The sequence below is a fragment of the Lupinus angustifolius genome, chromosome LG06 (genome assembly GCF_001865875.1).
Source record: "Lupinus angustifolius cultivar Tanjil chromosome LG06, LupAngTanjil_v1.0, whole genome shotgun sequence".
NCBI classification, from domain to species: Eukaryota; Viridiplantae; Streptophyta; class Magnoliopsida; order Fabales; family Fabaceae; genus Lupinus; species Lupinus angustifolius.
Window position 1 is genome coordinate 17,901,555 of NC_032014.1, and position 72,089 is coordinate 17,973,643.

Genomic DNA, 72,089 nt, shown 5'->3' on the forward strand with positions numbered 1-72,089 from the left:
TCCAAAAACAAACAGACAAAAATCACGAGTTGGCTCTAAAGGCACTACTATCTTGGAGAGGATAGTAAAAATCAAGGAGAATGCAATTCTGAGTTCTCCTAAAAAAATTTGGTTAGTTTTTAATTTTATTTCTTTCAAAATTTTACACAAACTTCCTTAGAATGTTTTAAAAATGACTTGAGGACATGTCAAGAACTTAAGTTGGGGGGAGTGTGTATAACATTTTGAAAGAAATTCATTTTGGTATGTTTTTGAAAAACTTAGTGTATGTTTGTTTGCTTTATAGAGTGTTTACTTGCTTTAATGTTTTTAGTGTGTTTAAATTTTTGGGTTGTGTGTTTATTTTAGTTTCTTTTTGATAATTTGTTCAAAAAGTGAAATTGTTAAAACTAAACTTAGTAGATAACACAACTTGGCTTAATTTTAACAAGATCGATGACTTTGTAAATTAACATCCTAAGATGAAAATCTGAAATTTTTTATGAATAATTCATAATGTCATAACTTTGATAAAATGCAAACTCTTTGGAAACTCATTTATCATGAACTTGTGAATTTGTTTGAAAATCTAAGAGTTGTACATAAAGCAACCATGTGAGGGAGTGTAAGCCAAATACAATTATTATATGAGCGTAGTGAGAAAGTTTTTGGTTTTGCACAATTGATTTTTTCTGGATCTTTCTTTACTTGGTTGCACACAATTTAATAGGAAATGATCAAGGCAAGTTCTTTCAATTAGAATGAGGCACTTGACCAAAAATGACCAACCAAAAATAGGAACATCCTTTGTTAACCCCTTTGAGCCTTAAAAAGAAAAATTATATTTCAAACACAACCCTTGAGCCTAATATAGAAAAACAAAAATGAAATCTCCTATATTTTTTTCGAAGTAAAAAGAGAGCATTTTTCAAAAATAAGGTTCTTGAAAAAAATTAAGTTGGGGGGATTGGTTGGCCATGTAACGAAGTGTTCAAAAAAAATTCTCAATCTCTCTACAAAATCAAAAAATGTAATGAAATTCTCCAAAAACAAAAAGGAGTAAAAAGAGATTGAAAAAAATCAAGAAAAGTTACAACAAAAAGGTCAAGAAAAAGAATGAAGAAAGGAAGAAAAATAAGAAAGGTGAAAAGGTTTAAAAAGAGTATGTATTTAAAAAAGACAAATCAATTTTTGCTCTCTTTTAAATTTGGAAGTATTTTTGAATATCTTGGAAAACCAATTTTCTTTGATAGCTAGGCCTCATAACAACCTAAGGAAGACCTTAGTGATCCTTGAAAAATTTGTGCAATCAAAGTAAGTGTTGAGAAGAAAAACAAAATTAAATTCTTGCAAACCAAACAAGTTGAGTTTTGAGTGAAACACTTACCCATTTGGTTCCATTCTTGAACCATGTGTGATAATGCATCTCTTTGATTGATAACATTTTCTATAACTGAAGTGCTAAATGAATTTTTTTAAAACAGGTGTTTATGCTTAGTTTTAAACATTATGTGTTATACTCACATAACCATAAACGCGTCACATGAAGCTAAAAAGAATCATGCATAGTTTTGATCTTGTACAAGCTGAATTTTTAAAGCCAAGTAGTTGTTATTTTACCTTTGTTTGTGGACAAACAAATTGTAAGTTGGGGGAAGTTGATAAGTGTCCAAATGTACTTCTTTTCATACACTTTTTATGGCACTTATTTTGATTTATCAGGCTTAAAATCCAACTTATAACACACTTTTTAGATAAAATTCACGTGTTTAAATAATATAATTTTTTATCACCTCATGTCCAAGTGCCCTCTAATTTTGTAGGAAAAGTGTTAAAAAAAAAATTTTAAGATGCCCAAGAAATCAAGTCAAAGCTCTAGCCAAAAGCCTGAAAAGAATTGCTCAAAACACACAAGCTAAGCATGGCATGTTGTGTGTTTAGTTTGTAGCCAAAAAGATTTATTAGGCTTCAAGAAAGGTAGCTTACTTCACCATGAAGAAACCTAAGCTAAGTGAGCCAAGCAACTCGCAAAATCAAAAGCTTAGTTTACTTTGAAGAAATAATGGGAAAAAGTGCAATGCAACCAACCAAAATTAGCCCAACAATTATTGAAAAGGTTTCTTCAACTTGAAGAAAGGAGGTTGCCTCATGTTGAAGAAAGCTTGGCCAAACGCTTAGCACACATGGCTAGGTGCTAATGCGTAGGCCAACTTGGCCAAGACTTCACCATGCAGAAATCCTCTAAGCCACCAAAAATTTGTTAAGCCTGGACTTGAAGACCAAGTATATGACATCATGCATGACACAAGCCATGAAAAGCCAAGTAGGAAGTCTCAACATGCATGTGGCCTCGCCCACCATAGGTTGTCTAGCCTAGGTTAGACCATGGCAGGGTTAGAGCAGGCCATGGCAGGGTCAGAGCAGGTTAGGCTATGGCTAGAGCCTGCCAAGTTGGGTGCTAGGTGCCTGTGTTTAGACGTTGGGCACAAATATGCTTGGCCAGGACAGTCAGGTAGGCCATATGTGGCCATATTTTGTGTGTTTGGTTCACAAAAAGGCAGCAAGTAAGCCCCTCAAGCTGGCAGCTTAGCTCAATATGATCCAGCATCTTGCAAATAACTTAAACTTGAAGCAAAAAGTCCAGCTAAGTCTAGACATCAAAGCCCACCATAGCCCACCATGCTAAAAGGCTAGAAAGCATGACAAAGCAAGGGTAGGCATAGGCTAAAGGTGGCAAGTAGCTAGGCAGCAGCTTATGACACATGGAACAACCCCACCAAAGGGGTTTTCCTCATTTTACAAGTCCAATATGAAGGGCAAAGTGTTGGCCACTTTTCATATAAATAGGAGGCTTTGTTGCCCCATTAAAAAGACCATTCACATCACTTTTTCATCACTTTTCACACATTGTAAATATTTTGTAAATTCTTCTTCTTCCCATTTCGGTTCTCTCTTCTTTTAGAGTGTTCTTAGGTTGTTCTTAGGCTTTTAGTTTATAGAAATTCAAGGGGAATGGAGTTGGAAAATAAGGTGTAAAAACATGATTTTGTAACCTCTTTTGGAATCAAAAACATCTAATCTTTGGATATAAGGCTCATGCTCCTACATATTGAGTTGGATTATGTGTAATTTTATTTCTTCTCTTCTTTTGTATCATCTTTTGATTCAATACATTCAAGCTATTACTTTTGTTTAAGTTTTGATTCTTTATGAAGTTATTAATGCAGTTTTAGCTTGATCACCTAAAACCTGATTTAAAGATCCAAAAATGCTTCTTCTTAAAGTGTTGACAAGTGAACTAAAAAGTATAACCTACACCTTACTTCACTTGCCACATCAAGCGTCCATTTTAAGCAACTTATGTTCAAGGCTAAATGATGTTAATGGAGCCTGAAGTAGGGTGTGACAACATACTCCGACGAGTGTATTACATAAGAACATAGGAACATCCACTTGACCAACAATTAGGAAATGATCAAGGCAAGTTCTTTCAATTAGAATGAGCCACTTGACCAACAATGACCAACCAAACATAGGAACATCCTTTATTAACCCCTTTGAGCCTTAAAACGAAAATTTATTTTTCAAACACAACCAATGAGCCTAATATGGAAAAACAAAATTGAAATCTCCTATACTTTTCAAAGTAAAAAGAGAGCATTTTTCAAAAAGAAGGTTCATGAAAAAAATTAAGTTGGGGGGATTGATTGCCAATGTAACAAAGTGTTCCAGAAAAATTCTCAATCTATTTACAAAATAAAAAAATGTAAAGAAATGCTCGAAAAACAAAAAGAAGTAAAATGCGATTGAGAAATATAAAGAAAAGTTACAACAAAAAGGTCAAGAAAAAGAATGAAGAAAGGAAGAAAAAGAAGAAGGGAAGAAAAAGAAGAAAGGTGAAAAGGTTGAAAAAGAGTATGTATTTAAAAAAGACAAATCCATTTTTGCTCTCTTTTAACTTTGGAAGTATTTTTTAATATCTTGAAAAATTAATTTTCTTCTCACATGGCTATTATGAAGAAATATGAAAAACTTGGGTTAAAATACTATTCTGTTTTTAACTAGAGTTAATCAATTATTCTGAACCTTAATCGATTAACAGGTTTCATGAAGGATCGCTTTGATAATTGTGTGTATGATTGTGCATGCAAATCATGTATGTATGCAAGTAAGTCTCTTTTTTTAGATACGATTGATTTTAGCTTGTGAGACTTTCTTTGGGGTTCATCCTAGCCTAGACTCTTATTAAGAAAGCAACTTAAGACCAAATAAAGATATAAAAAATAATTAACCTCTAGATCTTCTTTTGAATGCTTTACCTTGTATAATCTTGAATTTTGACTTTATAGTTGATACTTAGTTGTTTGTTGATTTGCTCATCCTCTCAAGCTTGTCCTTGAACATTCACCATGTTGTCGCTCCTTTGTCTTTATCAATCTTTTGTCTTCATCAAACTATGTGTGTCATTTGTCTTCATCAAAACATATATGATGCATGCTTGCATCTTCAATTTCTCATTCATACATGCTTGCATCTTCAATATCCCCCTTTTGATGATGACAAACACTTCTTGACATTGGTTAACAAATTGTTGGATCTGACAATTCTTTGTTGGATCTGCTTGATGACAAACAACTATGTTTTGCCTTGTTCTTGTAAGTTAATGTGTGTTTCTCCCTTTTGCTCCCCCTCAATTTGAGCATTTGGTGATTTATTCTTTTTTGTTGCGGAAGCCTGAACTTATCTTATCTTGTAAGTCCTGCAAAACATAAACAACAACCTTTTTTCCCCTTTTGGCATGATTAAAAAGTAAAGTCATATCTGAAAGTATATTGTCAAAAAACGGACAAACAATGCAATTCTACTAGCATTAATCAATTAAAATAGTATTTAATCGATTAAGCCTTACTCAATTTTTCATAGAAATGCATTTTATATAATGGTTAATCAATTATGATCTCCTATTAATCGATTAAACCCATTTATATGGCAGAAAACAGTGCAGGCCACATGCTATTGGAAAAATGATATACACTTGGTTATTACTGGTTTCATGCACTTGTTTTTGTATAGTACCACTTGTTCTATATCACTTACGTACATTTCATGAAAATGTTTTCTTTACCACTTGTTGATACCTCTTGTTAATGACATTTATTTATGATGTCACTTTCAATACCACATGTTAATTGAAAATTGCATGCAATTACATCAATGCAAATAGATTTGAAAATTTCTAGCATTCATTCATCCATTGATCAAGTGATTTACAAAAGTAAAAAAGTCGTACATAATTCAATTTTAACAACACAAAACCAACATATTCATTCATAGCATGTTATGATTACATTGTTCAAGTTAAAGCACAAAAAACAAACTTAACAAGTTTGGAGATATTACAATGCAACACCAAAAGATTACACAAACCACAAAACTCCTAAAAATAGTACCTAATTAGGACACACTAGACATCCTAAGCTAGCTAGGACGTGGTTGCGGAAATCCACTGAAGGAACTAAACATAAAGTGAAGTTGCTCGAATCGATTATGATTCTCTTCATCTTGTCTTCAAAACTCCGCCATAATCCTATCATCCATAGATTGTATTTTAGGTACAACTTTTTGGTTCCTTGAGTCAATACGCTCATTAAGGCGTTGTTCCATGGCATCTAGATGAGCCAAACTAACTGGAGTTCCTTGAGGCAAATCAGATGCCTCGGCATTTTGATGTCCCTGGTTTTGCTCACCGTGCTCACCACCTTCTTCTTCAGACATTTCTAAATCCACTATGGTCCTATAATCCTCTTGATACATCCATTCACCTCCATATTTGTAAATACTCATCTTGTGAATGATGTTCTCGTGGACCTATGCTCTCTAGAACTTACAGCAATTATCTCCGAACCAGATGTGTCATTCTCTAAATGATCAATGACACGGGAGATAAATATTCCATAAGCCAACAACCTCGAAGAAGATGATGCAATACCATACATCATTTATCGTGCTAGCTAATCAATATTCCTTCTTTAATAGCAAACATAAGCTTCAAATATTTTAGGTTGCACATGATTAGTGTTGTGCTGAACTAATATGTAAGCTATCAGGTAATGTAAAAGCCTATTTTCTATGGTTAATGAACCGGCTTTTGTGAGCTCACCTCGCACAAAGTAATGAGGTCCTCTTAAGCATGAGTTATATACCTCTATAGAGTCATAACTACTTCATTTGTCGTCGTTGCAGTCTCCAAAGGTACCACCATCACACGGTAATCCTCCCACATCCATAAACTTCACATCATTCAACAAAATCAGCTTTCCTTTCACCATACTCATATACCCACCATCCTTATATTGAAAATTAGCATAAATTTCCGAACCAGAGAGGGGTAAATATTACCATTTAATTCCAGAAAATTCACAACCCCTTGTGCCTCTAATTCATGGGGAAATTGAAATCTTTGCTCCACCATCCACACCATGTCGGCATAACGGATGTATCTAGGTTTCCGGCTTATGAACTCAGACAACCTCTCTGCATGAGGAGCAGGATCGTAAAATGGGTCTACACCTAGTGAAGGATTCTGCCTTCTTGAAGAAGAGCCTTCGATGCTGAGATTTATCATACATCCAGGATGACGCAAAGCCTTGTTTGCACCAGTTGTATGTTTCACTCTCTTTGGTCTCTCTTTACTCATAGTTGCATAATCAATTGGATGGGTAATCGATTAGGGTGAAAAAATGACATCAGGGTTTCGAATGGGGAAAAGCTTGATTTTTCAATTTGAACTGAATTGATGGATTGGATGCTTAGAGAGGGCAAGAAGAAGGGAATGGGTAGCTGTAATACGAGTTTGAGGAAGAATTGTGGGATCAATTTCATCAAGAGGACAGTGTTCACGAGGTTAGGGTTTTGCAAAAATGTAACCTATAACTGATTTGCAATTTGTTTTATTACTGCACTTAATCGATTAATGTATGTGTTAATCGATTAACGAGATTGAACTTTTTACATAGTTAATCCATTATGTTCCAGCTTAATCGATTAAAGTTTTAAAACATTTTTAGCTCAGGTAATCGATTAAGGGAATAGTTAATCGATTAAGACAAATTGAAAAATCCTAGATAATCGATTAAAATACATAACAGTCGATTAAATAAGTCACAAAAACATATTTTGGCACAGTTTGAATTAGCTTATAGGTTTTCTAAGACTCTAAGATAAAGATCTATCCTAGACACCTAATGTGCACTTAACACATAGCCAAAAAATCATGAAAGCATATACAAACAAGAATGCATTTTATAATTAAGAATGCATGCATATTATGGCGATAAGTGAACTTTTAGAATTATCTAGAAGTCTAGCATGCATTCAAACACTTAGGTAATATATCAGACATAACATGCGATTAGACATTGTAGAGCAGTATTTATCACGATATTTGATTACCTCACATGCTTTATCTCATCTTTATCAAGATGTTTGAAGTTTGCCATTCTTTAATGTTTTCTTTGGCCTTTCTTCAATCTTTGACTCTTGTCCTTTTCTTACATAGAATACCAATTTTTGAAGTATTTATCCTCATTAATACCTACAAAGCAGTACGCATACATTTCCACTCCTCTTTTGCAGATGGCTTAATCAACCATTAAATTCATATAGACTTTCCAAAAAATATAGTTTTGGTTAAATTCCATTAGTACGTTATTTAACTTGTTGTGCTTCAACATGATTAGAAAATCCTAAATGGTATTTATACATTTAATTATTAATTAAAACATGATTGAAAGATTCTTATACTAGTATCATAATATCATGTTTGCATTAGGCCTAAAATTGATTTATAGGGGAATTCATGATTTTTGAGTATATGGTCGTGCTAGGATTTAATTATTGAATATATTTATGACAGTTAAGGTATGTAATACTTGTAGTTAATAAGCGATAGCTTGTTTTACCTTTGTTGTACAATGCTTCCTATCTTCAAGCATTTGGGATGACAAGTTGCTCATAAGTGTCATAGTCTTCTTTCCTTTGGTGACAAGTCACTGAAGTTTATTCTTCTCACCTTCTTATGTGCTTAGAACACTTGTTGCCCATATGAAAGTTGAAGTCCATATGTCCTTATGCACACCTATAAAACACAATTACTTGCTTTTCTTGGGTACCCAACTAAGCTTGTGTCCCTTGATGTTAGTAGCTTGGGGATTATGTTTCTTTGTAATCCATATACAATTTCCATTTGGAACATCATGCATTCTAACATTACATGCATTCAAGGTATGATCAAACAATCCACAATAGAAACAAGTAGGGGATTCAAGATGTGATATTTTTAGAACATTTACTTGATTCTTGTGAAATGTGTTATTTGCATGCATATATTCAAAACTTGATTTAATCCCATCAGTTTTACATGTAGCAAGTAAGTTGTTTGAATTGTGATAACTAGATGTGAAATTAGCAAGATTATCATTTAAGACATTAACTTCAAGTTTAACACAAATACAAGTTTCACACATAGATGTCACATTTAAATTAGAAGTACAATCTCATGAAGAGTTAGCATATTGCATCTAAGGTTTCATTTTCAATTTTCAGCATATCAATGAAGTTTTGCGATTCACATATGTTCTTTTTAGCTGAAATTTTAATTTATTCATGCATTTCAACATTAGCATCATAAAGCATGTCATATATAGGAAGTATATCAGAATTTGAAATAGAACCGGATGAGTATACCTCACTAGGCTCATCTTGCTCACTTACTTTGCAAGATTTTAGATTTTGAGCCATTAGACAAATCTAGTATGATTCTTCATTTTCCAAGATGCTTGTCGATGAATCGTCCTCCTTAGGTTCATCTCAAATGATGTATGCCTTCTTAGCTTTGGGATTCAATCTAGACTATTTGACCTCACTAGTGCCTTCGTGGGATTCAATCGTCCTCCAAGATGCATTTTCTTTGGGATTCTTGCTCATCTTGATTGAACATTCTTCATCTTCCTTATGAAGCTCCTTGGTTCCTCCATTCTTTCTTAAGTACTTTCTGAATTTGTTGATAAGGAGGGACATGGCTTCATCATCCGTGTCGGAATCGGACTCATCATCATCATATATCTCCTTTTGACTTCTTGAATGTGATCTTGATGCTTTGAAGGAGGTTTCTTTGATGTTCTCGTCCATTTGTTCATTGAGTTTCAAACATCTTAATTCCAACTCATATTCTTTAAGTTTTCCAAATAAGGTTGCGAGCGTCATTTGTTCCAAGTCCTTTGACGCCATTTCTTGTCTAGACATCTCAACACTTTAACAGTTAGTTCATGTTTGGAAAATGATTTATCTAATGCAATGAGATGGTTAATCATGTTACTAAATCGGTTTTATAAATCAGAAATAGACTCATGTGGAAACATGTGAAATAGCTCATAATCATGCATCAATATATTCAGTCTAGACTATTTGACCTCACTAGTGCCTTCGTGGGTTACTTGTAAAGTATCCCACATATCCTTCGCACTATCGCACTGAGAAACTCTAAGGAACTCATCATATGAGAGTGCGGAGGTTATAATGTTTTTCGCTTTCAACTCAAATTTCACTTTTCTCTTTTCCTCTTTGTTCAAGAGCCTTCTAGGTTTCTCTTTCGTTTTTTCGTTCACTATGTGTAGTGGAACGAAAGGTCCATTTTCTAAGAAATCCCAAATTTTTGTATCAATGGCCTCAATAAAAATCCTCATTCATATTTTCTAGTAGGCGTACCCCTCGCCACTGAAAATCGGAGGACAGACGACGGATGCGCCATCACCGCTAAATGGGTTAGAAGAGCCTATGGTAAAAGTGCCTATGATCAATGTTCTAAGCAAATAAGCTAGCACGGTCGTACTAGCTCTGATACCACTTGTTGGGTCCCATGAGGCTCTGCCACTCACCTAGAGGGGGTGAATAGGTGATATGGTACACAATTATCGTCGCTTGATAAACAAAGAAGAAACACAAATTTACACATTGTTTAATCGATTAAAGATAGACTTAATCGGTTAAATCGATCTGCTATTAATTGATTAACTAAGTACTTAATCAATTATGCAGTATACTTTCAGTTAAAACAGTTTTCTTTCGATCGTTCAAGATTACCAAGATTCAACCAAACTTACATGCACTTATTACAGACAGTTAAGAACAGTAAATGCACAATACATAATATGCAGTTAACAAAGAATTATATGCATGTCAAGTTAATTAAATCAAGTAATGCGGAAATGTAAAAAGATAAGCGAAAAGAAGAATGAGACTCGACTTTTATCCTGGTTCTTTTGCGGGTCCACTTGCAAACTACATTTTGGCCTCCCCTTTTGATGTTGGGAGATTTTTCTTCACTGTGGAAATTCAATGTTCTTACAAACATACTTCCAATACAAGATGCAAGACGCTCCTTTCTTGGATCTTAAACCACCACTTCAGTTTGACTACAAAGCTCGCCTACTAGGATACCTCATCGTTCGCGACTCTAGCCCCAGCCTAAGTATCGCTTACAACCAAGAATTCTTGCTTCTCATGAAGACACTTAACAAACCGCAGCTAGGGTTTTCCAAAACCTATTCTCCTTCTATGGTGATACAACACACCAAGAGAATGTGTTTATGCCTTAGTCTAACAATTTTCTTCAAGTTACATATGCACCTCAACATGCAGATTTTACACTCTTCTTACAATCTCAGAAACCTTCTCAAAGATCTCACAATTTCATAATACAATGCATGAGATGAAAGGTTTCCTTTTCGCAAACATATGATAATTAAGCTCAACGGGTATCTTACAAAGATTCACCATTTTCCTTTCTCAAAAGATATGAAAGTTTGAGCTTAAGATTTTCTGAAAATGTGTCAAACTCTTTGTTTCGTAAATGTGTTCTAACCCTTTATTCTTCTCAAATGGTAATTATGAAGCAATATGAAAAACTTGGGTTCAAATATTATTCTGTTTTTATCTGAAGTTAATCGATTATTTGAATCTTAATCGGTTAACAGGTTTCTTGAAAGTAACAGAAAACATAATCAACAACCACCTTAATCGATTAACTCACCATTTAATAGATTAATGTGTTCGTCCCAAGGATTAATCATCAACACGTCTGTTAATTCATCAAACTATGTGTGTCATTTGTCTTCCACAAAACATATGTGATGCATGCTTGCATATTCAATCTCTCATTCATGTATATCCAACCAAGTCAGACACACTTCCATTAGGATACCATAATCCAACATTTGTCATTCCTTTCAAATATTTCATAATTCTTTTAACAATGACAAGATGTGACTCTTTGGGTTTAGATTGATATTGTGCACATAAGCAAACAGTAAACATAATATCAGGACTACTAATAGTAAAATAAAGAAGGAAATTGATCATACCTTGATACTTGGTTATATCTATGCACTTACTAGCCTCATCTAGATCGACATATGTGTTAGATCCCATATGAGTGGAAATCTCTTTGAATTCACCCATTTCAAATATTTTAATAAAATCCTTGCTATATTTGGACTGACTAAAGAAGATACCATCCTCCATTTGTTTGATCTGAAGTCGAAGAAAGTAATTCATCTTACCAAATTCACTACATAATTCATCGTTAGTCGAAACAAAAATAATATCATCCACATAGAATTGTAAAAGGAAAGTATGATAATTTATTTTCATTATAAAAAGTTTAGTATCAACCTTTCCTTTCACAAAATATTTTTCACTTAAGAAGTTTGTAAAATGATCGTACCACGCTCTAGGAGCTTACTTTAAACCATAGAGAATTTTCATGAGTTTATATACATAAGAAGGATGCTTATAATCTTCAAAAACGGAAGGTTGTTTCACATACACCTCTTCTTGTATATATCTATTAAGAAAGACACTCTTTACATCCATTTAGTAAAATTGAAAATTTCAAGAACATGAATATGCAAACAATAACATAATAGCTTCAAGTCCATCAACTAGAGCCAATGTTTAATCAAAATCAATTCCCTCCTCCTGGTTATATCCTTGTTCTACAAGTCTAGCTTTACTTCTATTGATAATGCCATTTTCATCAGATTTGTTACGAAAACTCCATCGAGTTCCTATAACATGCTTATTCTTTGGTTTAGGAACAAGTTTCCAAACCTCATTTCTCTCAAAATGATTAAGCTCTTCTTGCATAGAAAGAATCTAATTCTCATTATCAATAGCATCATCAATCTTTGATAGCTCAATTTGAGATACAAAAGCCATGTTTAAACAACCATCATTTAAATTATAACGAGTAGAAACTCCCTTGTTCATTATTCCTTGGGAAAGTCAGAGTGTGCATGCTCATTGTGCTCATGTAGATCATCATTTATCTTCGCTTGCCTTGAGAAGTGCTTGGTAAATCACCATCAGCAAAAACTACTTTGCCCTCCTTAGAGGGGTTAGTTTCATCGAATTATACATGCACGGATTCATCAATGATTAAAATTCTCTTATTGAAAATTATATAACCTTTACTTGTAGGAGAATAGTCAAGGAATATTCATTCATCAGCTTTTGCATTGAATTTACCAAGGTTGTCTTTACTATTATTTAAAAGAAAACATTTACAACCAAAGACATGCAAATGAAAAATATTTGGTTCTCTACCTTTATACAACTCATAGGGGGTTTTCCTTAAGAATAGGTCTTATTAAAATACGTTTGGACACATAGAAGGTCATACTAATTGCATCTCCACAAAAATATTTTGGAAGATTGGTTTCGCTTAATATGATAGGACTAGCTCTTTCAATGACCTATTCTCTTTCTCTACAACACCATTTTGTTGTGGTGTTCAGGCACAAAACAATTGTGTCATATTCCATACTCATCACAAAATTATTCAAAAGAATCATTTTGAAATACTCCCCATAGTCGCTTCTAATATCAGCAGTTTTTAGAGATTTTTCATTTTGCGAAAGGCGTGAAATGGCTCATTTTTATGAACCAAAATGAGAGTCCAATTAAATCTGGAAAAATCATCTATTATTACAAGAGCATAAAATTTTCCACCAAAACTTATTGTCCTAGAAGGACCAAACAAATCCATATACAATAATTGTAATGGCCTATCAGAAGAAACTATATTCTTTGGTTTGAAAGAAACTTTAGTTTGCTTACCCTTTTGACATGCATCACACAATTTGTCTTTAACAAATTTCATCTTAGGAAAGCCAGCTACAAGATCCTTCTTAATCAATTTATTCAAATGATCCATATGTATATGAGCAATTCACCTATGCCAAAGCCATGCATCATGACATTTTACTGCTAAACATTTAATTTTCATGGGAATGTCATTCTATGCAATCATATAAATATTGTTGATTATTTTACCTATGAGTTTAGTATCTTTTGATACCTTATCCTTGATGATGCATTTGTCTAGGTAGAACACCACATGATAGCCCTTGTCACATAATTGACTAATGCTCGGCAACTTGTGTTGGGGGACTTCAACATAGTGTACTCCTTCTTTGATAGTAGAAGGTGGCTTCATGACACGACCAACTCCAAATATATTTCCTCTACTATTGTCGCCATAAGTGAAGAATCCTTTGTCTCTTGGACTCATTACAAAGAATTTATTCTTGACACCCATCATGTTTTTGGACCAGTCGTTGTCCAAGTACCACATTTCATATGCGGCTTCCAAGCTTTCCTGCAAAGCAATCACGTTACATTAGGTACCCAATTTGATTTGGGTCCCAGTGGGTTAGAACCTTTCTCTAACCATCTATATTCTACATTTGGCACCATATTTTCTAACATGAAAAGTATTAGGCGTGTTACCAGTGTTATTACAATAACAGCAAGTAGGTAGAGGCTTATGTGTCCTAGATTTTATTTTAAAAAGAGGATTGGTATAGACACTTTCTTTATGATACTTTATAGTGCTCCTCATGATTATTTTTTCCTAAGACATCTTACTTTTAGCCACTTCACTATTTGCATAGCCAAGACGTCTATGGTCTATTAAATGTTTTTGAACTTTTATTTATTTTGTCTAAATTGTGACTACTCTTGTTAATTTTATTAAGTTCAAGACTTAATATTGAAACTTTGATTTCAAGAGAAATGAAATTAGGACATGTGGAAGAGGAAGGTTTATTTTTGACAAAATCTACATCACTTTTTAAAGCCTTGTTATGACTTTCCAAAATAGTGTTTTCATTTTTTTTTTATTTTAAAAGAGTCTAGAAAGCTTAAAATACTCACTATATAGATGATTAAAGGCATTTTAAATTTCAATAAAAGAGGGATTATATGAAGGTTCCAATTCACTTACCTCATCAACATTAGAGTTATGAGACACAGTTAGAGACAGTTGGGCATGCTCTTCACTTTCCAGTTCTGAATTTGAATGTGTGTTATTGTCCTCCCATGCAATACAAGCTCTTCTATCAATCTTCTTTTCTAGCTTCCCTTTGAAGGAATTTTTCTTCATGGTTGGACAATTCGCCTTCATATGGCATGGCTTCCCACATTCAAAGCAAGTTAATGTTTTATTTGATGTCGTAGCCTCATTACTCTTGGTGAATCTTCTGGTTGGTCCAGACCTTGCGCTTTTGCTCCTCTTTAGAAATTTGCTAAGCTTCTTCACTAAAATGATCATGTCCTCCATGTCTCCTTTTTTTGATTCATCTCTTGAGGATTCGTATGTGTCCGCCTTTGCCTTTAAGGAAATACTTTTCTTATTCTTTTCATGTTTTTTGTGCTATTCGAGCTGGCTTAACTCCAACTGATGTTCTTGTAGTTTTCCAAGAAGAGCAACTAATGATATTTTTGAGAGACTTTTCCTCTCGGATATGAGTGTCACTTTGTGTTGCCAATTTCTGGTAAGGGGCCTAAGAACATAGGTTTAGGTTGTTAATGGACAATACTTTGCCTAGGGCAATCAAATGGTTTGTAAGGAGTAAACCTTTTCTAGAGATCAAGTATCTTTTCTCTATTTTTCATGAGGAACATCTCATACTCTTGGGAAAGAGTATTGAGTCTATAACATAAGTTTCTTCTTCAATCGCATTTCAGATACCATGATCATGATATTCTATGAAGATTCTCATTTTGATCTTCCAGAATTCATAACATTATCCTATAAAACTTGGAGGGTGGTTGATGATGGAATCTTCTCCCAAAAATTATTAGAGACCATCTTAGAGTATAGGATCTAGGGAGTAACGATTTTCACAACTTTGAGATAAGTAGAGTGTACTGCACTGGAAATATGTTGCAGAAAATCAAAGTAAAAAATGTAAAAGTAAAGAGTAGAGACGAGATAGAGATACACCATTTTTTATACCAATTCACCTTCTTGTTTACTTGAAGGCTACATCCAGTCCTCTTACCACACAAGAAATTTTATTGATTTCATGAGTTGTAAATAAAAATCTCACTCCGAGATTCTGAGTAAAGTACACACTCATCAAAATCTCACGTCTTAGAAGAATACCTCTTCTAAGTTTCACTATTCCTTTTTCCACCACCCTATGGTGAGAAGTTTAGAGCATATTTACAAAGAATGAAGAATACAACTAGGGCAATGATTGCTTACATGGTATGACAATTCTAAAAGTGCAATTCTTATGGTCTTTCACTATGAATAACATGCAATGCTCAAGTGATGTTAATGCATGAAAACTTAGAAAAACAATGGACATAAACTTCAAAAACATTCTGAAAGTTTACTCACAAAGTTGCATGAACAAAGTGTGAAAAATGTATGAAATATTAGTGTGAAAGTTTGTGTAATGATTGTGTACGAATTAGTGTGTCTTAGTGTCTTCAAATATGCTTCGAACTAGCCATCATACCCCTAAGTGAAGGTAGAAGTCGATTGGATTAAAACCCATTCATTTTGGATGAAATTTGTTCAACTTCTGAATGTTCGGAAGCTGTAGAAACTTCTGAAGCATTGAAATTCGATGTTTGCGATTGAAAGGTTCTGAAGTTTCTAGAACCTGTCTCGAAGGTTCGGAGAGGGTAAAAACCCTTGGATACACTTAACAACATTGTCTAAGGTTAACATACGCGCCTAAGCATGGTCCTCCATGCCGTCTAACATTGTTTCTAGAACCCTCACCCATATCTCATTCATGATAAAGAAATTTATTTTCAAATATAACAAAACTGCACCCTCCAAAAAAATTCAAGCCCTCCAATTATCACCTTTTCATAGCCTAATACATAAATTTTCAGAGTGAAGCTGCAAAACTACAATGAAATAGGAATTAGACTCACTTGTTGGGAGGGACAGCCAAACACCTAGAAAGAGACTAGTTGATTACGCCATAGGTTAAGGGGATACCCTAATTATACCCAAAAAAATATAACATGTTTGTGTGAGATATTGATTATTGAGAATTGTGTTTTTTTGTTGGGTATAGTGTTCAAAGTTTCAAGCGATGGTTTATATTATTTTTTGTCCAAGCTTGTTTATATTTCCAGGCATAAACCTCTGTTAGGGGGAACGTGTTGAGGGTCTAATATAGGGTTCATGTAGGGTGAGACTTTGTTGTTCGAAAATCTTTATGTTTTGTCGTATAGGGAGATTTTTGCACTGTTGGATTCGAAAGGATGACGACTGATGATGTGAGGGAATGGATGGGTAAGATTGTATGCTTATGTGTTTGTTTTGGAGAAGAGCATCGATGCCATTTATGAAAACGACATGGATTATGTAAATGAGGGAGAGGGGTAGATCTTTGCATCCTAAGATGACTAAATTTACCATAATGTTGTGTGTGTAATGTGCTAAGTAACTCCACTATCGATGTTGTTTTTCGTCGATAATAATTTACATGATAAAAATAAATTCTAGAAGAAAAAAAGGGAAGGCAAGTCGTCCTAATCTTTTTTTGGAGGGAGAGAGAATAAAGAAATGGTTTGGGAAGTGTTTCCATTGCTTGGTAGTTAGGTAAAATATAGACAAGTTTTAGAGGTTTTATGGAGCTCTCTAAAACTATTCAGATGTCTATTTTTACTGTTTTCATAATTTGCAATTTTTTTGGTAACAAATATATCAAAGTACCTAAATTCCTTTATAAAATTTTGTAATTTATTATTATTTATTTCTCGTTGTTAATTTAATTTTCAAAGGGAGAATAAAACAATATTCTTGCATTTTTTTTACCCTTCATTCTCCTCGCATCTTAATGTCATGTTCCAAGGAAGAGATAGATTTAGCTTAATTTGTCTCATTTTCTAATTCCATTCCCCCTCCTTGCCTAGTGATTTGTCTCATTCCTTTTCCCTCATAACTCATATGTATTGTTTGGTTAAGGAGAGGAAAATGGGAGAAGAGATAGAGGTGAGAAAGAGAGGGAGAAGAAAGAAATATATGAGAAATAGCGTAATTTTTTGTATTGTTTTGTAGAATGAGTAAAGAAAGAGAAGAAAAAGAAATGGATATGGATTTTAATTGATAAAGATATCATACAATAAAATGAAAAGGTAGCTTCAAGTCTAACAACAGTGGATATGTTTTTTATCAAAATGTATGTCTTCCTCTAGATTATAACCTTCATTTATTAGTCTAACCTTATTTGTAACAGTATTTCCACTTTCACCTAACTTATTTTTAAACATCCATGTAGTACTAATTATTTGTCTACTCTTTGGTTTTTGGCAAGTTTTCATGTCTTATTTCTCTTAAATTGATTTAGCTCCTCTTGCATGGCTGCAATTGAATGCTCGTCTTATATAGCATCATTTATTCTAGATGGTTCAAATTGAGAAACAAAAACTACATTAAAACATGCATCATTGAAATTAAGTCTAGTGAATATCCCCCTATTTTAACTCTAGTAATGGTCTCAATTGGATGATCTCTATGAGTTCTCCATTATTTTGGTAGATCATCATGCATTTTCTCTTCAAGTTGATGTATCTCGTCATTATCTTGCATTTGGTCATTATCATTTTGCTCTTCTACTTCATTTGACGCGTCATTATTTGATGTACTTGGTAAATTTTCTTCATATACTTCATCAAAATTAACAACCTTTTCCTCATTAGAGGGGTTAGTCTCATCAAAAGAAACATGGACTGATTCTTCAATAGTAGGGATTCTCTTGTTAAAGATTCTATAAGCTTTATCTATGAGTAATAACCAAGAAATATTCATTCATTTGATTTAGCATCAAACTTATCAAGATTATCTTTTTAATTATTCAAAACAAAACATCTACATTAAAAAACATGCAAGTAAGAAATAATAGGTTTTCTTCCTTTACAAAGTTCATATGGTACTTTCTTCCTTTATAAAGTTCATATGAGATTTTCTTCCTTTATAAAGTTCATATGGTACATTCTTTTGACTTGGTCTAATCAATACACTATTGCACACATAGCCAGTAATGTTTACCGGATCAGCCCAAAAATATTTAGGAAGATTTGTTTTAGTTAGCATTATACTAGCTAATTCTTCTAAAGACTTATTATTCCATTCTAAAAATCATTTTGTTGTGGTGTAGTTTTTGAAAGGGTTTTTCGCACCATCAGATTGTGGTGATCCAATGGCATGATCCAATTAGAGTGATTTATTTAACTTTATTAAACTCCCTTTTCAGGTTCCATTAACCATACCATTTCTTATGAAAGGTTGGTATCAAGAATAAAGTTAGATATTTCAATGCATTTTCTAGTCTCATCAGCATCTATGTATGTTCTAGAACCCATAGGTGTGACGATAGGTTTGCAGTCATACATTTCAAAACATTTCAGCATATCCCTGCAATATTTAGGCTGACAAACAAAGATGACTTCCATGAGTTATTTGATTTGTAGTCCAAGAAAGTAGTTCAACTTTCTCATTATGTACATCTCAAACTCCCCTTACATCATTTTACCAAACTCACTATACAAAAGATCATTACTATAACCAAAAATGATATCGTCAATATAGATTTGAACAAGCAGAGTATGATGATCTATTTTCTTAACGAATAATGTGGTGTTGACCTTTCCTTTAGTAAAACTTTTGTCAAGTAAAAAGCTTGTTAGACGGTCATACCACGCACGAGGAGCTTACTAAATTTGTTTATTGTCTTTGGTTGTCAAGTTCTAGTTAAAGACCTAAGGACTTTAAGATTTAGGTTTCTATTGGATCAAAATTTCCCTACAGCAATAAGGTGATTGGTTATATGAGTAAATATTTTTTGAAGACCAGGGATTTTCTCTCCAAGTTTCATCCTAAACATTTCATAGTCTTGTGAAAAAATATTAAGTTTTGATCTCTTGACTTCCTCAGCCCCCTTGTGTGCTGCCTCAAGAGTATCACACATTTCCTTAGCGAAATTTTAGTTTGATATTCTGAAGAACTCATCTAATCCTAAAGCATAGGTGAGAATGTTTTTAGATTGGAGATCATATTGGACTTTATTTTTGTCCTCGTCATTCCAGACACCTTTTGGCTTGGGTTTCTTAATATCATTAATAACAATGCTCTTCTATTGTGTTCCAAATATCTAAATCTTGAGACTCAATAAGGATTCTCATACGAATTTTCAAAAATATTGTAATATTCATTAACAAAGCTTGTAGGACGTTTATGTTGGAACCTTCTCCTATAAAGGACTTTGAGGTCCTCTTAGATAGTTAGGATTTCGGGAAAAAAATTACCTAACCTTTACTTTGGTGCCAATTGTAAGTCTATATGGCAAACTAAGAGGGGGTGAATTAGTGTTCTAGTTTTTCTGCACTTAATTCATATTTTTGCAACTTTACAAAAGCATAAGATTCATAGATGCAGCGGAAGACTAAGTATGCAAAATTCAAATACATAAATGTAAAAGAGTAGGGAAAGAAAGAACACCGAGATTATCATGATTCACCTTCTTGTCCACTAAAGACTACATCTAATCATCTTGCAAACCACAAGAGATTTCACTATATGAAGAATGTAAATCTTTACAAAACTCACTCTGACACTTTATCGCAGATTATACTCACCAATTTAGAAGCACAACACTTCTACATTCTCACTTTTTCCTTTCACCATATCCTGTTGTGAGAATTATAGAAAATTGTATATGAAGAACTTTTGTCTCAGGCTAAAGACTGCTATGAATTTGTAATGATTAAACTTTCAATCCTTGTATGTCAATCACTCCAAGTAATACATAAATGCTCAAGTATTTTCTATGTAAAAATTCAAGTTCAGAAACTTGGTAAGAAAATGACCTCAACAACTTTTCAGAAATATCAAAAAGTTTGATCAAGTTGTTGCAAAAGTATATAGAAAGTTGTAGCAAATGTTGTGTGATTGTTATGTTTCGAATCTGAATGCAAAGCCTCTTAAAATAGGCTTCCAACCAGCCAACATACCCATTCCAATAGGTAGAAGGCGATTAGAGTGGCATCCATTCATTTTGGAAGAAGTTGTTTGAGTTTGAATCTGAAAATTATTGTAACAGCTATGAGTAATCAATTATTTGAGTAGTGTAATCGAGTAATCGGTTAATTGGTCGAGTAATCGATTATTTTAAGTTATTTTTGCTTAATAACATATTAATCTATTAGGGTAATCGGTTACTCTGTCATAGTAATCAATTACAAAGTTCGAGTAACTTGACACTCAACTTTTTGAAAAATTAAGTTCATCTTTTTTAAATAACTTCCAAACCAAGTTGATTAGTAAGATAAAGTAAGCACTTTACCAAGAGTAATTAAATGATTTTTCAAGTCAGTAAAACTCTTTTGCAAGTCAAGAATTTTCGCTACTGGTTTCATTCTAAACATTTAATATCCTCGAGATAGGTGTTTAATATAGAGTATCCACATCACTTTATTATATTTACAATTTGATACTCTAAGGAACTCATTTCAGACACTCTTAGCCTTTGGTTGATTAACCCCATCAACAACTAGATTGTGGATAAAAAGGGCATTCTTCAACGTCATTCAAAATATCTAAATCTTGGGACTCAACGAAGATTTTCTTTATCATTTTCCAGAAATCATAACATTCTCCAATGAAAATTGAAGGCATGTTAATGTTTGACCCTTCACCTAAAAAGAGTTTGGAGAAAGCCATCTGTGATTTTTACTAGGATCTAGGAGTATTTTATTCAAACTCGCTCTCGTGCCAACTCTAAATACTAGATAGCAATCAAAGTGGGTGATGAATTAGGTATGCAACAATATTATCCTTTTTAAAATTATAATTCATAATATATAACTAAAGCCTAAATTGGTGAACAATATTTGGAAAAAATGAGTAAAGGATAGAGGAAATTAACACAGCAATATATACAGGTTCTTCTTCTACTGAAAGCTATGTCATGTCCCCTTTTCATATTCCACGCATTTCCAGTATGTAACTAGATTTTCATATAAGCCTTGCACCGAGAGTTTCTCTAGAAAACTTAATTCTCAGAAGAAAACAAACTACTTTCATTTTTGTACAATGACTCACCAAACCCTATGGCCACCCTTGATTTAATAAAATAGAAGACTTTAACAATGGCTAAGGAATTCTTGACCCAATCTATGATGTCAAAATCCTTGTTCATAATATTTTAAGATCAATATCACACTAGGCTCTTAGTTTTTCAAAAATTATGAAAGTTCATAATTTTTCCTTTGGTTCTATGAAAATTTTGTGATAATTGACAACTGAAAGTTGTTGTATGATTTTAGAATCTTAGAAGTGTGTATATAGAGTATAAAGGGATTCAAAGGTCCACTCCAAGAGGTATGAAACATTTGGGAGTATATTGGTCGTTTAGATACGTACTGGTTGAGTTCATATTTGAACAAATCATTCTCCTGTTAATGTAATGTAGTATTTGCTTAATGGACTTTATTGTCCAGTTTATTAACCTATTACTCAGATTCTAGTAACAGATTACTCTATTTCAAGTAAACTTGTTACTTAGTTTCTGGCATACTGCTACTTGGTTTCTAGTGATATCAAAATTAAAATGAACTATCAAAGGTAAAAAAAAAACTAGAAAGCAATAAAATTTCTCTATGTAACTTGTCTTTTCCAATTCACAAGGTCTTCAACATTTTTCCTTTAATAATATTAGTATCTTCATCATAACCTAGTCAAGGTCAACTACATACTCTTCTTCATTAAAAATAATGAAATATCCATCATCCAGGAGGAGAGCATTTATTTGAAGAATTGGAAAAACGAAGACTAAGATAACTTTGCAGAAAAGATTCCACAATGGTGAACCACCCACCTCCCATCATCAAGCCTTCCTTTAGTAAGAACAATGCCTCACAACAAAGCTAAGAACACCTACATAGGCTCCTTTTCCCAATCAAATAAACCCCTACACAATTCAAGTCCATCTCTTATTATTCCATTAACCACATTCATGAATAAGTTTTCTTTTATTCACATAGATAGCATAAATAGAAGGAAAGATATCGATAAAGCGGCGAGTTATCCACCATACATCTTCCTAGAATAACATTTTATTAGCACAATTGCTCTTTTTTGCAATACAAGAGTAAAACCAACCATCATACCTCCCCATATTAGATAAATCTTTATACCATAAGGAATTAGAAGTAAAAGAGGAACATCTCTTTAGTTTCAAAAGAGCAACATCAAAGTTACCATATCAAGGAAGAAGAACTCTCACCCATAAATATTTTGTTTTGGTTAACAACCTCCATCTCCATTATGTAAGAAAAGATAAATTAAAGCAATTCAAATCCTTAATTCCTAACCCTCCCCCTTCTTTTTTTTTGCATAACTACTCTCACTTTACCCAAGCAATCTTTGGAAGGATATCACTTCTAACCCATAAATAGATTTTTTTATTGTTAACAAAAATCTTCAAAACACATTTTCGCAGTCTAAAAATGATAAATAATAAACTTGCAAACTATTAAGAACTAAGTTTACCTTGGTAATTCTTCCATCCAAAGATAGATGCTTCCCCTTCCACAGCCAATTTCTTCTTCAATGAAACAATGACCGGCTGCCAGCAAGCACTCTTCTAAGGTTAGCTCCAATAGAAACACCCAAATACATAAAAAGCAGAGAACTCGAAAAAATCATGATAAAATTAGTGAGAACTATAGTATTAAGATAATCTATAGATGATTTTTTGGAAATGTAATTTGAACATTTATGATTTAAAATTCAACCAATTTTAGTACAAATAATATCTGATAACTCATCCACTAGATTTTCTCATATTAACTCTTTCTCTTGCCAAAATATATAAAACATGTAGTTAACATATTTAATATCACTTTTAGAATTCCCTTTTGAATAACTACTAGTAAGATAGAAAATATTTCTACTAGTAAAAGTAATGATAAAATTACTGAAAACTGTACTAATATAGTCTATGAGAAATTTTACTTGGAGATTTCATTTAGACTTTATGATTTGAAATGATACCAATTTTTAAACAAATTTTACTTGTATATTATAATAAGTAATATTTTGTAAATGTCATTGGTCATACTCTTAATATGAATTTGTTATTTATAATTCATATGTTAATTATTATTAAGTTACATGAACAATGCTAGAATCATTATCCTTTAAAAACTTTATATTAACCACGCATATATTAAACTCTATTTAATTTTTAAATAAAATTCCTCCAAAATAGAGGGTGTGATTCATCTATATATATTTTAGTTAACATTCATTAATCTAGATAATTAAATATAATTGATAATTAAAATCATTATACTCAATTAATAGATAAACATGAAAATGTGAACTAAAATTTCCAAAATAATTATACGTCATTTTTTATCTCATTGTGCTCACACCATTTCCTCTTCAAATAGTTGGGTCACTTCCTTACCAAGTAATACTTTCTTGAAGAAGCTAAAAGAAAAATATTGAAAAATATAACTAATTAAAGAGAAGAAATTATTAGTCATGAAAAGTTGAATTTTATGGAAGAAGGGATTGACGTCTCCTACTATGTTCCTACCTATTATAAGTATATGAAGGCAAAAGTAATAGACAATCTCTAAATAAAAGAAAAATTATTGAATTTAATATATATATATATATATATATATATATAAATAAGTGTTTTTTACACATTCAGCAAATCATCATCATTCATATATTAACCATCATTGATTCTCAAGCAAAAGTAATATAAATCAACAGTTGATGATGTGCTAACAATATAAAAAACTTTACATTGATGTATATAGATTTTAAACTCAAATTTATTTGGTATTTTACCTAGAGAGTAGCGCCCAATTACTGTAGTACACTGGATATGGTGGAATAACCTAATAGCATATCTTCTGTCCCAACAATTATGACATTTTATGTGTCACTTGCTATAATTGTTTAGAAAAACATTTTATTATTAATTTAACTTAAATATATATATTCCAATCAATGACATATGTAAGTTTGTTGAAAGTGAGACTCTGTGATTTGGATTTGGTCCATTTGGTGGTATAGGATGAGTTTGGTGGAGCTGCTAGATAAAATTAAGTTCAAGCCTTGGTTGTGAATCAAAAATAGAATCAATGATTCTTCAATATCTTGGTTTGAATGGATTTCTAATCCGATTGTTTGTTTGGAATGTTACTGTTAATTCTCCCTTTGATACTTAAGTGTTGACAACCTTCTTTTGTTCTATAGAACTGTTACTGTTTACCATCTTTTTATTTTGTATTTTGTTTCCATAAAATATATTTACGTGTTTTTTTAATAAAATCTTCACCATATTGACCCTTAGAATTTACACAAAAACAAGTAAACATATATCAGATAAAAGCGGCAATTACTAACATTTTTATGTATGGCTTTGACTTATACAGAGGAAATGAGACTGGACAGTAATGAATATTGACCCTTAGAATTTACAAAAAAAGAATTAATTATTGAATATTAGTGATAACTCTTAAAGAGGGTAAATTTAGAAAGTAGAAATTATATCTTCCGGATAATATCTTTTTTTAATGGCAAACTTATATGAATGCTGGAAAAATGGGAGACAACCAAGAAGGCCCTTTTTCTAACAGGTTGAACCCAAATACTCAAACTTTATATCTCAAATTTAACGAAGTGAGCAATTTCTAAGAACAGCTATCTCTGTTGTCATAAAAAACAATATGCAAGGTTTCAAATAAAAACTATACAAAATGCTTTTTTTGCTAATATCACTAGAGACATAACATTGAATCTCAACAAGCTTAGAAAACTCCATTATCTACCAACCATTACAGCTAAAACTCACGTCACAAATGATTCGCAGTAGCAAATAGCCAATGATAGATGCCTCTATTAATTAGTAGCTTAAATTAAAATAATATAATATTTATGATTGACAGTTTAAAATTTTGTACATTCAATACATCATCTACCATTCATTTATATCACTTTTATTTACGAGTCAATGATAATTAAAAATGAATAGTGGACGATACAGAGAGTATAAAAAACTCTTACAGTATCTTGCATATATCTTTTCTCAGATTAAAAAGGGCTGGAGTAGCATACATTTTCTATTCTTCCACATTGGTACATATTACAAGTGACGTGTAGATAACAAATATAGAAAGCAATTACAATTGAGAGTTAATGGTATAATTAGTATTTAGCAGAACAAGATCAAAAAAATTTATATCTTATTCTCAATTAAGATAGTCCATTGATATTAAAATGACAGAAATTTCAGCTACAGATTCATCTGGTCTACTATGAGTCTCAGTCAATTCTTGCTATTACCATCAAACACAACACTGAGAAATGTTGTGTTCATGTTTCATCCAAGGTTAGTAACTGCTTCTTGCCCACACAACCTTTCCAACTCTTCCTGTTTACAGCAATTATTTTCAGATGATAAAATTTGACCATGTCAACATGGAAATTGCTCTGCATAATATAAAACATTAATGCATGTGAAGGCGGAATCAGTGTGTCAAATTGCAGACCGCATCACGTGATGCGACCGCAATATTACAATTGTGATGACCGCCGTAATCACATAAGACCACAATTACAATGTGATACCGAATCACAGTGATGCGGCTGTATCGAGCCATAGTGCAACCACATTTGGGCCACATAGGACCATATTGAATTCAAAAATATTTTTTTAATCATAAAAGAATTCATACCTCAACGGCCGCAATCCGTATCACAACGGCCACAACCGTGACCGCCATTTAAAACACTAGGCAGAATGGTAAGAGAATTTTACCTTCATAGAATTATTTTCAGATGTAAGCTTCTCGCATTCTTCAGAAAGTGACCGAAGCTCTTCTCGGAGAGTTTGATTCTCACCTCCGAGTGTCTCCACCCTCTTTTGTAACTCTTCACACTCAGCCTGGTTGGTGGTACAAGAATGTAAAGCACATCAACATTCTTTTTGTGCAATGGTACGACATATATCGTAAAAACTGATAGCTTCTAGTCTCCATATATCAAGCAAACAAGTAAACTCTTATCTGGCTTAATCTCTCCTTTAACAAGGGAGAAGGGTATAGAAATTTGAAACTAACCTGCTTGCGCAGCCTTGACCTCCTAGCCGACTCTCTGTTAGACTGTTTCCTCTTCTGTCTTTTCAGCTCACGCTCATCCGGCTAAAATCAAGGGTCGGAGGGAAGTTAGAGAAGGTAAGGAAAAGTAAGCCAAAGCTAGGTAAAGGTAGCTAACATACATTAGAATGCGATATTAAAAATATGATAATGTTCCATCCGATGGAACAAACAGAACAAATAAGTATAATATTGACACAAGAATTCGCTTTTAACATCTATTAGTAGTATAAAAAAGATATAAAATGTTTACTACAAGAAGAAATACTGTGGGACTGATAGCCATACTTGCATCCACTGATCACCAAGTGCAACTTCACGTCCCATAATGGTTGACGGAGCAACAGCTCCTGGGGCACCAGACTGATTATGTCTCATTTTCGAAGATTGGGCACCTGCAGGTGATGCATTCCATAATTCCATTCCAATATTAAGATTAGTTCCAGGCATTGAGACAACAGGGTTTCCAGGCACAGAAGATTGAGAAATGGCACCAGCAGAATTATTCTGTGCATTGGCTCCTGGAAAAGTTGACCGGGATTTAATAATTTATTTCAGCAACCAAGTAAAAGAAAAATAACCATTAGTAAGGTAATTCATACCTTCAACAAGCATCTGGTTAAAGCTTCCCTTCCTGGTTGCAGCTGATTCCTGAAGAGATAAAATCATCAGACAAAAACACAACAGAATGGAAAAAATATCAAAAGGCTATTAATTTAACGATTATAGACCTATTTTGATCGCTCAAAACTTTTGCTAGTACCAATTTGGTCACTGAAAAATTAAAAACCCAAAATGGTCCCCATAAATATCAAATGTAGGTCAAATTAGTCATTTTTAGCATTTTTTGTGACCCTTGACCGGGATTATTTTAACTCGCATTCGTGACATTTGTGTACTAGTTTGAATTTGTACATTTTTTAAATCAAATTGGTCCACATAAAAAATGATAAGGACTAAGGTAAAGTTCACTCTAATTTAACCAATTCAATTGAGATTGAGGAACTTTTAGATGAAATTGGAGGTGTGTGCATATTTTCAATATTAGATTTAAGATTTGTATACCCCATATCCTAATGATACAAGAAGACATTGAAAAAACTGCTTTTCAAACACATGAACGTCATTATGATTTTATGGTGCTTCCTTTTAGTCTTACTAATGCTCCTTCTAGGGGAGGCTATTGATAAGGGGCGACTCCCAATCGCCCATGTCTACAATCGAAAACGCTGGAAGAAAGGCACCACCCAAACAGACCATGTTTCGTGAACAGATGCGACCCAAACAGAGCCTGATTCCTGAACAGATGCAGAAGGCAACATATACAACCACCCAAACAACCCCTTTTTCACGAACAAATGCAACCCACACAGGGTCTGATTCATGAATAGATGCAAAAGGGAACAACCACATCCATTTTGAACTAATGTATCACTAAGGAACAAATGTTAGATCCATTATAAATAGAAAGTAAACTTGATAGCTTAGAGCATTCAGAAATTGGGAGGGATACCAGAGAACTATTTCTCCTCTTCTTTCAATAATATTTCCATTTCCTTTCCATCCTTATCAATTTATTCTTATTTCATTTCCATCCTTGTCAGTTACTACTGAGTAAAAATAAGTGAGAAAACATGTACTGATGCTAATCTGTTATGTACCTGTTGGTTAGTGTTCTCATCACTAGCATTTGATGAATCCTCTGAATCACTTTCAGCACTGTTACATAATTTTAATTTTATTTTTAGAAATCATTATTCCAAAAGCAAATTTAAGAGAAAGAAATCTAAAACAGAAAATAACTATTGGTTTGACAGACCTTTGTGAGATGCCATCATTTGCTGAACCTGAGCCTGTCTTTCCACTTTCTCCTGCTTTGGAACCTGTTTTTGCAGACACTCCTTTCAATTTTTTGGCTGAATTCCGATCTTTTCCATCAGGTCCTCTAACTTCAAACTCTGTACTGTGCTGCACAGCATTTGGAGTCTAGAAAAGAGACCAAGAACCCGAAAGGAACAATTATAAATTACAAAGCGCTATGATGAAGGTAGCAAAAAAAGTTGCCTAGTGACACATTTGAATTCATCATATATCAAGGGCTAGGCGTGCAGGGAATAGATAGTGAGCAAGTGGTTTACCATTGCCATTCTAGGATGAGCATAGACACTCCCAGGAGGGTACATAGCTGCATATGGAACTGGAGTCCCATATGGTGGCATTAAGGGATGCTGTAAAAACGAGAACTGTAAATAAGAAGCTTCTCTTCCATAAAGTATGAATGCATATTTTCCAAAACGATTCATGACATATACCTGGCTTCCCCACATATAGGGGTGGGGAGTTGGGGAAGCGACAGTTGAAGCATAAAAGGGAGGTGGTGCGGCTCCAGGAGCATAATAAGCCTAAATAAGAAGCTGATGCATCAGTTGCTAACATAATTTATCTGTAGATGAGCTTAAACAGAACTGAAAGCCTGATGAAACAAATCTATCATATATTTCACCACCTGCATGGAGCTTGACCAATCAGGATATGAAGGTGCTGTTGGTATTTCCTGTTAATATAAACAGAAATCATAAGGAGACATGAAAGAAAGGAAAGGCATAAGAAGTTATGGAAGATAGTAGGGAAAGAACATGAGTTGACGAAGATGATTTAGAAGGTTTAGCTGTGCTCTCTTCCCCAGTTCCCATACAGATCAGTTTGAAACACTAATCTTTCAGTGCCACCAAACAAAAAGACTTATGATCAAGTCAAATGCTGATATCCATGAGGTCACAAGATCACCTTGAACAGCTACAGATATTAGAAAACACAAACTCAATACAGGAATATAAATTACATGTGACTAGTATAAATCAGATCAAATAGCAGCAACTATCAAAGCTGATGCAAAATAAGTAAATGAGTTTAAAATGTTACAACTACAACAACCAAGCATTTATCCTACTAGGTGGGGTCGGGTACATGTATCGAACAACATCATAATGTTCTATCATAAATCACATTCAAGGACAAAGCATTAAAGCATTAATCTCTAAGTCTTTCTTTATCATTCCCCCTATGGTTTTTATTGTTCTCCCTCTTCCTCTAGGAATTGGAAGAGCTTCCATTTGGTCAACTCTCCAAACAACCTACAGCGTAATTCTATCTTGTCTAGTATGTCCACTCTTCCAATCATTTCTAACTCTATCTAATACAATCATTTCTAATTCTATCTTGTCTAGTGTGTCCACTCTTCCAATGCAACATTCTCATCATTGCTACATGGAGTCTATTATCATGTTGTCATTTTATCGCCCATCGCCCAACGTTCGATCCCATATAACATTGTGGATCTTATAGTCGTGTTGTAGAACTTCCCTTTAAGCTTGAGTGGTACCTTTTTATCACAAATGACACCTGAAGCACTCTGTCATTTATCCAACCCGCTTGAATCCTATGGTTCACATCTCCGTCAATTTCTCCATTGTCTTATACGATTGACCCAAGATACCTAAATCTAGTGACTTGTAGTATGATATGATCTTCAATCTTTAATCTTTAATCTTTACCTCTATTATATGGAGTTTAAAATGTTATTTTAATTAATTTTTCCAACAAAGAAATGAGTGACTAAACACTTATTTTACAATCTTAGAAATTTACACCAAGAAGGGAGACAAGCACACCCTTCTCTTGATGATATCTGAATTTTTTAACTTCCCCCCTACCTATTGAGCAGTTCTGTCATACGGGCATATGGCCATAACCTGAGCTCTCCATATCTCATCTGAATAACTTAAGAATATGATAATTTAAATAGATTTCAACTAGCAAAGACCAAATAGCACAGAACAATTTTTTTTATAAATAATGATCCTTTTTTGGTGACAAATAGGTGTAGGGTGATCTAAAGTATAGGTAAAGCATCCCTGGACCCTAGGCCAGGAATTTGACCTGGGGATCAATCAGTCTTGAAAATACTTGAGCTACATGACAATTTCACTCAAAGATCTAAACTCCCACAAGGAATAACGTCAAATGAAGCAAAAACAGTACAGAGTACAGACACTGGCAGAACATTGTTTTCTTATGCATGTATCTAAAGATGTGTAAGAGCGCATATATTTTTAACTGTGTGGTGGTTACTGCAAAACCCGTTGCGTGAGCCTAGGATGAGTGATCATTGATGCAGATCTTGGTGGTAGTAGCAATATTCAAATGAGAACTTGGAAGGCCGAAGAGAGGGAAGTCCATGTGAACGATACTTGCATATGGGTTAGTCGATCTTAAGGGATGGAGGAAGGTCGTCATATAGCACTCTAAGCACACACTCCGAGAGGGAATCGGGTTAAAGCTCCTGAACTAGGACATGGCAATCAAGTTAAAATTCTTGAACCAGCACATGCCGCTTGGCGGCAACATTAGGGAATCCGAAGTGAGGAAACGTCATTAGCTCAAATAATCTTAATATAATGCAATTGTACATCCTCATTTTGGCATTATTAGATAACACATATGTAATGATTGAAATGAGTATTTTATTGTACAAAACTATCACCTACCTACCATGGCAACACCTTATCCTAATGATTTTATTGCGGAGTTTGGAACATTATATCCTTCTTTTTCAATATGGACGGGCAGTATGGTTTAAGATAGAAAATACATTAAGATTTCATTAACATCGATATAAATTTTAAAATAAAATATAAATCTTGTCTTGTCTACACCTTATCAATTAAAACCTAAGTGTTCCCCTCCTTTGGGCTTTCCTATAAGTTTTAGATCATCAAACCAAACTAAAACCTTTTTTCTTATCCATTAATTCAATAGCACTAGAATTTTTTTGTCTCCCTCTTCCAATTATCTAGCTTTTGTCTTTAGAAAATTCCAAGCAACATACCATAAACCAATTTCCTTAGCAAGCAATAATTATAGACCCATAACTATTCAGACTCTACCAAAATATTTATCATTCATCAAAGTATATTACTTTCCAGTTTCTACCTACCTCTTCAGGATTAACTAATGAACTGGTTAGGGAATTTCTGAATTGAAACAAAGGCAAACAAATTTACCAAACAGAGCGGGAAGCTGAAAGAGCAAAAAATCACATTTTGATAGTTCTAATGAAAATTATAAGTTTCCTTTTTCTTTTGTGGACCCCAAATAATCTAAGATCGGAATTCAGCCAAAAAATTATAAGTTTCTTTTTTCTTCATCTTTATTTTTTTTTTATACTCTAGATATACGTATCCTTCACGAATCCGTGCGTATCCGTGTCGGATATGTGTCCGACAACGACATCGTGCCTCACAGCTTTCCAGCACCAAATTTTGTAATTCAAATGACTTACAAAGCCTGATTTAAGGGGAAACCATAGTTAAGGGGCAACCAGCTCCTTGTTGAAATTAGAATTTTCCAAGGGTCGGTTTCCGAGTTAGATTTTGTAGGGAACGAAAAGGAAAGAGAAAGCATGGAAACTATGAAATACAGCTGTCATTTAGCTCTGAAGTCTTCACTTTCTTTCCCTTTCCCTTCCCCCTCCAAGTTCCAACTCACGGACCCTTTGAGGTCAGGTCATATTGTGAACCAACCCCAAATAACAATCAAAAGAGAAAGAAAGCATAGTATAGTCAAATTAGAAAGATCAAAAACATGAAAAATGCAAAATTTAAAATGATTTAAAACATACAATAAAGGGGGGAATAGTTAAGTAAAGGACAGTGTCAAACCATGGATCTTGCTGAAATACATATAGAAATTAGTACAAAAATCATGAGCCAAACAGAGAGGGAGGGACAGAGAGAGCCTAACCTGTTTTTATATTGTTAAGAAAGAAAAAGATGAGGTGGAAGTCCAACTAGGGTGGGACAAGGTGGTTTTGAAGTCTATCTATAACAATATACTAAGCTTTAGTTGTAGCTAACAATAAAACCAAACCTCCTTGTTTTATATTTGAGGACTTGTAACTTTAAGTTAGAAAATATTTAATGTTTTTTCTTATTTTCCGAAAGGGTCTTACTAAAAGGTGAAAAATAAATTGCAAATGTTGTTGTTGTATTGGGAGGTTGAAAACAAAAGAAGAGTACTAAAAAGCAGGGTACTAAGGGAAATCAAATTGTTGGGTTGAGAGTGGAAAGTTGAAAATTGAGAGTTGGAAGTGAAAGTTGAAACCAAACTGAAAAGTGAAGGAAGATGGGAAGGTAGAAGAAAGAAGAGTGATTGGGTTTTTGGGATTTGTAGGGTGACACGTGCGAAGAAAAGGGTTACAGCTGTGGGCTGTCCATATCTCACTGGATTAGGTTTGAGACACTGCAAGTTACTTGATGACTCATCTGACAACTATTTGCCTTTGTGGATAACTTTATTAATGTTTATTTATTTCTCTGTATTTTATTTTACTTGTCATTTTCATTTGCTAATGCCGCACAAAGTACTATAAATCTGGTTTTTTCACACCGTACCCAAATGGCAAAAGAAACTTGAATCGTGGGTATATGTTGAAATAAATACCTGGTTCATATGGCAAAAATAGTTTGAGTAACAACGAGTTTTATAATATTTATGGTGTGGGTAGTTATAAATTTATAAATTAAATTTTTATATATTATAGCTTTTATTATTATTTTAATATTATATATCATATTTTATTTATTTCATAATAAATTAAATATATTTCACTATGATTATACATTTATCATATAAATCAGTATTTTGAGAACCAGACCGTATTGGATTGTCCAACCGGTTTAACTGATGATCAGACTTGAAAATAGTTTTGGTTTACTGTCTTAACTGAGTGGGGTTGGATCGCTTTGAATCGGGAAAATTATAGTCAAGGCGTATTAAACTCGGTTAAACCGCATTAACTCGGGAAGTAAATTGAACGGTTCAATTAAAAATTAAAAAAATAGAACAATACTCTAATATTTTATTTTACTTTAATCCAAATAAAGATGAAGAAACATTACTTCAGTATAATAATACAAGATTATTAATTATATAAAAGTTTACATTTATATATAATTATATATTTATAGATAAAAAATATTTATTGTATGATATCACTCGATCAGACCAAACGGATTCATCATTTAAACCGGTTAAACCTAATATGAGATCTCTTCCGGTTTGACATTCGGCTCGGGTTTCATAACATTGATATAAATATTATATTATTTATGTAATAATTACTTTTACACATTGATTATTACAAATTATATAAACATATAATTAAAACTAAAAATTCGTTGGGTACTCGCAAATACTCGCTACCTACATGGGTACTTACATATATAATGAGTTTGGGAATGGGAAAACACTACATGTGCTCGCCCGCACCCATTATCATCCTTAATCAAGAATTAGTTTGATGAATGGCTATTGCACATATACCTTCCATTTTTTGGATACATATACCTTCCATTTAAGATAAAAGGAATGGTATATATTAAGCTTTCATCTTAAAATTAATTGGATTGATTATATTTTAGTCTGGTCTTCGAAGATTCAGCATTTGTGGGTGGCCTATCAGGAGTGTCACGGATGTGGTAAGCTTCTATGGAGGGGTATATTGAAAAATAAGTTTGACATTGTCTGCACTATTCTCTTAGATATGATTTAAATATTTTTTGGTAACTCCTCTTATTGCCAATTTATTAAGATCAATGTTGTAAAACCTGAGCCGAGCGTCAAACTAAAAGAGATCTCGTATTATGTTTAACTAGTTTAAATGGTTAAACTGTTTGATCTAACTGGTTGATTTCATACATAAGTAATAATTTTTATCTATAAATATATAATTATATATGAACGTCAAATTTTATATAATTAATATTACCAATAATTACACAAAAGTAATGTATCTTCATCTTTTTTGGACCGGAGAAAAACAAAAGATTAGAGTAGTGTTACATTCTTTTAATTTTTAAGTGAATCATCTGGTTTACTTCATGGGTTATTTCAGTTTAACCGGGTTTAACACGGTCGGACCAGAATTTCCCGATTCAAAGCGGTCCAACCCTCACTCCATTAAGACAATAAACTAGAGTCATTTTCAAGTTCGGTCAACAGTCAAATTGGTCGGACCGTCCAGTACAGTCCATTCTCATAACACTTATTGAAATATAAAACATTAACAATATGTGTTGGATATAATCTTGACTAAGTAGTGTAATAATATGAGGTCTCCTATATCAAGATTCAATTATAGAGGAATACCCACACGCCAAGAAATTTAGCTTATTAAACGGAATCAAAAAATACTCTTCATTAACAAACAAAAATTGTATGTTAATATAAATTTCAAATTAATAAATAAATAAAAACAATAATCAAGCCTTAGTCAAACTATATAGAGTTGGTTATATGAACTGAATGATATCATAGTCTTATATCATAAATCATGTGCATTGATGAAACATTAATTTTTAAATCTTTTATATTTGTTTTGCGTATAGTTCGTTGTAGTCACTCTATGCCTCTAGAATTTAGATTAAACCTCATTTGATTTATAATCCTTATTCGAAGGGAATCAATGTGTGTCAAGGAAGTATGTTCTAGATTCATTACAAAATTTTGGATCCATGGCTTCGAAACCTTGTTGTAAACCTATGGATAGTACTCTCAAGTATAATAATGAATCAGGGTGTCCAGTGTCTATAGAAGAATTTTTGGGAAGTTGATTTATCTTATAAATATAAGGTGATATATCGCATTTGCAATAATTCATCTTAGTTAGTTCTTTGCATATCATAATGATTCACAATACAATGTTGCTATAACGATACTTAGGTATCTCAAAGGCAAGGAAAGGACTTTACTTTCCTACACAATAGTATGTTAGTATCTAAGGTTTTAGTAAGGTTCTTTCTTATATATTAGAAGTTCTTTCACAAAATTTTGTTTTTTTATTGGCATATATGATATCTAAATTAAAGAATTTTTTTATCGGCTAAATTAAAGAAATTTATCTATGACCTTACACAAGTTTTGCCTCAATAGTAACACAAGTTCCATCAAGTTATTACCTCATATTATTTTGAGGAAAATAAGGTTGATTATTGTATTTACCACAAGTTGAGTGAGAGCAAATTTATATTCTTAGCATTATATGCCAATGATATTATATTTGTCAACAACAATATGAGACCATTGCATGAAACCAAAAGATTTCTTAAAACAAATTTGAAATGAAAAGACCTCAAAGAATCTTCTTTGTGCTAGGTATTCAGATAGTAAGATTGTCACAAAAAGCTATATTAATAAAGTCTTATAGATTTGGCATGAAACATATTAAGCCAAGAGGTGCCCCATAGCTTTGAGAAAAAAGTTCAGTATCCAGCCATGACCTAAAAATCACCTTTAAATATTGAAATGGATAAGATTCCATATGCATATGGAGTAGGTAGTTTATTGTATGCTCGAGTTTGTACGTGTCCAAACATAACATTTGTCGTGGGAGCTTTTAAAAAAAATTAGTAATCTTGGAATGTATATTTCTGAGGTAGTCAATCGTGTGATGCGTTACTTGAAGAGAATAAAGTGATGCACACTTATCAGAAGTCTAACAATTTTGAGATCATTGGATATTCTGATTCTGATTGTATTAGATATCAAGATACAAAATGCTCCACATTTGAATATATTTTTATGTTGGGTAGAGATGCTATATCTTTAGAGATCTAGTGAGCAAACACTCATAGTTCCTTACCATGTTATGGAGTTAATGACTTGTATTAAACATTTGATAATGAGATATTGTTGTAGAATATTAACATTGTCTTACGTTTAATCAATGATATTAAAACACCATTGAAAAATTACTATGAGAATAACTTTGTAGTCCTTTACTCCAACAATAGGAGTTCTAAAAGGTCAATATTTATTAACATCAAGTTTATGGTTATCGAAGGAAGTGTTATAAATAAGGGGATTGCCACCATATATGAGCAAAACTTATGCTAGCTAACCCATTAGCTAAGGTTTGATACCTAAGGAATTTCATGAGCATGTTGCTCAAATGCGTATTGTTCTTTAATATATCTTAATTTAGTGGGAGTCTATATGTTTTATAGTTTACATTGGATATCTAAAGGGTAGTTTTCTACATAATAAAGATATTATAGTTTATGCACATTAAGTATATCACTAAAGACATATTTCGGATGACATTGCATGAAATTTTCATGTTACCTGTCTATATTTGATCTCTGTCATTTGGTGATCATTATGGTCTAGTCATACTTGGTTGCGATGAAGATCACGATGATTCTATAGTTGATATATAAGATGACCAAATTGTATTAAGAAAAAGTCAAAAGATAAATAGCATAAAGATGCACACTTGAGAATTCTATAAATAATTGTTTCGGGAAAAATATGAAGCTCAAATGAAAGATTGTTAAAAATTTAATATTTAGACATCATATATTTCAATATAATTATATTAGTCATTTATTAACCAGACTATAAAATAAACGTATAATTTGGATAACCCATGTCACTTCTAGAAAATAATATGAGCTTAATAAATAGATATTAATATTGACACATTAAAAATAATGAGAATCATATTTGATAACGAGAATGGTTATGGTCCTTATTGCATCAAATAAAAATCTCTCCTCACCATTAGAGAGAAGCATGTGATCCTATAACTCCTTTGGTTGTTCTCCCTCTACTTTCATTCTGTTCCATCCAATGACACCCCATATATCCCATCTTCTTTGATTGGTTAATTCAATCCACAATTGACTAGGTCATTCAACTCATGACCCACTTAGCTTGTCTCACAAGAGGGCTGATTCCATATACATGAACTTTTATAATCTCATTCCTAAAGTACATCATATAATTACCAAAAAAAAGTACTTCATATTGCAAGTTGTTTAGGTCTTGCATGATGTATAACACATCTTCTTTGTGACCAGTTTGCAACCTAGGATTATCAGGATTCGGTTTAGTCGACTTATTGTCCTTTAATTTATCTCTCCAACATAGGAGAAAACATGGCTTAGTCATCATGTTAGGAATGGTTTGCTACAATTAATTATGGCACAAAAGATTAATTATTAGCTAAATCATAATCAAGTCACTCTCTTTAACATATTTTGTGACACTACTCAAAACACCCACAACATGGTTATCAATGTCAATTATCTAATTACTCAAAATATAGCTACTCGTGTCAATTCTCGAATTTTCCACAATATGACTACTAATGCTATAGAAAGAAAGAGGGAGAAGGAAGCAGAAAATGCTTTGGCCGAGAGGGAGAGAAGAAAAGTTGAGGAAATGTTTCTTATGTGTTATATTTATGGGCAGAGAGACTCAAAGGCCAGGTTGATCTGACACCCCATAAAGTGATCTCATCTAAAATGGTGAGATTGATCCAACGACCCAGAACAACTGACCATATTGAGAGGGTCCATCCTTTTCTCTTTGGCTCTAACAATGTGGGTTGACTTGGTCAGCACATGTGTCAAGTGTGTTGACTTGGTTAGCAGACATCTAGGGATGAAAAAAATTTCCCAAAAAAAATTTGAAGCACAAGTCTGACCCGACCAGCCGGATGCAAAGGCGATGGTGTGCACATGTATGAGGGGTTTTGGTTGTGTGTCGTCACCAACAACAAAACCTTTGTATCCCTTAGGGCATTCCCTAATAGTGCAATTAATGTTTATAAACACTCTTAAAGTGTTTCGATCCTCATATGTGAGACTTGAGTATTTTTATTTCACACCTCAAATATCTCATTTGTTCCAACACAAAAGCAACCAATTTTTTACGTTGTGTTTGGTTTACAAAAGAAAAGTGAAGGAAAGAAAGTTCAAGAAATAAAAGTTGAGAGAAGAAAACGAGTAGAAAATATGGTGATTTTTTAGTTATTTGGTATGATAGAAAATGGAAAGAAAGTGAAGAGAAAATAATATAATTGTTATTAATAACTACACTTTTTTGTACCATGAAAAGTATCTCATCACCCTATGAGTAAGGAACTAATCCATTTCGTGGTGTATGAATGTCTCTCTCAATAAATGTCTATCACATGAATTGAACCATTGACCTTTTGGTCTTTCTATGCATCTACTGAAACTTTACACTACTAAACTAACGTCTAGTTTATTAATAATGACATTGATATGCATATGTTAGTTTATTTTCTTTGGAATTTTAGGAAAATATCAACATTTATAAGTGTGACTAACACGAAATATGATTTTTTTTTAATATACATGGAGTTAGCGACGAGAAAATTTGTCACTAATTTTCTCGGACAAGGATTTGATATCTCAAAGTCTGCCCAAACTCTTGTCCTAAATTGATTAAAACATGTATTGTCAATTAAAAAAATTAAATATTCATATGGTCCAAATTTTAATACTTTTTTCTTCCTAATATTGGAGAGAAAACATAATGACATGGAACCCACCATTTTTTCTTTTCTTCCTAATATTTTCCTTCTTTTTTCACTTTCTTTCCTTCCTTTGTCACCCCAAACAAACATATCCTTATATTATAGTTGAGTAATGATTATGGTGGTTATATTGTTTTTATGGCAATTGCGGAAAAATGTGGAAATAATTGCAATAGTGATTGAACACTCAGAAACCAAAATATTTCATTTAATTGTGGTTGTGAAGTGCCAACTAAAATACCTATAAGAACCAAGAGTGTGAAGCCACATAAATCAAATTGCAAGTTTGAGCTCATCGGCTATGGATAAAGCATCAATCGAGAAAAGGGCAAAAATGGTGATAAAAGGATGTGGTGTGAGGTTATGTAGCAGGACGTGGTAGTTGGTTTTGTTTCTTTCATCATAATGGTAAGAAGTTTATGTCGATAAATGTGGTTGTAGTGGTTAAGGTCAATAAGGGCTGAGATCTCCGCTCCTAGCAAGCCAATGATGTCAATGAGAAAGGTTTTGCTAGCTGATTTAAAGATTTGTACTTCTGAGGTTTGTTAAATGATGATAAGTAGGAATGACAAAAATATTTGTCCCATGAGTTATCACTAAATTGGTCGTAACATATACCTACAAAAATAGCTTATGGGTGAAAAATGATATTATGATACTCACCATGCATACCCACATATTATAAATTTATTTTTTAATTAAATATTATATATATACATATATATTATTTTTTATAATTATATATTTTCTATTGTAATAATAAATTTTAGCAATTAAAACATAATGTTATATTTTATATGTACATAAATTTCACTAATCTTGTGTGTTTTCTACTAATGAGGTTCGTTTCAAGTATAAGTTAACTACGAGTCCCATGTGTTTTCGTTGTAATGGTCTTATTTAGGATCTTCTTCATGCTCTTAGAGATTGCACTAACTCATTCTTGTTGTCGCATAATCTGGATTTTGTTGAGCCAATTTTCTGGAGTAATCAGTCTTTCACCAATTGGCTGGTGGACAATTCTAAAGGCCTCAAAGGGAGATTGTTCTTGTCAGTCATTTGGTGAGTTTGGAGGTGGAGGAACAATACTATTCTAGACTCTCTTACTTGGGATATCAACATTGTCGCTTCTCGTGTTCATCAGGATTTTAGAGACTGATTTTCTGTGACAGACTGGACATTTGTAGATGGTAATTCTTCTTCTTTCATATGGTCTCCTCCGGTTGTTGGGCAAGTGAAGTTGAACGTTAATGGCAGTTGTTCCATAGTGTCAAATATCATGGGTGGCGGTGGAGCTTTCTGTAACCACAAAGGTAATTGCATGTTGGGTTTTTCTATAAGCCTTGGAGTTGGTTTTGCTATAGAAGCTGAGTTTATTGCGATGGAACAAGGTCTGCTTATAGCTTGGGATAAGGGCTTATGCTCTATATTTCTTAAGTGTGTCTGGCTAGAGGCATGGCAAATCATTACCCAGGGTTTTGTTGTTAGATTTCAGTGGATGCATGCAATGGTTAGTCGGATACACAAGTTGCTTGCTCGTTGCTGGTTTGTTCAAGTTTGTTTTATTTCTAAGGATGCTAACTCTTTGGCGACTTCTTGCTCAAAGCAGATACTTTCTCAGGCTCTGGGATTCAGATTTGGGCTTTTGCTCTTGCAGGCGTGTCAAATACTCTTATGATGAATCTTGCGTCATAGTCTTGTCATTTTCTCTTTCCGATGTACCAAAAAAATATTTATTATACATACGGGTATCCGCAAATATTATTGATATGAGTACTAGAAAACACTGTAGTATTCGTTCAGTCTGTTGCCATGAAGTCATGTTGGATGACATATCATTTAGCAAGCTCAATCACAGGGATTAGATGGCCAACGCCATGGCTGGAGAGAAGAGCTATATGTATCTGCATGAGATCAGCAATTTTACTAATAGGATGAAAATTGAGTCAAATTAAATTAAACTTTCATGGACAAATAACAATTACACAATAATTGGTGTCAATTTGGTGACATCGTCACACTCACCACAGTAGGCAATTGAAGTTGAAGCAACAATTGAATAGATATATAACTGGTTATAATATAATTGATTTTTATATTTAGATATATATGTTAAAGCTGATTTTAAATATAACTTAGTTTGTGTGCTTCTTTGTTCGTTTTGAATCATTAATATCGTTTATATGCCACAATTTTGTTGCTAAGTTGTTTGTTTGAATTTTGCATAATATAACTTTTACAAAATAAAGTACAAAAAATATTATTTAAATTTATAATTTCTTGCTAGTTAGCGAAATAGAAAATTATAACTAGTGGAACTTTTCACTCTATAACACTATTATTTGTACTATATAACAATTTTATATATTTCACTTAATTTATATTTAATTAATATTGCTTTTCGAAAATAGTAATATAAATAACATCATAATAATATATAAATCATCTCTGCAGTAATAATACAGAAATATTATACTCTTATACTAAATAAGATCCAATGATTTATTATTTCGAGTGTAATATCTATACATTATTATCTAAATATTTATATACGCTTAGGTCATCATCTACCATTCATTTATATTTAAAAGTTAATGATTAAAATATGAATAATAGATAGTTAAAAAATCTATTATATTGTCTATGCTTACATCTTTTTCACCTGTTATTTCCTTGCACATAAAGCCCGATTTAATTTTAAGTAAATATCTTGGCCATGATTTTCGGGGAGAATTATAAATATGATTCCAACAATCTAGTTTATAACAGTTATGGACCTAATAATAACATAATGTAGATTTGTAATACAATCTCTTTTACTGAATAAGTACAATTCTGATTATTCAATATAGTTAGTTTATAACTTAGGTGTAAACGATAGCTTAGAACATTTCTTCTATACGTTATCCTGCACCAGTAGAGCCTTTGGTTGTAGCATGTCCAGACAAACGACATGCATTAGGTTATGTAGTTTGCAAATAAACGTCTAAGATAACAATGATAACTTTATTTTTTGCATAATCAAGATCTGAAATGGAATTGTCATCATTTCATAAAGTTTTTAACCATGAAATTAAAGAAATGTTACTCCTCTGAAATATACCAATAAATTACTATGTTGTGAATCTAACACGGTTGCTTAACTATGCCAAGAAGCTCCTAACAGACTTGAAAAACTAAATTCAAAGAATGCAATATGGCATTTAAGGATTTGCTAACACAAACAGAAACAGATGATTTTCCATTCAAATGATAACCCCATAGGCCAGGACCATTTCCCTTGGGCAAAATAAGGTCATCATGCACTCTCTTCTGATGCTTCTCTCTTTTTGCCCTTCTTCATTCCATCACCACTATTCTGTTGTTGCAGCTCTGCCTTCTTTTGTTCTCTAATCATAGCCTGCCTTGCTAGTGGTCACAATTCCCGTACTGTTCTAGGAGGCATCACATAAGGTTCCAGTGGGCGATCAACAAAAGGGTGCTCGCTGCCAGGAAAGATTCTTAATTTTCGATCCCTATCCTACATCCATCAGCAAGAAATACAACTTCGAAGATCAGTTCTTCAATTGTACATACAGAACAAAAAAGATCAGAAACAAGGACTGACAAGATGAGAAGAAAAATATTGACAAATGTATCTATATAAGAGCATGCACATCGGCAATTGCTTAAAGTTGAACAACAAAGCATTGTAGTAAAAAATGTAGAGTTTCTTCAGTGCTAATAAATACTAAAGCAAAGCAATGCTTTTGGATTCTAGAATAAATAAAAGGATCAACAATTCATTAAGTTGTCAATTGTGTTTGCACCCCAGGTTCTGTTAGTTAATTTTCATTAATAGGTCATCTATAAGAATGGCTGTAAGTCTTGCTAAGGCTTGTCACATGCCTTGATCTCATCATAGTGGAACTTCATCTCTCCACAAACTTGCTATACAATAACCAAGCCATATTTTGACTAAGTAGGGTAAGTTACATCAATCAAACGAAGACAAAAGGCTCCAGTGATATTTTAGTCCCTGATTATTTCCCCTATAGTTTTTCTAGGCTCCAACTAATCTACTCTCCTAGTGGAGCTTCTACATGTCTCCTCCAGATATGGACAAACCATGTAAGATGAGATTCTACCATCTTTTCAACATTACGTGTTACACTAACTTTCTCTCTAATGTGTTAATTCTTAATCTTATCTTGTATACTGTGTCCACTTATCCAGCACACACCTTTCTCATCTCTGCTATATTAAGTTTATTTTCTAGTTGGCATCTTAGAGGCCAACATACAATCCAAACAATACCTAAGGCTATTATAGTTGTGCGGTAAATTTTTCCTTTAAGCTTATGGGGCACATCTCTATCACATATAACACCTGGAGAACTAATCCATTTCAATCACCCAACTTGAATCCTACGGTTTACATATCTCTCTACTTCTCCAACATTTTATACGATTAACTCAAGATACCTAAACCTTAGTGAACTATGGTATGAATTTTTACCTCCAAGGTTGGATTTACTAGCCTCTTGCTAAACCTACATCGACCATCTTAAATGGAACACATATGCCTCCAAGGCTTTGTTTATACATTTATAATTTCTTGTTTATTTCCTTTCTCAAGTCTCCAACTAAGACAACATCATCCACGAAAAGCATTCATCATGGCTACACCTGCTCTTGGATATGCTCAGTAAGCACATCTAACACCAATGTAAAAAGATGAGGGCACAAAATTAACACTTGGTGTTGTGTTATGGTTGTCGGAAAATCTTTTCTGATAGCACCATGTGTTCTCACACTAGTAGTAACCCCCATCTTACTTATCCTTCATTGTTTGAAATTTGAAAATCTGTTCGGCCATCCGGCTTTCCAAAATACCTATTTGGGTACCTATTATGTGCCTTCTCTAAATAATAATGAAAACCATGTGCAAGTCTCTTTGGTTAAATTGATAGCGCTCCATCAATCATCGTAGCAAATATATTGCTTCAATGATCAACCTTCTCAACATAAAACCAAATTGATTTTGTGAACTACATGTCTCTTAATTAACCTCCGCTCAATTACCATCATATAACATCATAGTCAATTGGGGATAGCAGAGCATAGCGGCCGATTCCGAAAACAACATATAGGGATAGCGGGTAGTGGGAAGGCTGCTACTGCTGAGGGAAAAATATAAGTAATTTATACCCTGCACTTACAAATACACTAAAATACACCAAATAAAAGAAATTTATACCCTACACATACAAATACACTAAAATACACCAAATTAAAGTGGTAAAAACATAACAACAAGCAATCCTTTATTTCCCGCCACTGCCTCTTTATTTGCCCATACATCAATATCGTTTCTACTAGGTTTCAGCAACACATCATTAGGAGTGGATTGGCAGTGAGGTTCAGACGAGGCCATGATTGTGGGAAGTTTAGAGAAAGAAGTTGGTACGTACAGCAGGGTAGTTTTTCAACAAGAGTAATGCAGCATGAGTTTTTCTGTATGAGCAAAGAGAAAGAAAAGTGTTGCTGCTAAATTTTCATGTTTTTATAAAAGGGCAGCATCACATGCATTAAAAGAGGGGATAAGTAATTTATTCAAAAACCCTAAAAAACCAATGCTTGTAATTAAAAAATGGGGGCAAAAAGGACATTTCTAATTTGAACTTAGGACTCCGACTGCAGCATGAATTGGCCCACAACAGCCAACTACACTGGTATCCACCGTTGCGTCGCGGGAAGTGGCTGACAACCTCTGCGACTATGCTATCGCACCAATATCATGTGCAATCAACTACGTAGTTCATAGTATGGCTCCTGAGTTTAATATCCCAATAATTTGACAATTTTGTATATCTCCCTTGTTCTTATAAACAATGACTTGAAAGGTTCTCCTGGACATTCCAAAACTCAATAAGTATATTATTTGATCCAAATGCTTTGCTATTATCCATCCTCTTCAAAACTTCTTTTACCTTGAATCCCAAACTCTACGATAAAAGGGTTCAATAGAAGCTCCTTTGCTTTCCACACTTTAATTGCCACTACTTTGATCCTTGGAACCCTTTCTTGGCCTTTACTCTTCACACTTCACTCTCCTCTTAACCCTCACATGCATAACGAAAACCCAATATTGGGTAGTCATACTCTCTCCAAGTATGTATGCCATTCAAAGCACGCAAAACTTTCTATTTGATTTTCTTATTAGTAAAATTGATTTGAGTCACACTCTTTTATGTGATGGGACAGTTCTACTTTATAAAACGGTAATTGGCTATTGTGAAACTGAAAGTCAAAGAAAAGTTCAGGATAGTTTAATCTTCCACATTTACTTCCCCAGGGCCATAACCCCCATTTAAAACAGCCATATCCTCAAAATTCCCTCCCATGTGGTTACTTAGATCTTTTGCCCGCTAACTTAATAAATAATGTTGATATGTACTTTATCATTACATCATTTAAGATGAAATGGTGAAAGTTTTGGTGAAGTACCTTAAGAAAAATTAGACCAAGTTATCCTGATTTATTGATAATTTGATATTGATTGCTGAGAGTGGATCTCAGATTGTCAAATTTATAACGTGTATAACAACAGAAAGTTCAATTGAGTTGTTAAAAAGACTGCCATTTAGTATCCATAATAAAAAATAGTCTGGAGGCTATCAGATAAATAATTCTTGTCACATTCTCAGATAGCTGATACTATCTACAATTTTGAAAAATAGGGATTGCTCGGGGAGATAAGGATTATTGCTAAAAGGGTTGTGATTGGTTTAGGGATACAAAGCATGGTAGAATACTCAGTCCTCATTATTTCGTTATATTATTTTGGGATAATTGCATTTTGGCTCAAAAATCCAAATGATTACGGGGTCTATAGCATCTCAAGTGAAAACAAGTTTGTTTGGGTACTGTAATTATGATAATCTAGGAAGTATATTTGTAGTGATATTTTTAAAAATATAGATTCCACTTGTTAAAATCAATTTATATTGTTGCTTGTAGTGAAAAGCTATGGGGGCTACAGGCTACCTCAATCTGGAAATTTTGTTTGTCTCCAAAGGGATTATACTCTTGCAATATTCAAACCAAAAATGTACAAAAACTAGTATGGACACTAATAATTAAATTTCATAGTTCAAAATACCAAAAAATATTGGTCCAAGTAGCACTTACATCACACAGTTTGTTTCTAGGAAGCATGCACAGAACAGCTTTGCGAATGACATCTGTGGGGTCTTTGGCCATCTGATCCTGTAGAGTCCTTTTCTTGAGGTGGCCTATATACCTATATGTCAAAACTTATGTCATAAAAATGTCAAATATTATGGTTTATAGGTATAAGAAACCCAATAAAATAAACAGTGATGAAAATATTTAGGTAAAGTTTTACAGGTATTTGTGGTAGTAATCACTAATTAAAAATAGACTGTGTATTGTTTTCCTACGGCTCATTAATGAGGTAATGGAAAGGTCAGACACATGTTATGTTTTAATTGGAAAATACCATTACAAGATACTGAAGAACTTCACCAAAGTTTTTTTATTGATAATATTGGTGGCAGAATTCCTTAAAATATAGGCATCCAAATCAAAATAAAATTATTTGATTTTTCCATAAAGCCCAAAATTAAAATTTCATCAGCTATAGCTAAGTACTAAATGCAAAGCACTTGCCCTGTGTGCCAGTAGTAGACCTTGTCTGTAAGTTTTCTCCCACTCACACAGATATCCTTTGCATTAAGCACAACGCACATATCTCCATCATCACGATTAGGTGTATAAGTTGGCTTATCCTTTCCTTGAACTACAGTAGCAATTTGAGATGCTAACCTGCCAAGAATCTATACAGGGAGAATATGTATTAACAAATTGATCTCATTACTTCAAATATGCAAATTGTCCTGTATTTGATCAGACATTAAAAGTACATAAGATGTCAGAAGCTTGGAAAACTTTATGTATCATCTAAATTAGCACTTTCTTATAGCTAATTCACCCAATAAGCAATACTTTGTTCCAAAAATGCTCCACATGTATGTACCACGTCATGGCAATAAATTCAGGGGGATAATTAAATATTATATTATACGGACCCTTCTTAGCTAACTTAATAACTAGATATTGCAAACGGTCGACATACATTCTGAATGCTTCCCAAATGAAATGCCCATGAACTTGCAAGACTTATTGTGTTTGATAGCTCTCCACAGGGTTTGATATTCAAATTCCATTCATATTAGGTTGTGAAGCATTTCACTAACCTAATATCTCACATTTTATTCTTTCTCGAAATGCCAAAAAATTTGTGCAGCAAATAACTAACCAATCACAAGCTGAAACTATGGCACATCTTTTAAGTTCAACAGGAAAGACTTCATGTTAAGGACACATACTCACTATCAGTTGTACAAGAAAGAACCAGGAAAAATCCATGCTGACCTGGCCCTTGGCATCAAAAACCTGCCATCGGAGACCATCAAGATTAATCCGTCTTAGTCCAGCGGCGGCTCTCTGAGAAGATAAATCATAAAGGACACGATCAGACATAAAACCAACCTTGGAACTGACTTCAAATAATGACTCAGATGAAACCACTCACATGTATTTCAATTACATTATTTATGTTCAAAACAGCCTTATGAGGGGGAAAAATAGCTGAAAGAGTTTTTAGAAAAATAAGCAATTAATTTATCTAAAAATAAACTCAATCAGTCATGCCACAATTTAACCACAAGGATCCTAATTCACCAGAAAAAGAAAATAACTTCGAAACTAAATTTGAAAAGAGAATCATTTTCACTTCAAAACTAAAATGACAAGCCTAAAATACTGATTTAATCATAGTGAGCCATTTCCACAAACACATGGCATGCATTCTCAGCATACAAAGTTTTACACAACCTAAATGACTACACAGGACTTCAAAATTACCTTCATGTCGAAAGAATTTACCATCTTCATTTTCGCCTAACATTCTTCGTTCGATCTACAACACTATTCACAAACCCAACAAAAAATTAATAAATAAATAGATAATTGGAACACTTTAGTTATGAACGTTATAAAATTACAAGATTGAAAATGCAAGGAACATAGCTACAGAGAGAGAGTGGTACCCAGATGAAGGAGTAGGGTGAGAGCCGACAAAGCAATGCAAATATATGATTCGGAAACAGTGAGCCACTGACTTAAACCCAAAGTCCCAAACCCTTCTCTTTCGACTGAGGAAAAACGCAAAATCACTTTAGGCACAGTTCTTCTGGGTTGGGCTAGTGTTGGAATTCTAATCGGTCCGTGTTCATTTTCACCATATCATTGGGCCTCAATCCAATACCCCATATTGAGTTGTAAATTATATAATGACTGTATATAAATCTTTATATTGATAATGTATAAATATTACACTTATATTTCAATTTGAATGTTGGAATAAATTTTGGGGAAAATGTATAGTTCCTAAATTGACTTAATTGAAAATATACTATTTTCAAATTTTGTATTCCAACATATTATTCTTCGAAGTAAAATTATACTTTTGATAATGGCTACTCCATATGGGATACTTTCGAATTTTATTATTCCAATTTACCATTATAGATAGTAAAATTTTAGTTCTAACACTAGTCTTTGAGAGGTGAAAATTTTGAAATTTGTTCAGTTCCAATCAATATTATTAATATTTTATTGATCATCAAATTAGATATAATATTGATATAGTATGTAATATTTTAACTATAGTTCAATAACTACAATGCATACTAGTGACATTAAATATACATATATGTTAAAGTTGTTAGTGGATTTCAGTTTATTAGTTGTAATATTGTTTTCGTTAACCGATTAAGAGTTTAATTAATCGATTAACTAGATAGTATATAATTGGTGATTCCTTTAGTCATTGTAATTCAATTCATTCATTTTCACTAATGATTCATTTAGTCATTGTAATTCAATTCATTCATTTTCACTAATGATTCCTTCCAATCTATCATGAAAGATCTGAACATACTGATGTTCAGATGCACTTTATCAGAGACATAGTGGAAAGAGGGTTTGTTAGAGTGGAGAAAATACACACTACAGATAATCCGGCGGACATGATGACGGAGCCAGTTCCAACTACCAAGTTCAGACATTGTCTAGACTTGATTAATGTTCAGAATCTCTAGTGGGTATGAAGAAGAGTAGCAGAAGAATAACTATAATAGTCTTTTAGCCAAGGTGGAAATTTATTGAATATTGGCTAAAAGAAAAAGATGATGAAATACTTTCTTGAGTCAAGTAAAAAAAAGAAGTAGCTAAAGATCATCTTGAAGAAAGAGAGAATTTCTAGCCAAGTAAAAAGAAGTGGTTATGGTGAAACCAACATTAATGCTCTTTTCCATTTGGCCACAAAATCTTCAAGAGCTTTAGCTATAAATAGGAGTGCTCCATGCCATTGTAAGACATAGCAAATACTTAGCTTAGTGCATATTCTCTCTTCTTGTTCTCTTGTTCTAATTGTGTGAGAAATACTTGAGTGAGAGTGAAATTGGGTATACTTGGGTTTTGAGAAGTGAGTGAAACACTTGTAGTTCTCTTTTATCATAGTGCAATAATCCTCGTTGCTCTTCAGCTGTAGGCGTAAGCAAATTGCCAACCACATTAAATTCTCAGTGTTATTTTCTCTATTATATTTTTTTCTATGAGTATTCCGCTCCAATAAATATATATATATATATATATATATATATATATGCTCTAGCGTGTACCTGATATATAGACATTTTGTATTCCAGTGTTAATTTGAATTGATATGATGATTCAAAAGTGTGGACTATTTTCAATCTTGTCATCTTCTCTTCAAGTATGATGGAATTTACCTCTAACATCTCCACTTCATCTTCTTCTTGGTTATTGTCCTCACACATATTATGCTCAATTTCACTTCAAATAGCTCTTCTAGTGGCAGTGCTTCCCTTACATAATAATAGTTAAGCAAAGAATCCAATTTCATTAACACCATATCCATTCAAAATCGTTCTATCACTCCATCCCTTTGTTATATTTGTTAAGGACTTATAGGTAGTCAACAAGAAAATAAGCGCATAATACAGTCGTGTTTAAAAATAATTAAACTAAGTTACGAGATATTTGATACAATTCTAGGAAACAACATAAAAAAAAATGAGACATGTAATATCGCAAGTGTATGATGGGCCGTTTGAGTACCATAGGCCCAAGAGAGTGACTCAACCACCTAAGAAGTTCCAGGATTATATATAGAAAAGATATTAAATAAATAATAACATTGAAAATGTAATCAGTTGGGCTTTAGCCTTTTGGTCCATTATGTTTTTGTGTATTCAACTACTTAAGGTGTGAGACTATCACTAAGAATGCTATGAAAATTCTGATGTTATTTCCTTTCTTCCTTTAATAAATATACATAGATTTCCAAATTAAAGTTCTGCTAGGGTTCATCCCTAACATTGGTGCTTTCATTCTTGATCATCATGCCTCCTAAATCATTTTCTCCTTCTTCTAACAACTATATAACAGATGATATTCCTAACGTGGCTGTTTTAGAGAAACTTACTTCTCTATAGCAGCAAATTTCTGATCGTCAAGATCTGCTCCAATCTTCCATGGAGGCGCGTATGGAGACAGTGTTAATAGGGTTGGTCAATAAAATGGCAAGGTTGACCACTACTAACATCCAGATTCCACCACAACAACCTCCTCATAGGGCTCAACCACGACCTCCACCGTCACCTACGTACGGTACTTCCTTATTTCCTCCTCCTGGTTCCATTAAACCTCCTAAACTGCACCTGTCTTGTTTTGATGGTTCCGATCCGCTGGATTGGTTATTTTAAGCGGAACAGTATTTTAATTTGTATCAAGTGGCTCCATTCCAAAGTTTGGAACTAGTGGCTTTTGCCATGAAGGACGATGCCTTAAGTTGGTACAAGTGGATATTTCAAGCAAAACAACTTACAAGTTAGGAGGGGTTTATTAAGGCACATGCTATTCGTTTTGGTTCGTCGTCCTTTTCTAACTCGCAAGCTGAGTTATTTAAATTACGACAAACTAGTTCTGTGAAGAGTATCAAACATGTTTTGAGCGGTTAGCAAATCAAGTTGTTGGCTTAACACCTGAAATGTCCTTGAATTGTTTCCTATCAGGACTGCACCTAGATATTAGGCGTGAACTAGCAATCCTACAACCGCTCACGGTTACCCATGCCATTGGTTTATCAAAATTGGTTGAAAGCAAACTGACAGTGGCCAAATCTGCGAGCAGTCGTTTTCCTCATACTGGGAACTACACCGCTACCGCTGGATCTGGATCCTCTACTGCTGGCACAGTCTCTGTTGGGCCACCAACACTACTGCCAGTTAAGAGTTTGACAACAACACAGATGCAAGAGTGTCGAGCACAAGGGCTCTGTTATAACTGCGATGAGAAGTATATTTTTGGGCATCGTTGTCAACCTAAGCGGTTTCTTTTGCTGTTAATTGGTGATCCTTTGGAGATTGAGTTTGCGCCAAAAATTCCTAATTCTGATCCTACTTGGGAGCCTACGGAAGTGGTGCAAGAAGATTTGAACCGTTTTCACCTATCTGATCAAGCCTTGCAGGGTAATCCCTCGCCAAAAACTCTCAAGTTTCAGGGCACTATTCATGGGTATAAGGTGACAGTTTTGGTGGATACATGCAGTTCTCATAACGTGATGCAACCTCACATTGCACAATTTTTACACCTGCCTATTTCACCTACGCCCAAGTTTCCTGTGATGTGGGCAACAAGGAGCAACTTTACTATATAGGGTTGTGTAAAGCCACACCCATCAGTTTACAACAGCAAGTGTTTCACATTTTGTTTTATCTTTTTTACATATACAAGGTGCCGATGTAGTCCTTGGTATTGAGTTGTTGAGCACCTTGGGACCGGTTACTCTGATTTTGTTGTTCCCTCTATGACTTTTACCCACAACTGCAAACCTATTACTTTGACTGGCCAAGCCTCAAGCACACCCACTTTAGCTACCTTTCACCAACTAAGATGCCTATCCCAAGTAGATGCAATAGCTGATGTCTATTGTGTTTCTATGACCCATACCCAACCTATCCTGCCCACACATACACATTCTTACATGTCCCTCGACAATTTCGACCACCAACCAACTATTCCCATTCCTGATATCCAAACAATCATTAACCAATTCCAAAAAGTGTTCCTTAACCCCAAAGGCCTACCACCTCCTACACCACATGACCACAAAATTACATTACTTCCCAACTCCCCACCAGTCAATGTGAAACTCTACCATTACCCACACTCCCAGAAAGAGGCCATGGCCACCGTCCTTGCTGAAATGTTAGCTAATGGAATAGTAATTCCCAGCAACAGCCCTTTTTCCTCTCCGGTTCTCTTAGTGTACAAAAAATATGGGACTTGGCGTTTCTGCATGGACTACTGCAATTTAAATGCCCTAACAGTTAAGGATCGCTTTCCCATTCCTATTACTGCTGAATTGCTTGATGTAGTATCCGATGTTACAATTTTTTCAAAAATAGATTTGCGAGCAAGATACCATCAAATCAGACTTGCCTCTAATGACACTCATAAAACATGCTTTCAGACTGCTGATGGCCACTACAAATTTTTGGTCATGCCATTTGGGCTGACTAATGGGCCGTCTACTTTTCATTCGGCTATGAATGACTTATTGCGCCCCTATCTCAGAAAATTTGTGTTGGTTTTCTTTGACGATATCTTGATTTATAGTCATTTTGTTAATGATCATTTGGGACATTTAAAGTTGATTTTAGCCTTATTAGAGCACCACCAGTTTTTTGCCAAAATGTCTAAATGTACTTTTGGAGTTTCGAGTGTGGATTATTTGGGCCACATTTTATCTAAGGAAGGGGTCCAACCTGATCTAACAAAAATTCAGGCCATTTTGGATTGGTAGACCCCATGATCTCTCACGGCACTCTGCGGATTTCTGGGTCTCACAGGATTTTATCGCCATTTTATTCGACAATACGCCACACATGCCGCTCCCCTTACTGATTTATTACAACATGGGAAATTTAAATGGTCTACTGAGGCACAATTGGCCTTAACATCAATGCCAAATATCATGACTACTACTCATGTGTTGCCTCTGCCAGACTTCACTAAGGTTTTTGATGTTGAAACTGATGCCTCTGCCATAACCATTGGGATTGTTTTGTCCTAGGAGGGTCATCCAATTGCCTACTTCAGTAAGAAAATGTTTGGCTGAATGCAGGCTGCTTCCACCTATGTGCGAGAAATGTATGTTGTTACTGAATCAGTCAAAAGGTGGAGACAATATTTGTTGGGCCATTCTTTTCGAATTTTTACTGATCAGAAAATTTTGAAACACCTGATGACACAGACATTTCAAACCATTGAACAACAAAAATGGGCATTCAAATTACAAGGTTATGAGTATGAGATCTTTTACCGTCCAAGGAAGAAGAATTGAGCTGATAATGCTCTATCGCGATGCTACACACCAGATCCACTTCTGCTCTTGAGTTTGTCCTCTCCAGTTCCTGCGTTAGTCAGTCAGTTAAGCGAGTTTTATACAACTGTTGAGGGAATACAATTGATTGAAAGGTTACTGACATCCCACAAACACTCACCCATGTTTCAGATTTCCCACTCGCTTCTCTATTACAAGGACAAAATTTTTGTTCCAGACACACAAGATTTTCGCTCCCAACTACTGACCGAATTTCATACGACACATGAGGGAGGTCACTCCGGTGTGAAACCGACTCTGGCTCGACTAGCAATATCTTTTCATCGGCCTGGAATGTATAAAGATGTAGTTAGATTCATACAACAATGTTTAACTTGTCAGCAAAGCAAATACTTAACTATTCCTAAACAAGGAATGTTGCAGCCATTATCGATTCCTCGATAGGTATGGGAGGACATCACGATGGATTTCATAACTCACTTACCCGTTTCGTGCGGCCATACGGTTATATGGGTTGTGGTGGACCACCTCAACAAGTTTGCTCACTTCCTTGCTCTCCCCACTCATTTTACGGCATCTCAGTTTGCTACTCGGTTTGTTACTGAGATTTACAGGTTACATGGTTCTCCTCGCACCATTGTATTAGATTGGGACCCCCTATTCCTTAGCCATTTCTGGAAAGAATTCTTTAAGCTGCAAGATACAAAACTATGTTATAGTTTGACTTACCATCCAGAAACGGATGGCCAAATGGATGTACAACCTCAGGGGTGGTTTATGTTACTTCATCTGGCCGAATACTGGTATAATACCAGTAAGCACAGTGCAACCGGTATGTCACCATTTCTGGCTCTCTACGCTAGACATCCCCCATCACTCCATGATTATATTCCTGGAAGAGCAACTACGGTGGGGTTAGACACTCTCTTACAGGAAAGACAACAATTGTTACAATCACTAAAAAAAAATATTTTTCGCTCAAAACAATGAATGAAGGAATATATAGACACTAAAAGAATAGACCATACCTTTGAAGCAAGGACATGGGTTTGGCTTCGCTTCCAACCTCACCGACAACATACGGTGGTTCGCCGACCATCACATAAACTTGCCTGTCGCTACATCGGCCCGTTTCATATTCTCCATCGCATCAGGAGTGTGGCTTATGAGTTGGCAATGCCCCCGAAATCTCTAATCCACAATGTTTTTCATGTCTTTCTCTTAAGGCCGTATTTTGGCCCGCAGCCTTCGTCGTTGGCATCGCCCCCAAGTGTTCGGTTCTCACCTCTGACGACTAACCATCCAGTGGTGACCATCGATTTTGTGCTCGTGGCTGGTGGTTTGCAATCGGTGAACCAGGTACAAGAAGAACCACAAGGGTTTGTGTCCTCTACAAGTGGGTATGTACACGGTATTGGAGATATTGAGGAAGAGGTGGGGAAGAAGAAAGTTGGGCAACACGGTTTGGAGCTTAAGAGGATTGAAGGTGCTATTATGAATACAAATGAGGAGGGGAGAGAAAATAGTACATCTTTGAATGTTAATGGCATTCTGAATGCCACAGCAGGGTCCCTGTTGGTGCAACGGAAGCGATCGTTGCGCATAGTTGGTCACAAGCAATCAAATAAAGGCATAGAATAAATATAGGAGCAGAAACAAGAGGATTTGTTAACGAGATTCAGCCAATTGTGCCTACATCTCCGGGAGCGCTGAGCGGCAACCAAAATATTATTAAAGAATAAGGATTACAAACTCTTTCTAAGTAAACATCTTAAGACCTAATAAAGATAAAAACACTTAGCCTCTAGATCTTCTTGAATGCTTTAGCTTGAGTGAACTTGAGTCTTGATTTTTGACTTTGTTGTTTGTTGATTTGTTCATGTCTTCAAGCTTGTTCTTGATATACAACCTTTGTCTTTATAAATCTTTGTTATTGATCTTTAACTTTATCAAACTTTGTCTTTAATCTTTATTTTCATGAACCTTTGTTTTTATCAAAATCTATGTGATGCATGCTTGCATTTACAAAAAAATATCACTCTACACCAACTGTAGGGCACTCCAGAATTGAACCCACAATGGCTTACTTGGAAAAATCCTTCTTTTGGCTTGGGCAATTCAAAGAAACAAAACAATTTATTAGACATTGTATGGTGTGTCAAAAGAGCAAACATGGCCCAATCAAACTTCTAGGGTTAATCCAACCACTACCTATACCCTAGCTTGTGTTGGATCCATGGATTTTATTACCTCTTTATCCTCTTCATTTGGGCACACAATAATATGGGTGGTTGTGGACCACCTTTCCAAATATGGTCATTGTGTAGCCCTTCGACCCACTTCAGTGCAACTAAACTAGTAAGAAGGTTTGTTGTTGATATATATATCGGTTGCATGATGCTCCTCCATCCATTTTATTAAACATGGACAAGCTTTTCCTAAGTAAATTCTGGAAAGATTTCTTCCACCTATAGGTAACAAAATATTGCTTTAGCACAACCTGCCATCCCTAATTAGATTGTCAAATTGAAGTAGTAAATAGAGGGCTAGAAACTAACTTCATTGTATCACTAGTGAGAAGCCCAAAGGATGGTTCATATTTGTGTGCCTTATGGAGTATTGATACAATACATTTGGACACTCTAAAACTAAGATGACCCATATTCATGTTCTCTATGGTTGGGTGCCCCAACCTTAACTGACCACATACCCGCACACACTTCTCTTAACATTGTGGCTGCATCCCTACAAGAAAGGCAACAATTACTCCAACAACTAAAACGTAACCTATTCCGAGCCAAGTAAAGAATGATGGAACAAAGCAATAAGGGTATACAAGACCATACTTCTATGTTGAAACTTAGGTGTGGTTGAAGTTACAATCTTACCAACATCAAATAGTAACTCGTAAGATCTTCCATAAACTTAGTAATCGGTTCTTTGGGTGGTATCAAATTGTCCACCAGATTGGTGGAGTGGCTTGTGATCCTTGTTTACTAGAAGATTCACATATACATTTGGTCTTCCATGTTTCACAATTACAGCCCTTTTACGTGAGCCGCCTAATGCATCATTGTCTCAACTCATACATTCTCGCATACTAGAAAAGAGTACTCTAGCCAATGACAATGACATTTCCAAAAACACCTCTAAGGGTGTTAGGGAAGAAAGTCTTGCTAGAGAGAAGGAAGGAAAACAAAATGTTCATAATGGGAATAAAGTGAATGAAAAGTGTGAAAAGCCCAAGTTCACAGGCATTGAGTTGAGAGTTAAGAATGTTAACTTTGATTTGGGCTCTCCAACATTTAAAAGAAAGTCCAATAATAATGCATTATAAATATGTAGCAATATTCAACAAATTCAATTAAAAGGCGATGAATCATATTCCATTTGTGAATTAATCACAAAATAATATAATAATATTCTATTACTATTATTTATTCTCATGTACACGTCCAAGTGTGATTAATTTGATTGATGTCACCTTGGACAGTACAAGAATGCATCCAGTCCACTCAATAACCACAGTAACACAGTTGTATTGCGGACTCCAAAATTATTAAAATATAAGTATATGGGAATAGATAATAGTAATGGAATATTATTATATTATTATGTATACATATATGATATTCTGATACCACTGATTGGGTCACCATTGAAGATGGAGGACAGACTAGGCCCACAAGGAGCAAACTCAAGCCCAAGTGGCTATCTGATTATGCAGAATTTAAATAAATATTACGTGTCCTACTTTTAAATATTTTGGGCCCCTTGTAAGCCCATTCTGGGCAGAACCCTAAAGGAATCCTCTTTGTATTTATTGTGTTGAGGAGGATATGAAGTCAGAAAATATCAAGTTGTTAAATTTCTTAGTAAAATTTCAGTTTCTCCTTTGATCTGTTTTATAATTGCTGTTATTATTATACAGTTATTATCATTGGTGCTTTCATTTCGTGAACTATGCCTCCAAAAAACGCCGCAAAGGAGATCGATGAATCTCTTGCCCAAATTTTTGCAGAAAAACTGCAAGAAAACAAGGACCAACAAGACGCTAGGCATGAAGCGATCGCTGAAGCTTTGCGTGCAATCACAGACAAGCTGGCCGGAATGTCGGCGCCACCTCCGCTGCCCCCTGAACCGCAAAACTTGGGCTCCTCTTCTCACATCTCCCACCCAACGCCCATCCCACATCTGACCACCCCTAACCCTTTCCCACAAACCCCCTCACCCATCCACTTTAACACACCACTACCCCCTCAATTTACCCAATACATTCCAACACCTAGCCATCCACAATTTCCCCCACCACAACCACATACTCGGCCACAATTCCCTACCCCAGTTGCTGGAAATCAGCAACCTCGACCACCCAAATTACATTTAAACACTTTTGATGGGACAGAACCCTTGGATTGGTTGTTTCAGGCGGAACAGTTTTTCCACCTTTATCAGATCCCACAGGAACAACGGCTTCATATTGTCTCTTTTTACATGAAGGGAGAGGCCTTAAGCTGGTTCAGATGGGCCTTTTATAATCATACTATTCTTGATTGGGACAGTTTCACCCGTTGTCTCGAGATTCGTTTTGGTCCATCTACTTATGAGAATCATCAGGCTGAACTATTTAAATTGAGGCAAACGGGATCTGTTGCGGATTATCAAAAACAGTTTGAGCTAATTAATAACAGAGTTTGGGGTCTGCCTCCCGAAGCCATTCTTAACTGCTTCATTTCAGGATTACACACTGAAATCAGACGTGAAATGGCAATCTTGAGGCCAACACATATTGCAGAGGCATTGGGTCTTGCTAAGCTCTTGCTTCATATTCCCTCCAATCTCTCATTCAATTAGAAAAACATTTTTTCAGTTGATTATTTTGATATATTTTACTTACGCTCAATTATCTATAATATATCTCATTTAGTATTTAGCCTACCATGCACGACGTTCATTTGTGGCACAAATATGTTATTCAGTAAACATATCGTCTTAATAAACATACAATAATTTTTTTATTTGGAATCTGTTTTTGCTTCATGTTTCAAATATGATGATTTATATTTTTAAATATTAGATTCATATTGAATTACGATATTTGAATGTTTTTGTAGCTCTTTAATTTTAAGGCAACTCTTTATAATTGTTTTTTACGATTATTTAATAGTAATGTTGAAAAAACGGATATGTTAAATAATATCTGTATAACCATATTTATTTTGTTAGGAAGAATTATGATCAATTATTTTGATTATTATTGATGAGCGGGTCTATGACCCGATTATATTATTGATAAGGCCGTCTAACAAGAATTATGTTTATCTTATTAAAATGTTTCACTTGATTATACAAGATTAAAATAAATTATTAGTTAGGAAGGCATCTTTTAAGAAAATGCCTACTAGATTAAAATGTTTCATTTGATTAAACATGTTCGATACGAATAACATGTTGGTTTAATAGTGGAAGGCCGCTCTAGATTCCAAATATGATTAAAGAATTAAAAGTTTAATTCCTGAAAGCGACACTTGTTGGGAGATAATCACATACTCTATAAAGACTTGTTGTTTACCAAAAGTAAGGAGATACCCTTGAAAATAAAATAAAAAGTTCCAATAAACCTATATTGAATAAAAATAAACGTGTATGAATATACCAACTACCAAACCCCAACATGTCCACCTTTGCATATATGCAAAAACTTGCCGGGACTACAAAGAACAGAAACTAGCTGTTCGGCTCCAACTCATTGTATGGGCAGTTGGGCCACCTTACCAATATAGTATGCATGAAAAACCAGAAGCCCTTCTTTATATCACTCTATATACCACTCCAAATTTGTTACCACTTTATATTTTATATTACTTTATATACTCGTTATTTCTTATTGTCAAAAAATAAAATATGAATTAATTATATATTAACTTCACATTTTCTATATATGAATTGACAAACATTTAGACTATCTATTACCAACTCATCAGCAAAGTTTATAAGATCAATTCTATAACATCCTTCAAGTTTCAGAAACCTTTAATGGATGCTCTCACTGTCCAAGATAGAATATTCCATGTGCATAGTTCTAAAAGCAAATAGCATACCAATAAAAGGATTGCAGATAAACTTGCTGGCAGTGGAGGAAATTGGAAATTGGAGCAAGTGGTAAAGAAATCAAGAACTTAGGTAAACTTACTCAGAAAGAATAAAATATAATATTTAATTACAAGTTGAACGATTTTATGTCATACAAAATACAGGACTTGTGGCATATATCAAAGTTTTAAATAATTATATGGTTTTAGTAGTAATCTCCACAACCCATTACAATTGCATCATTGTAGCATAGCTTTTGCATTTTCCCATGCAATTACGATCCACTTAACATATGTTCTCACTTCCCAGCCCCATAACTGCTACCACAGCAAAAGCACCTTAAATCCTTAAATCTAATTTCTATAAGGCTTTGTTTATAGAGTTAAATTTGAGAAGAGGAATGGAAGATTGCAGAGCCATTAAACACAATTGTAAGATAACTCTGAAACTTATCATTTCTCTTCATTCCCCTTCAAAACTTAACACAAGCTCAACAAAGATACGGAACCTAAACAAACAATTGTTACCAAACATAGTCTAGTTTTGCCTATAAGCAATGTAATTAGCTAAAGCAATCAAAGGAGCAGCCTTATCCTGATCGAACCCAGAGAGCTGTTCTTGTGCATCTCTGTTCAATTTCTGAGCAAACTCCCTTGATTTCTCAATCCCCAAAAGCTTAGGGTAAGTAACCTTATCAGCCACCAAATCCTTCCCAGCAGTTTTCCCCAATTCCTCTGATGACTTAGTAACATCAAGAATATCATCCACAACTTGAAACATCAATCCTATGTACCTTGCAAACATCCTCAACTTCTCCACCTCCTCATCGGTACCACCACCAAGAATCGCTCCGAGAACAACCGAACCTTCTAGAAGGGCCGCGGTTTTATGAATGTGAATAAATTCCAATATCTCCAGCTCAACATCAGACAACCCTTCTGAATTAATGTCCACCACTTGCCCTGCTACTAGGCCTTCAGCGCCAATTGATTTAGCAAGCTCTCCAATTGCACGGACGATTCTCCCCGGTGAAACATCAGCCGTGGATACGGCTATGTGCTCGAAGGCAAATGCCAATAGGGCGTCCCCTGCAAGGAGCGCGACGTCCTCCCCGAAAACCTTGTGGTTTGTAGGTTTCCCACGGCGGAGGTCGTCGTTGTCCATGCAGGGGAGGTCATCGTGAATGAGTGACATGGTGTGGATCATCTCAATGGAGCACGCTGCTGGCATGGCCATAGCTTCCCTGCCGCCGACAAGCTCGCAGGCAGCCACGCAGAGAACCGGCCTCACGCGCTTGCCGCCGGCGAGCAGCGAGTACCGCATCGCTTCGTGAATCTTCTGCGGCTCACGTAATAAAACGGCGTCGTCTAAGGCTTTGTTCACCGAGCACGCTTTCTCAACCATGTAGGATTGGAAATTGAATGCTGATTTCTCTTTTTCTTCTTCGCCTTTGAGGGTGTCGTCTTTAGTTAGCACCGCGGAGACGGAGAAAGAAGAATAAAACGAAGAAAGCTGTGACTTTTTTTGTTTTGTGGTGGTGGGAGAAGAAATATGTAACTTTGTGAGGCTATGGAAAAGGTGAAAATTCATAGATCTAGATCTGGTGGCTTGTTTCAACATGAATCTGGGGCGTGCCCATGTGTTCAGATTCAGTGAACTCATGTTCAGTTTTTTTTAGTTTCTCGATTTAAGATATTACTTTTAATTCAAGATTCCCACATTGTTGTTGTCATGGGAGGGTTATTATGAAACCAAATAAAGAAGGGGAGAAAGTGGAGAAAAAAGGAGGGAACAGTGGGGTTGGCAAGTGAAGAGGTAAGACCAACCTTCCTCCACCAACGAGTTGATGAGGAAGATGGGATTATCGGAATTTTGGGATTGGATGAGATTTAAAGCAAAACGTTTCGCTCACCTAGTTTGATTTCGTGTCGTTGTGTCACTTGCTTTGTGTGACTCGTGTCCGATAAGATAATTGGATAGCTTTTATATATTTTTTTTTCAAAACTTTAGAAATGGAGAGTGAGTATCCACTTATGCGGTTAATTTTTTTAATCTGCCAATTTCATTACTAAATATTTAAAGGCTCAAATGATTCTTAAAAAAATATGATTAATAATCAAAATAAATCTTGATAAATTAATATATAAATATTAAAACTTATTAATTTGACTCACATTTAAAATTTTATATGATTATTTTGGTTTTTGAAGAAATAAAATGAGTTTTACTCTTGAGTTAAAAACTAATATTAAGTTTGTCTTCATGGGAAAATTCATTTGTATATACAGAGATCAAGCAACTATTTCTAAGATCCCCTTGATTAAAAACAAACAACAAACACCATAATTAAATCATAAATCCTTTCAAGAATTAACTAATTTGGATCATAAAACCCTTCAACAAACTCATTTGCTATAACTAGTCAACTGCTTATAAGTAAAACTACACTATGCATGATAATATTTGGTTGTTTATAGAAATTAAATTTATGCAAATCATTGGATTTAAGGTGCTTTTGTCGTAGCAATGGTGGAGAATGCTAAGTGAATATGTGTTTAATATTTATGCACAATTAATGTAAATGTGTTGTTTATATAATCTATATTATTTATATTTAAAAGTAAATAATATTTAAATTTAAATGATAATCTATGCATTAATAGTATAAATTTTTTGATATATGAATAAAAGTCTTGTATTTTGTATGACATAAAAACCCTTCAACTTGTAATTAAATATTGCATTTTATTCCTTCTTCCCTAGTTTACCTTATAGTAGTTGCATAATGCCATTTTTATTATCATTTTAGTTTTAAATATTATTTTATAATGTATTATATATATATCATAAATTAAGAATAATATCTAATTTTTCTTCCTAATTGTAAACATTATTTTTATTCTTGAGTCATATAACTCACCCATAATTTTATGATTTATAATAATAAATGATTTCTTTCTCATATTTTTTATCTTTGGAACTCATATTTTCCTTATAAGAATGAGAAGTGATTCATATACTCCAAGAATGTATTTAAAAAACTTATTTCACATTTTAGTCATCAAATCCAGGTAAATTTAATGGTTTAAATCTACTCATAATTCAAACTATTGAATTTCCCTTAAATTAATAGCTAAGATGTGGAGTACGTTTTTTAAACTTACTCTCTTAATGGATTTTTTCCCATAAAATGTTATTGTGCAAAGAGTATTATTAATTGAGAAATAAGAATCTCATGTAAGAACAATGGATGGAGATGCTGTTATTTGTTGTTTCTTCATCATCGCCTGCTCCAATTTCCTCCATTGGGAGCAAGTTTATCTGAAACCTGAAGGATGTTAAAGAATTGGTCTTACAAACTTTGCTAGTGAGTTGTAATAAATGTTTATCTAGTGGTAGTTTTTCAAGCATACTAAATTGATAATATGGCCAAACTGCGTATATAAACAGTTGGAGCCAAACACATATTTTACAATGTTGCGAAAAGTGAACCAAATCTTAAATATGAAGGGTGTTATATTAGGTTTAATGGTTTAAACCGTTTGATTCAACCAGTTGATTTTATACATAATTAATAATTTTTATCTATAGATATATAATTATATATAAATGTAGAATTTTTTATAATTAATAATTATGTATAATTACATTGAAGTAACTTATCTTTATCTTTTTTGAATTCAATTTTAAGTGAACTGTCTGGTTTACTTCTCTAGTTAATCCGGTTTAACCAGGTTTAACACAGTCAGACTGAAATTTCTCTGGCTCAAAGTGGTCCAACTCTCACTCGGTTAAGACAGTAATCCAGAACCATTTCCAAGTCCGGTCAGCGATCAAATCAGTCGGAACATCCAGTACGGTCCGGATGTAAATGAATTTTCTGTTATTTTTAATCCCTGCAAGTTTTTTGAATATCTGTAAAGATGGATATGTTGTCGTGGTCTTGGTTGTTGGTATAATCAAACACCTTTATTTTTAATCTTTAAGGAAGATTTATTTGAACATGTGTAATCAAATGAATTTTTTTAATTTAGTAGCCATTTTCTTAAAATACTCCACCTAATTAATTAGAGTAAATTACACTCATACCTCCTAAGTTTTAATGAAATTACACAAACTACCCCTCACTTTTTTACATCTGCACAAATCTTTTATAGGTTTTATACTTTTATTACACTAACCAACTCTGCATAAGAAATAAGTGTAATTTTTAAAACAAAAAATATGATAAATGCAATTAAGTTAAACAAAATATAAACAAAATATGATATATTTTGTAGACAAGTCTAAATAATATACAAATCAATGTATCTTTATTATTTTTTGTTACAAAATGCATCAACAATTCTAAAGAAATATTGTTTAAATCGCTCTTATGATATAGTGTAACGAACCAAAAATAATAAAGAAATATTGACTCATATATTATTTGGACTTATCTCCGCAATATATCATGTTTTGTTTAACTTAATTGCATTTATCACATTTTTTTTGTTTAAAAGATTACACTTATTTCTTATGCAGATGTGACCAATGTAATGAAAGTATAAAAATTAGGGGAGGTTTGTGTAGGTGTAAAAAGTGATGAATAATATATATAATTTCACTCAAATTCAGGAAATGTCAGTGTAATTTACTCTAACAAATTATTTATTTTAATCTCGTATAATCAAATGAAACATTTTAATCATGTTGACTCCATTCTCTTAAAGTAAACCTTCACTTATTATTTTAATTTTGCACTACTATCAAATGAAACATTTTAATCCTGTACGTAGACTCCTTTCTTTATTAGATTCTTCCGATGAAAGTTATTGCCTCTTATTCTTTATCTCAAAGACAATTTGTTACTCATCCTTCTATAGTGCTTTAATCTAACTATTCAATGGTAGAACCGACATGCAAGAACAATTTATTTCTTCCGGTGTGAATATTAAATCGTTGAGGAATTGCGTGCTTTAGAATCAAGCTAACAATATCAATTTTGCTTGTCTAATTATTGTAATTATATTTTACAAATATATATCAGGCTGATTATTAGACAAATCATTTGATAAAGGTGAACTAACTAATGAAATATTGAGATGCCTTGACAGAAACTGACACCCAAAGATGACCGTCATTATGGAGTTCAAGGATCTCGATTAGCGCAAGAAATGAATCTCTCTTAAAGTTTCAACATCACAAATTCAAGAGGAGAATTATTACAAAGATTCTATAACTCCGATATAGGTGATGAGACCTTGACCTTCTTTAGTTAGAAAATATAATAAGTTCTTGAAAAGAAAGGGAGGGGTAAAGAAGTTTCAAAGAAAAGAAGGAAAAGACTCAACTCGTAGAAGCAAGGCTCCAAAAGAACACTCTACTTGTTATGAGTGTAGAAAAGTTGGGCACCCGAAGTTCCAATACCCAACCTGTCTGAAAAAGGTTGAGGGTGAGAAAAACACCTCGAGGGACTTCAAATCAAAGAAAGCATACATTGCATGAGATGTTCTCGAGGAAGAATCAACTTCAAGCACATTAGATGAAGAGGAGACAACAAAATTATGTCTTATGACTCACACATTAGATTCCACAAAATTATCATATCAAGGAGAATCTAGTGAGGTAGAATCCCTTCATTCTAGTTCATGTGTAGCTTTGAAAACATGTCTGTATATGATGAATTATATGTTGCCTTTGTCGAATTGCATGAGGAATTTAAGAAACTTGCTAGGATAAGTGTAGATCGTAAAAGGGTAATATTGTTAGATGAAAAGAAACTAATTGAAATGCAGACTCAAATTGATGAACTTAAACTTGAAAATGAAACCCTTGACCTTATCTATGCATGTGGCTCATGTAATTGTTCTTCTAAATTATGTGAGACTTCTATTTGTGAAAGTGGTAAACAGTTAGAATCTGAAAAATTTTGTTTTGAAAGAAAAGCATGCAAAGTTCACATATTGTCGTCAAAATCTTGGCAATTTACTTGCAAACACAAGAAATATTGGTAGTCATGCTGGAATTAGATTCATTCATGCTAAAAATAAGAAATCACCTAAAAACCATGTAGCTCAAAATAGATATATGGATAATCATAAAGTGCCTACATGCTTTTATTATGGTATCATGGTCATACTTCTGCTTCATGTTATATTCGAAAGTATAGAATACCATGGGGGAAATATGTTTGGATTAAGAAGGGACAAGTTCTCATGGTTACTCACCTCAACGGATCCAACATAAATTAGGTACTTGAGAGCAACAAGTAAATTTATTTTGAAGGTATGCATTCGAACACTTAGGCAATATGTACTTACACAATGGATGTTCGAGGCATATGATTGGAGATAGATCCAAATTCCTCGATCTATCGTTAAAATAAAAATGCTATGTGACTTATGGAGACAACAATCGTGGGAAGATATTTGGAGTTGGAAAAATTGAAATTACCTCTCATGTTATTATTGAAAATGTTCTCTACGTCGACGGACTTGAGCATAATCTATTAAGTATCAGCCAACTTTGTGATAGAGGTAACAAGGTATCTTTTGACTCTAATTGTTGTATTATTCGTGATCGTATAGATAATAAAGTTAAGTTTATAGGGCATAGAATAAATAATATCTATATGATTAATCTGGATGATACCACGTCTTTGTTTTCAAATTGCTTTATTTCTAAAGTGAATGATATATGGTTTGGTGTAGGAGAGTCGCTCACATACATTTAAAACATTTACAAAAAGTGTAGGCTAAGGAACTTCCGGTAGGGCTACTGAAATTGAATTTCAAAACAAATGATATATGTGACACATGGCAAAGGTGTTAGCAAATTAAAAATTCATTTTCTTCAAAATCTGTGATATCCATAACAAGGTCATTGAAGTTCTTGATATGGATCATCACAGGTCATGAGTTTTGGAGGTAGCTATTACGCACTAGTTATTGTTTAACACCAATAGAGGTGCTATTATGGAAGTTGAATTTTAGCTCAGATGCCAACTCATAGCATTTCAGAATACTTTTGAGAACCATGACATTATCATCAGAGTTCTCCCCAATTAGCAACATATCGTCTGCATATTGGAGGTGTGATATATAAATCTAATCTTGTCCAACTTTGAGACTATTTTCTTTGTCATTGTTGATCGCATGATACCACCAAGGAATTAGGAATAGAAAAGACGCAATCGGGTCGCCTTGCTTAACCCTCTAGCCATACTAAACTCTAGTTGGGCTTCCATTGACTAGGATAGAGACAAAATTTAATTGAGGGAAACTTTTAACCTAACTTATTCATTTGAAATAAAAACCCATCCTATCCATCATATACAGTAGGAAACTTCAGTTAACTGAATCATACATCATTTCAAAGTCCACTTTAAAGATGAATCAATCTCCTTTATTTTTCTTTCTAGCCTGGTCAATTACCTCGTTAGCGATGACAACTTCATCCATAATATATATTCCTTTGATAAATGTGATTTGGTATTCCAAAATAACCAAGTGAATAACCTTTTTAAGACGATAAACAAGTAGTTTTGAGATGATCTTATAAATGCAACCAACAAGAGAAACGGGTCTATATTCACCAAGGCCTTGCGGATAGTTGTTCTTATGAATCAGGACAACAAAAGAAACACTACAACCTATAGAAAGAATACCAGAATAGAAAAAATCTCCCGCCATGTATATAATATCATTCTTCATACAATCCCAAGATTGTATTTTAAAAGTAAAGTTATTCCATCAGGACCTAGGCTTTTATCACCTTCTAAACTCTAAATAGCTTCTTTTATCTCATCTTCTCCAAACCTAACCATTAGGAAAATACTATTCTTATCTGAGAGTCGTTTAAAATCGATCACATCAAGAAAAGACATATTCCAATGAGTCTCAACAAACGATGTTTGAAAGAAAGATCTAATATGATCTTTCACTCTTGTTTGATCATAAACCCATTCCTCAACAATGGACCATTAACTTTCTTAAATTTATGATTCCTATTAATAGATGTATGAAATGTTTTTGCATTGGAGTCACCTTAACAGAGCAATTTATGTCTAGATTTTTGAAAAAGCATATTGCATTTTTGTCTTGAAAGGCACCAAAGCTCTACTATAGCTATTTCTCTTGAGGTAACCTCATCTTCTGTTATAGTCCCATCACCACCTTTTGCATCAACTGAATTAATAATATCCATATGATGAACAATTTTCCTATGTCAGTTCATAATAAAAATATTTTACAAGAAGCCACTTTTCAAAACCATGGTGATGACACCTTGCAAGCAAAACTTTTCAAACATATTCTAACTCTGATAATGAAGAATTCTCAATTACACCAACATGGCAGTGCTCCTTATCCTCATCCTTTGGCAATTGGTTTGTTGTTTACTTTACTTGACTAATGCAAACCCTGTTCTAGCTTTGTTGTCCAACAACTTCACCAATTCATGAATTATCTCAATTGCTTCTTTCGAAATAGAGTGATTAACTATTCTTTTGGGTGATTTTTTGTTCGATACAATAAGTGAACTAATTATGTTGTGGCAGTCATTCTACCAGAATCATTGTTGTGAGTTCAATTTTCTTACAAAACATATATTTCTACTATCATGTTACCAGAGAACTTTTTGGAGAACAAACTTTATCATTTACTTCATATTCCAATTATCGAGAAAACGATTAGGATTTAAGTATATGAGCAGAGTCCAATCCAAAAAATTAGTCTATTAGATGAGATACCACATTGAGTTTGCTATTCTACTCAATGTGAGACTCCTAACATTGCCGCCCCCTTCCATGGTAGCCCTTTCTCTTTTGGCGGTGTAACTCACATATCAGTATTCACAAATGTACCTTAATCCAGTCTATATTTAGTCATTTCCATGACACAACTCACAATGAAAACACCAACTGTTAGGATTTAAGGATACGAGGAAAAATCAGCCCAAAAAACTAATATATTAGGTGGAAGAACCTTATAGCTTAATATCACATAATTGAGTCCGTTATTCTACTCGATATATGACTTTTGACACAAACCAAACCATTTATCATCTCATAAAGGCTTTAGATTCTTCCCCTTTGATGATCTTTTGTTCAAACTCATAGTGATTAGTGTTAGAAACTCATAGGAAATTTTAACAATTAGTATTGATTCTCTTACTTTCGAGAGGGTATTGATGCTGGTGGGATATAGATGGGATTAATTAAATGGGGACAAATAGTTAGAGTTAGTAACTCGTGATGAAATAAGCAACTTGCGCTTAGAGTTAATTAACGGTTTTTCTGTTAGTTAGTTTTGGCGTCAATTTTGGCTCAACCAAATCCGATTCTGTTGTATACACATAACCCAGTCAATAAAATCAATGACGAAAACATGAAACATATGGATATTTAATTCACAAACTCCTTTGCGTTCTTTATGACCGCGCTTACTGGCTACTCTATATCATGATCTCATGTGCAAAAAAAAAAAAAAAAAATCATGTATCAATATCTTTAACTAATAAAAAATGTTTAATTTATGATTTTATAGTTTTGCTTTTTAATTAAATGTCCATTTTTAATTAGATAATGACACGAATGGGGACATAAAATAGGACAAGTGATCTCCATTAATATCATCTAAATGTATATTAATTTGTATGAAGATCACATGTATTATGTTGATGTACCTAATTTTGTTCCATCCAATACACAGTGCCACACAGAAACCTTTGTAATGGGTATTGTTTTATTAGCCTATGCGAGATGAAATTTTAAATTATGCGGCACTATTTAATTATTAAATAAAATAATAAATGATATGAAAGTAAAATAATAAATGAAGCGATACAAAATTTGTGACAAAATTGGATAAAAGATATGGACAAAGAACACCAACATGGAATATTCGATCTTCATTTAGTATTTATTACTAGCTGGAAAACAAAAAAATATTAATGCTTCTTATTTTAAGAGGCGCAACTATATGGATGAACACGTCAACTTTCAAAGCTAGCAAGTTTTCCTCCTACAATTGCAGCCAACACTCGTGTTTCACTAGATTCAAGTATGGCGTGCCATGGCAAGTTATACTTAATTGTAATAAAGAAATTGTTCTGCCTTCAAAGTTTTCAGACTTAAAAAGTTTTAAGAAAAGTATTCCAAACTGGTCATAATAAAAAATAAAAAATATTTGAGAATTATATAACATTATGTGATTAGGTAATCATTGAATAATGAAATAAGTCATAATGATTAAAACTGTTCTCCTTGTCAGGAAGGTAAGCTGTGCTAGGGCCTGACTTTAGAATCTCTTATTTTGAGGTCGTCAGGTTGAAGTACTAGATGAGATATTTCTGGGGGTGCTCCTCTATGATGTATGAGGACCCGGGTTGGTCTGAGTTGAATCTGGGTCCACCGTGGGAAGTACCTAAAAATATGCTCTCATGATCAAGTCAGTAAATGACAATGGAGGTGGAGTTAACAATTGAGAGTATGAGAGAATATAATGTCTAAGGAGTAGAGAGTAGGGTTACAGAATGGGAGTGACCAATGCCCAAGTATGTCTTGTTGTGTTGCATATGTGTATGTTTTCTCTCTAAGTCTAAGTCTGTTTTTGTCTTTTATGTGTGAGGGGAGGAACCCCTATTTATAGTAGAGATGGATGAATGGTTCTTTGTTGGATGTTGTTGGCGTGGCCGACCATATGGACTTGTTGACCTATTCTTGGCAGGGCACGTGGCTGCTTTATGCGTGTTGGGCGGCTTGGTGAGGCCGTACTCTATGCATAATTGACTTATGGCTTGTAGTAGGCTGTGGTAGCCACAACCTATTGAGGTAAAATTAGAATATACATGCACCTAGATGGGTTGAATAGGTATAGCAATACAATATGACCGCTTTTCTGGTCTATCAGAATAACTACAACACTAAACAGAATAATCGATTATTCATACAAGGTAATCGATTATCTCCTACTAGGTAATTGATTATGCACAAATCTAATCAATTATCAGACAAAACAAAAATCTTGTTTTGTAGGTGAAATTTTTTCACGAAAATGATGTGTTTAGATCTAATTTCTCAAGAACAATAAACAATATTAAATATGCAAATTATACTACAATTCAAACAATGATAAGAAATCTAAACGATTAAACGTAACACTGAAAGTAAAGAGTAAAAGGATAGAGAAAAGTACGTCAAGAGATTTTATCCTAGTTCTTTTACGGGTCTCACTTGCAAACTACATCTAGACCCCCCTTCTGATCTCGAGAGATTTTTATTCACTATAAATTGAATGTATTTCATACAACACACTTTCAATTTTGATTACAAGAATTTCCCTTTTGGACTCTAGTGATCCTCTATTGGTTTCACCACTCAACCCTCTATGGATACCTTACCACCTATGGTTATGGTCTCTCACCAATCTCAATCCACTTCCAAGAATCTTGCAATAGTGAAAACCTCTACCTAACCGCAACTAGGGTTTAACCTAATTCTCAACACTCGAGAATTACTAAATCTCTCCAAGATTGTAAAAAGAAATTTGAGTAATGATGCACCTTACATGTGCTAATATGAAAGTAAACTCAGACCTAAAACAGAAATCACATAAGAATTCTATAGTCCTAATATGACCAATGCATGGTTTTTCACAAAAATACTCTTATCTTAAGATATGAAAATTGTATTCTTTTCTCTTTTGAAATCATAAAGAATTAACAATTCTAAACTCAAAAGATTTCTCTCAAAGGTTTCTAGAAAATATGAAAATTTTGAAACTCTAATTATGAACCAAAGAGAATAAAAATAGTTTTTTTTATATAAATCTGTTTCTCTTATGATCTAATCAATTATCAAGACTGGTAATCGATTATTGAGAAGCTAAAGATATCATGTCTGATGGAAATAACCGATTATCATTACTGGTAATCAATAATTTGAGCAATTAACCAGATTTCTTTAGCTACTGTAACTCTGAATAATCGATTATCACGTAACATAGTCAATTATCCGAAATCACAAAATAGATAATGGATTATCAATATAATCTAATCGATTATATGAGTTGAAAATTTATTTCCTTGATATGAAATATAAATAAAATATATGATAGGTGTGTATGCAATGTATGATTTAAAAATATACAGCTTTTATGCATGAACATATCATATAAGTATGAATCAATGAAATGTCTCAAAAATTGATTTTAACAAGTTAGTTCTTGTGAGACCTCCATCCTAGGTTCATCTAACCTAGACTCAAGAACTAAACAATCACCTTAGGAATTCTAAAATATGAAAATCCTAACTCTATTTAAAACCTTGAGTCTTTGGCATTATACTTTGGATAACTTCATCTCTAAGCTTTCTCTACATATTTGTCTTGTTCAAGTTTTTGTCTTCATCAAACTAAGTCCATAATGCACCATTGTAGTGTTAATTTCATACTGCAATGTCATAGTCTAGTCCCGCGTTTGTCGTAGAGCAAAAGGTTAGGCGAGAGGCGCATGCAGCTTGTAGCATGTGTTGGCAGCACGTTAGGTGAGTAACAGATGTGTGGTCCTTGAATTGACTTGAG

General features: G+C 33.8%; 2 protein-coding genes, 1 long non-coding RNA gene and 1 pseudogene across 9 annotated transcripts; all 4 read right to left on the bottom strand.

The window, feature by feature from the left end:
- On the bottom strand, positions 13,970-32,051 carry LOC109350090. The gene is made up of 3 exons (XR_002108071.1): positions 29,718-32,051; positions 20,004-20,007; positions 13,970-13,979 (listed from the first exon to the last, which is right to left on the bottom strand). It is a non-coding gene; the product is annotated as an uncharacterized LOC109350090 (long non-coding RNA).
- Positions 25,466-32,823, bottom strand: LOC109350088 (G-box-binding factor 1). 5 transcript variants are annotated; one of them, XM_019591221.1, is made up of 13 exons: positions 32,332-32,821; positions 29,166-29,325; positions 29,036-29,083; positions 28,842-28,931; positions 28,668-28,757; positions 28,349-28,515; positions 28,191-28,248; positions 27,132-27,180; positions 26,818-27,050; positions 26,494-26,574; positions 26,193-26,318; positions 25,733-25,805; positions 25,512-25,671 (listed from the first exon to the last, which is right to left on the bottom strand). In XM_019591221.1, exons 2-12 carry the CDS (start codon positions 29,220-29,222, stop codon positions 25,755-25,757), a joined length of 1,050 nt encoding a protein of 349 aa, XP_019446766.1. In that variant the 5' UTR covers positions 29,223-29,325; positions 32,332-32,821; the 3' UTR covers positions 25,512-25,671; positions 25,733-25,754. The 5 variants fall into 5 exon arrangements, with proteins under 5 accessions (XP_019446767.1, XP_019446766.1, XP_019446768.1 ...); XM_019591223.1 differs by having other exon boundaries at positions 25,512-25,805; positions 26,818-26,924; positions 27,024-27,050; positions 32,332-32,820; XM_019591222.1 differs by having other exon boundaries at positions 25,466-25,805; positions 28,349-28,497; positions 32,332-32,823.
- On the bottom strand, positions 41,957-48,138 carry LOC109350089 (annotated as a pseudogene).
- Positions 59,698-61,486, bottom strand: LOC109350091 (geranylgeranyl pyrophosphate synthase, chloroplastic-like). 3 transcript variants are annotated; one of them, XM_019591227.1, is made up of 3 exons: positions 61,092-61,486; positions 60,042-61,061; positions 59,698-59,895 (listed from the first exon to the last, which is right to left on the bottom strand). In XM_019591227.1, the coding sequence occupies exons 1-2, from the start codon at positions 61,187-61,189 to the stop codon at positions 60,065-60,067; spliced, it is 1,095 nt and encodes a 364-aa protein (XP_019446772.1). In that variant the 5' UTR covers positions 61,190-61,486; the 3' UTR covers positions 59,698-59,895; positions 60,042-60,064. The 3 variants fall into 3 exon arrangements, with proteins under 3 accessions (XP_019446772.1, XP_019446771.1, XP_019446770.1); XM_019591226.1 differs by having other exon boundaries at positions 60,042-61,055; positions 61,086-61,486; XM_019591225.1 differs by having other exon boundaries at positions 60,042-61,485.

Coding starts and splice junctions, on each gene's coding strand:
- LOC109350088 (XM_019591221.1), bottom strand. CDS start 29,222: ATGGGAACTGGGGAAGAGAGCACAGCTAAACCTTCTAAATCATCTTCG. Junction 27,181..28,190: donor ATGAGAACACTAACCAACAG/GTACATAACAGA, acceptor TTATCTCTTCAG/GAATCAGCTGCAACCAGGAA. Junction 26,575..26,817: donor TTGGTGATCAGTGGATGCAA/GTATGGCTATCA, acceptor CCTTGATTTTAG/CCGGATGAGCGTGAGCTGAA.
- LOC109350091 (XM_019591225.1), bottom strand. CDS start 61,189: ATGAGTTCACTGAATCTGAACACATGGGCACGCCCCAGATTCATGTTG.